At 37.5% G+C, this 72,089-nt stretch overlaps 1 pseudogene; it reads right to left on the bottom strand.

Moving 5' to 3' along the window:
- Nucleotides 1-7,336: 7,336 nt before the first annotated feature.
- Nucleotides 7,337-50,052, bottom strand: LOC116742245 (annotated as a pseudogene).
- Between the last annotated feature and the right edge of the window lie 22,037 nt (nucleotides 50,053-72,089).

The following is a 72,089-nucleotide window of genomic DNA, read 5'->3' on the forward strand; positions in this document are numbered from 1 at the left end:
ACAGAATCACAAACACTAGGCTCTGGTGATTCTTTTTCTTCACAAATAATTTTTTTTTTGATTCTCCAGAAAAATCCATGTTAAAAAAGGCCACATACTGGAAAGTCTAGTTTAATATCAATACTATTAAGTTGAATATTAAGTCAATTGTTAAATATTATTAAACTTAATATCACTATTAAGTTGAATATTACATTGATTCTTAAATATCAAATATGGTTAGATCCTATAGGATAACCTTCATTTTTAATTTGTAGGAAAAGCTTATGAAATACCCCTTGCCTTACTTATAGGCATCCAATAAACCTATCCAGCTATTTCTCCACTGGTAGTTTAACGGGAACCTGCTGTGAATCACTCTGTAAAACAAATCAAGTGCTCTGAATGCTTAGATATTTATGTGTCGGATTTTTCTAGAATGAGGAATATCTGTTTCTGCAGCAAGAAGGACAACTCAGTGCTATAGGAAAGTAAAACTAGTCACTTTATTTCTTTACTTCACTCTGTCTTGCTCAGGCTAGTTCCTGTGTGGCCCAGGGAGGATCATAGTTGAAACAACTATTAGAATGCATTGCACCCATCATTGGGGAAGTGAGTGAGGACTGGCCTGCTGTTTGCTTTGTTTCAGCTTTCTTACCAGTCACCCTGGTGAACGGAGAGGCTGGATTAGCAGCCCAGGTTAAATAACTCATGTTCAAACCATGACCCTGGGAACACAGAGAAAGCCTGTTCCACCTCTGTCACACATGAATCCAGCTGTGTGTGGATTTTGCTCTTTGCTTCCCCATGGATTTCCCTTCCACCTGTCCCCAGGATCATTGCTTTTCCCTCCAAAGCATGAGTACTTGATCCTGTCCTCCAGCTTAGCCTAACTCACTTTCCCTGTGTGAGCTAAATTTGAAGGAAGCTCTACTTGTGTGTGCAAACATAACAGAAGTAAAAGCATGCTGGAGAGGGTGTAGAGAAAAAGGAACCCTCCTGCACTGTTGATGGGGATGTAAATTGATGCAGGCACTATGGAGAACTGTATGGAAGTTCCTTAAAAACCTGAAAATGGAGTTACCATATGATCCTGCAATCCCACTCTTGGCATATATCCAGAAAAAACCTTAATTTGAAAAGATACATGCACCCCAATGTTCATCACAGCACTATTTACAGTAGCTAAGACATGGAAGCAACCTAAATGTCCATCAACAGATGAATGGATAAAGAAAATGTGGTATGTATATATATTTATGTGTATGTGTATACACACACACACACATACACACACACAATGGAATATTACTCAGCCATAAAAAAGAATGAAAAAATGCCATTTGCAGCAACATGGATAGACCTAGAGATTATCATCCTAAGTGAAGTCAGACAGAGAAAGACAAATATCATATGATATCACTTACATGTGGAATCTAAGAGGAACAAAAGACACAAATGAACTTATTTCCAAAGCTGAAAGAGACTCACAGACACAGAAAACAAACTTATGGTTACCAAAGGGGAAAGGGGGGAGGGATAAATTAAAAGTTTGGGATTAGCAGATATAAACTACTGCATATAAAATAAACAACAATGTCCTACTCTATAGCACACGAAGTATATTCAGTATCCTGTAATAAACCATAATGGAGAGGAATAGGAAAAAGAATCTATATACTATATTATAGATATATAACTATATAACTGAATCACTGTGCTTTACAACTGAAACTTACAAGATATTGTAAATCAACTATACTTCAATTTAAAAATTGTTTAAAGAAGCAAAGGCTTTCAATTTTGTACTGGACCATTTGTTGCCCCATTCATGTATCTGTCTGTGAATTCCTACTTAGCATTTATATCTGGCCAATTTTAACAGAGGATGCACCATAAATAGCATGTCAGCCTGGAAGACTCAGGTTTATGTGAGTCATCATGCAGATGGTCGGGCTGATACCACCTCCCCACATTAACCACCTCCACTTCTTGGTCTTAAATAAGCTACCATGATAAAGCCACATTCTACCTATTGGTATGGTCTCTAATATTTCTTTTATTTTTCACTCACTTATAATGCCAGGTTATAAGAATTATGCATGAATGTTATTCTTAAATCTGAGCGCTGTATTTAGAAGATTTTGTTAGTACTTGCTCTAGCCAGGGCATTTTGTAGCAGTGAAAAGAAGTCCTTGGTCAGAGACACAGGGATTCGTAGTAAGCAGACATCTGTGTGTGGAAGTAAATTTGATGTGACATGAGCGAGACACCAACAGTTCTGCCCAGCCTTCCTTCTATCTTAATGCTATTGTACCACTCATTCCCATCGCTGCCCCACTCGCCATGCCAGTCCTCTATGTTACTTAGGAGTTTAGGACTGCATCCATCAGGGCACAATACTGCACCGTAAACAGAGATGCAGAGAGGCTTCTCTCAGCTTCCTGGACACATCAGCCTCTCTCAGGAGGAGGATAGAGAAAATAATAGTCCTACAAACTCTAAACCCCCAACCCACAAATTGTTTTGATTTGAAACCCTCCTACCAGATCCACCCAATAATCTGTTGGGAGTTGAAGTAATAAAACCTCTGGTGAATTAGAAACAAGTAGAATAAGCACCTCTCTCATTGAAGACCACAGAGACTGAGAATTTCCTTTCAGTACGGTTTCAGACAGGCCCCTTTGAAACAACTTCTGGTCAAAACACAGCAGCCGGGCTTCCCTGGTGGCGCAGTGGTTGAGAGTCCGGCCTGCTGATGCAGGGGACACGGGTTCGTTCCCTGGTCCGGGAAGATCCCACATGCCGCGGAGTGGCTGGGCCCGTGAGCCATGACCACTGAGCCTGCGCGTCCAGAGCCTGTGCTCCGCAACGGGAGAGGCCACAACAGTGAGAGGCCCGTGTACCGCCAAAACAACAACAACAAAAAAAAACCACACAGCAGCCCAGGTACCATGGCTGCCCAGCAGCCCAGGTACCATGGCTTACTCTATGGCACAGTCATAGAGTAAGGTCTTTCGTACTATTTTTAGATTAAACAAATGGAAATGAGAACTTGCATTAACTTTCCAATTCTTTTTTATTTCTCCTTTCTAGTAAAGTGGGATTGGACGACCAGGAGTCCCTGTCTCCCAATCTCTTGAATTGGCATTGAATGACGCTCTGCTAAAACACTCAAGGAAGTTTCTGTTATTGTCTTCTCAAATGCATCCTAAGTTGACAGTTTAGTACTAAAGTAGACAGAAATTTAGAGATCTGAGTTCAAGCCACAAGTGGACTTCAAATCACTTCACCTTTCTGAGGGTCAAGTCATTTATCTATACATGGGAATAAAGGTAACACTCTCACAAGGTAGTTGAAAACACTAGATGATGTGTTTTATATGTGTTTAAAAACATATATGTGTGCATGTGTGTGTGTATAATTTTATTAGTTCCTTCTTTAATGGTAGAACTGACTTTGTTTTCTTAAAGTAAGTGATTTAACCTCACAGCTACTGAGTCTGTAAAATGTACTGGATTAGATCAGTGGTTCTCAACTGGGGCAAGTGGGCATTCATCATCGTCTGAAGACAGTTTTGTTTGCCACAGTTGGAAGAAGTATTTTACTGCCATGGAGCGATAGAGGCCAGAGATGTTGCTAAACATCCTACAATGTATAGCACTGCCTCTACAACAATTATTTAGGTCAAAATGTCAATAGTGCCAAGACTGAGAAATCTTGGAGTAGATGACCATTGAAAATGTGTATCAACACTAAGAGCTTTTCTCCCCCCTGATATATTATTGCTCCAATCAATTACAAATATTTGTTGAGTACCAATGGCTTCTCATTAAACTGAAGAAAATCTGAAATCTTGGCCATGACCTACAAAGTTCTATGTGATCTGGCTCTGGCCCATCTCAAGCTACTCTCAGCCACTCTCACTCTGGTCTAGCCATGCTGGTCTCTATGCTGTACCTCCAATATGGCAAACTCCTCAGGGATTTGAATGTTCATTGTACTAGAAATCTTCTTGTCAGGTTTCTGCTTGTTTAACTTTCTCTTTTATTCACATCTCTGCTCAGATCTCACTTTATCTGAGAGATTTTCTCTAACCATCTGATGTGAAATGTCATCATGCTTCATGTTTACCCCCTTATGTTTTTGTCACTGTATTTTTGTTCACAGATTCATTCCTAGTGCCTAGTATGGCAAAGGTGCTCAAGAAACATGTTGTCAAATTAATAGCTTGGGATCCTGTGCCAGACACTTTTTTTTGGTCTGTACTATTTCAATTCTGTTTTACTTTTAAATACTGGTTTTAATTTTGTAATTGTAACATGGAAGATGTCAGACATTTTTTAATACAAATAAAATTTAAAGGAAAAAAGATCTTATAAGGATTACAAAGATTATTGATTTTCTTTTCATGGAGGAAAAAAACAGTAGCTCTTTTCACATAATTATTATATCTAGAAGGGTAATGTTTGTTTAATTAACATTGTAGGAAAAAGTTCAAGTTTGTATTTATTTTGGAGCTAGTGATTGACAGAATAATACTTTTCTGTGTGCTTATTTTATTTGTTTTATTTTGCTTTGTTTTGTCTCAGAGTGCAAATGTTTCTCTCTCTCTCTCTCTCTCTCTCTCTCTCTCTCTCTCTCTCTCCTCTCTCTCTCTGACATAGTATGTGGAGTCCTGACTTCTATGAGAGCAGGGCCAGATCTTAGTTCTGCTTGTGTTCAAGTTCTTGTCTCAAGGCAAAGATTTCACAGCATTCATTAATTTGACAATCTTCTGAATCAGTATGATTCATTTGGTATTTTCTTTTACTTGCCTCTTTATTTACATGAGCACAGTTAAGAGCTGCTGATAATACATGAAGAACTTCCTAGGGTGTGGTTAATAAAATAGTCCTAAAGTATACTAAGAGTCAAAAATGACTCTTTTTCTGGAGATTGTGTATGTCCTCTGGGGTAATAATTTGTGTACCAGAAATATCTAATTGTCTTTATCAGCTTGCCTATAGATATTAAGAACGAATAATTATTCAGTTTACTTCTCCAGGTTTAGCCTGGCCTACCCTATAGTTGCAGGAATATTCTTTTTTATTCTGAGAGCTCCTAGTTTGTCTGTGTGTCTGTCCTGCCTGAAGGAAACATTACTTGGCTTCCTGTAAAGTTGAGGGTCCTTTAGTGATAGACCAGATAACAAGCCAATTACCATGGAGGACATTTTATGTATCACTTTTCCCATATAAATTATCTATATTACCCAAAATTTCTTAAATCAACCCATGTTTCTTCTACACATAGAAAACATATATAAAAAATAAAGATCAAGAGAATGAGAAGACAAGTCACAGACTGGGAGAAAATGTTTACAAAAGACATATCTGTTAAAGATTGTTATCTGAAATATGCAAAGAACTCTTGAAACTCAACAATAAGAAAATGGACAAACTTGAGTAAAAAATGAGCAAAATCGGGCTTCCCTGGTGGCGCAGTGGTTGAGAGTCCGCCTGCCGATGCAGGGGACATGGGTTCGTGCCCCGGTCCAGGAAGATCCCACGTGCCGTGGATAGGCTGGGCCCATGAGCCATGGCTGCTGAGCCTGCGTGTCCGGAGCCTGTGCCCCGCAACGGGAGAGGCCACAACAGTGAGAGGCCCGTGTACCACAAAAAAAAAGAAAAAAAAAGGGCAAAATCTCTGAAGTGATATCTCACTAAAGAAGATATACAGATGGCAAACAAGCACTTGTAAAGATGCTCTGCATTATATGTCATTAAGGAATTACAAATTAAAACAACAATGCAATACCACTACATACCTATTAGATTGGCCAAAATCTAGCACATTAACAATACACAAATGTGGAGCGACAGGAACACGCATTTATTGCTGGTGGGAAAGCCAAATGGTACAGCCACATTAGAAGATAGGTTGGCAATTTCCTACAAAATTAAACATAATCTTACATCACACTATCCAGCTATCACCCTCCTTAGTACTTATCCAAATGAGTTGAAAAGTTGTGTCCACACAAAAACCTGCACACAAATGTTTATAGCAGCTTTATTCATAAGTGCCAAAATGTGGAAGCAATTAAGATGTCTTTCCATAAATGAATGGATAAATCAACTGTGGTACATCCATACAACAGAACATTATTCAGCACTAAAAAGAAATGAGCTATCCAGCTGTGAAAAGACATGAAGGAAATTTAAATGCATATTACTAAGTGAAAAAGCTACATACTATATGATTTAGCTATATGACATTCTGGAAAAAAGCACAAGTATGGAGACAGTAAAAAAATCAGTGGTTGCCAGGGGTTGGGGGCCTGGGAAGGATGAATAGACAGAGCACAGAGGATTTTTAGGGCAGTGTAACTATTCTATATGATACTATAATGGTAGATATATGTCACTTTGTATTTGTCAAAATGCATAGAATGGAAACACCATAAGCATATCTAATATAACCTGTGGATTTGGGTTATAATGATGTGTAGGCTCATTGATTATAACAAATATACCACTCCAGTGTGACATGTTGATGACAGGGGAGGGTGTATGTGGGAGAGGGGAGCAGGGGACATAATAGAAACTCTGTACTTTCCATTCAATTTTGCTGTGAACTTAAAATTGCTCTAAAAAATAAGTTCTGTTAAAAAAATTAAGCATAGAAAGATAAAGAAAAGGTGTAGGAATGTTGTTTCCCCACTCTGGGCACAGCATTTGTGAGAGAATAGCTACCATCCATTGAAAAGTAAAGCAAAAGGAAATTTGGCAAACAAAAGACGTAAGGAAAAACAGGTTCTGGTAAGATCTCTAATTAAGTGGTAATTATGTTCACTTGAAGGAGTATATTTTCACTGAGGTGGTCTGCTAATTGAGCAAAAGACTTAATTTTGAATGTTTTCTTAAATATCAAGACAATACCCCAAGGTATCTTTAGCTTCTCTTCCATTCTCGAGCCAGGTACATGGCATCCTCCAAATGGAGGCTAAAGACTGAGCTGCTTGATTTTTCAGAGACTGAGTAACAGGCTTTCTGCAAGGATGGATTGATTTCTGGGTCACTTTCCCCACAGGCTTAGAGTAATCCCTTGCACACAGTAGAGATGCAATTAATACTTTTTTTAAAGTGTAATATAAATTTATTCTGTGACATTTTTATCATTGAAAAATTTTTAAATAGATTAAAATAATCAGTGTTTCATAAAAAATAAATACATCAGAGGAATTCAGTTAACGCCTGTAACATAGATGGCTTGACCCTGACTATCCACTTTTGTTTTCATGTCAAACATTTTTAATAAAGTAATATAAAAATGATAGATTGCTGCATTCTACACGTCCTGTGTCTCAAACATTTCAAATCAACTTCCAGTCTTTTTTCTCAACTCTGTATGTTAATGGCATTTACTCCTGTTTTTAAATGGGAAGAGTATCCATTTTTTTTAACAGTGATATTTAGGTCTTCTTTTTCTGATTCTTCAAGAAAATGCTTCATGCCAAGTTTGAATAGTAATTGAGGGTCTGGTCCAGAAAGCAGTAGGCAATTACAGAGAGCCAGTGGTAAGAATCTATCAAAGTGCTCAGCTCAATTTCCATGAGAAGGGTGTGTGCATAACCATTCTGGAAACTTGGGATGACCATGGAGGCTACCTGCAAATTTCATCTGCTGCTGAAACACTGGACTGGCTCTGACATCCACGCAAGACTTTGCAGCAAACTATAGTCCAATTTTGTCAACTTCAGCCTCTAATATTCTACTGTTTGGTCAATCAAACATATACTCTTTCAATGCGGACTTTCTCAGAAGTGCCCAACTATCTCAAGGACAAACGGCCCAAATCACTGTGTGAAAAATCAAACCTAATAAATCAATCAAGCTAGTCTTTTATTGCAGCCTGCCCAAGTACTGCATGTTCTATTTCATAGCCCAGAAGGAAGAAAAGTTGATGAATATCAGTTACACTATGTAAAAGCTCAGTGAAGATAAACATTTGTCCATTTGGAATCACAAAGGAAGTGCTGGCTCAGCACATATACTAAAATTGGAATCACAAAGGCATTTATCTGGGGAATCAACCACATGAATAATCTCAGAGATCCCTAGGATATCTTTACTGTGCTCAGTTAGAGGATAAACCACGTCTTGTCCTTAACAGTGGTATTGGTTGTTTTTCTTTTTCTTATTTTATTGGAGTATAGTTGATTTTCAATGTTATGTTAATTTCTGCTATACAGCAAAGTGATTCAGTTATATATACATATTATTTTTCATATTCTTGTATTTTATGGTTTATCACGGGATACTGAATATATTTCCCTGTGCTATACAGTAGGACCTTGTTTATAAATCCTATATATACTAATTTGCATCTGCTAATCCCAAATGCCAAGGGGGAAGGGTGTGAGGGAGGGAAGGATTGGGATTTGGGGCATCTTTCTGAGTTAGCATATCATTTTAAAATTCTTCCATTCATGTTTCATGTTCCAGTACTGATAAGATTCTGAAATGTTCTTTTCCCGATTATAGTACTTGCTCTTTCCTATGACTGGACTTACTCCAGCTGAGTAAAATAAAACAACTGCAAGTAGCAATCCAAGTAATAACTTCCAACTTTTGTCTTCTTTATACTTTCTTTAGATAGTTCCTTCTGATTAGGAGGAAGTATTTGCCACCATTTCCTTATTTCCCTGAATACTTACAATGATTACAAGTAGTTTCTGCACTGGTTTAAGAATTATCAATAAGAGAGGAATCGGTCAAGTTGAAACTGTGAAATGTGGAAACTCCTGATGTCTCTTATGGGAGAACAATTTGGAGGACACAATATTGAAAGAGCAGGGATGAACACAACTTCTTTTATCAGTAGGTGCCTTGAAAAAGAGTCATTCTATGCAGTAATTTTTGTGTAGTCATCCAAATTTCCTTACTTCTGGTACTCTAGAGGCATCCTGTTCTTTTGTTATTGAAAATCCTATGGAAATAAAAGTTTCCAAGCAGAAAAGTCAACTTACCACACTGATTTATTCCCAGGCCCTGATACTGACTTACTATATGGTTCATTTGCACTAAATGACAGTCTGGTGAGGTTACAGCTAGTGTGTTACATTTTCTCCAGTTGGCCAGTGAATTAAATCAGAAGAAAACACAATTTCCACTAGCGGACTACAATCCACAGATGAAACTTATCTTTCTTTTGCTTGATTTATCCTAACAGTGGCAAAAGTGATGAGTCCCTCCAATTAGTGACTGTGTTTGTTTATTTGCTTTTCTGGTTGAGTTAGTAAGCTTTGCAATTGTCTATATCTTTTTCTCCCTTACTGTAAACTCAATGAAAGAAAGGGTTTTGGCTTGATTCCCATTAGAACACCAACACCAGACACAATACCTGCAAATAATACATGCTCAGTCAATACGTTGAAGGAAAGAATGTATGAACAAGTAAAGCTGAGTTTTCTTTTTTTTTGCAAATCTGATTCTTGAACGCTCATTAGAGCACTATGGTATAGTCAATTAGCCTTGAACTAGAAATCAAATACTCAGATTCAAGGCACTATTCCATCCATTTTTATTATCTATCCTTTCATAAATCGTGAAAGCTCTGAGACTCAATTTCCCTACTTGAAAAATGAGTAGAAATCAATCTCACCAGCTAATTCTACTAAGATCTGGAGACTTTATCTACATAAGGCCAATGAAAGCACTGTGAGTTTTAAGCTGCTGTATAAATGCGTGATCAGACATGGCGTGTCACACTGACATCGATCAGGGAAATAATTTACAAAGTGAGTGGGAAGTGTCAGGAGGTAGAGAATGCTTAATTTGCCAGAATTTTCAGGGCAGTATGGTATATAGTTGGAAAAAACGTTTGATAAGCTACGTGAGCTGTAAGTGCAATCCCTTACCACTCCCATTCATGTTCCACTTTCAAATAATACCCAATAAAACTTTCTTGTAAGAAGAAGTTCTCCACTGGACTTCCCTGGTGGCACAGTAGTTAAGAATCCGCCTGCCAATGCAGGGGACACGGGTTCGAGCCCTGGTCCAGGATCATGCCACAGAGCAACTAAGCCCGTGTGCCACAACTACTGAGCCTGTGCTCTAGAGCCCGCGAACCACAACTACTGAGCCCACATGCCACAACTACTGAAGCCCACGCACCGAGAGCCCGTGCTCTGCAACAAGAGAAGCCACCGCAATGAGAAGCCCGCGTACTGCAACAAAGAACAGCCCCTGCTCGTCACAACTAAAGAAAGCCCACGTGCGGCAATGAAGACCCAACAGAGCCAAAAATAAATAAATAAACAAATAAATAATTTAAAAAAAAAAAGAAGAAGAAGGTCTCCACTTAATTGCAGATCTTTCGAAAATAGGGTGCAATATAAGTATGGAGCCAGAGGTGTGTTGCTTGAGGCACAGAGGGTGAATTTTTTTCTACAACTTTCCCTAGAAATTAATCAAAGAGACAAAATTTTATTTCTTTAAAGTAAAACTTTGAGATGATGCCTGCCTACCAAAGATACCAAGTCAAAAGGCTGCCTGGGATGTACACATATTGTAATGGTCCAACCTCATATATAATCATGTCAGAATCATATTGGACTATATCAGACCTAAAGAAAATCTCATCTTTGTTCCATAAAGTCAGAATATATTAATGTAGGTGAGACCAAGCTCAATCTTCTTAGCCAAAAAGTTAATCTCACATAGTAATGTGGGGACAAGCCCGGTGCCAAAACCCAGTATTCTACCTCATGCAGTACAAAATGTTTTACAAGTGATTATATTTTAAATATTGATTAAAAAACATTGGACAGATCAGTTCTTTGTACCATGTTTTTCCATTCCTTTTTTCCAAATGGATGGCCTACATTTAAACTAGGCCGGTGAAAACTGGTAACAGCTTGCTAATGGAAGTCAGAATCTTAGCTCATTTTATTCAAGTGTCCCTTCATTTATTCCTTATTTCATCAAACATGTATTAGATGCCTAAATGGTCCAAGCATCTGGAGTTGCATAGGGAATTACAGTAAATACAAACAAACATTGTGTGTATGTGTGATCTGAAATGTTTACTAGTTACGGTCTGAGATAAGAAACATACCAATAAGTAAAACATTTGGCTCTTGGGCTAATTTCCAAGACAATTTCGAAAAAATGTCTATTTTCTGTGTTCCCTCTTCACAACTGTGTTGAATCTGGAATATAAAGCCACTAGAGATTTGACCACAGTATTTCATTTCTCTTATACAAATTCAATAGAATACTGACATTCAAATTATGCCTACTCTCATCTTGATACATTACCAAGATTACCTGAAAATTTTAAAACAGTTTGAAACAGACTCTCCAATACATTAATTCATTAATTCAGCAAACATTTACAATGCCCATCATGTGTCCTGCACTGTGAATAAGTACTGGGGGGTTAAAACATAAATGAGTTTGCTCCAGAAGAACTCATTATTTGTAAAAAATATGGCTAACCTAATTTAGAATTTACTATATGACTACAAAGATAAAATTGGGAGGATGCTTTGAAATGCCTTTCTATGGCTATGAAAAATCTGTCCAAGATCTTTGGCCCTCCTTACAATTTTCCTCCCTAGCAGCTTATTTTCTAATAAGTTTTCTACCTTTCCCCTTCTCTTTCTCCTTTCTCTTCCCCTTCCCTCTCCCCTTCCTCTTCCTCCTCTTCTTCTCCTCTCCTTCTTCTTTTTCTGCTTCTTTTTCTTCTTCTCCTCCTCCTTGTCCTTCTCTTCTTCCTTCTTTTCTTTTTTTAGTGGATGACCCTCTATGTCTATGACTATATATGAACTGGACCTTCATCTGACTGAGTAGTTTTAGATCTGTTTCCAGAATTCTTTAGAGCTTTCTGTGGAGACTCCTTGGGGATGACTAATCCAGTGGCATTCCAGGCTCACTTTCTTTACCTGATCTCTGGCAGCTTCACAAAGAACTGCTATTTAAATTGGGGCTTTGAGAAAGATTTCATTTGAAAAAAGAGTTCTTAGACATCTTTAAATTTTAAAGTCACTCTCTTTCTTGTCTAATTTTTATCTTTGGAGGATAAACTGAGGCAAACAGAGGAGAAGTGATAGTATCAATACTATATAGCTATCTAGAGAGAACTATATTTGAACATGTGTCTTTCATTCTCAGATGTTCATCCCTTTAGGTTATTCTAGGCAACAGTTCTCCTCTGCCACATTGCCCACTGTAGAGGTAGAAATCTCTGTCTGGAATTGTAATGACAAGAGTGTCACCATGTGCTGTGTGTTTCCCCTCAAGTGTAGACTTAACTACCTCCTAACTTCCTTTTAGCTTTAATCAGGAACACTCTGTCCATAATTTTCAAAATGTAATTCAATTTAGAAGACATGAGCTATGAATTTACTAAATTGACTATGCTAGTTTGTAAACACTAGGTTAAAATATATATATAATCCTTGCAAAGGAGTTTCTTATCAACTTCTTTAGGGATTGGGGATACAGACATGCATACATCTTCAGTGAAACTATATCTATATTAGTGTCTTGTTATAAGTTGAATTGTGTCCCTCAAAAGACATGCTGAAGTTCTAACCCCCAGTACCTCATAAAGTGGCCTTATTTGGAAATAAGGTGATTGCAGATGTGACTTATAAATTAAAGTGAGGTCATACTGGAATAGGGTGGGGCCCTAATCCAACATGATTGGTGTCCTTATAAGAAGATGGCCATGTGAAGACACAGAGACACAGGGGGAGCACCGTGTGAAGATGGAGGCAGATTGGAGTGATGCACCTATAGTCCAAAGAATACAAAAGACTGCTAGCCATCATTAGAAGCTAGGAGAACATCATGGACTAGATTCTCCCTCAGAGTCCTCAGAAGAAACCAAACCTGATCTTGACTCTCAAATTTCAGACTTCTAGCCTCCAGAACTGTTAAACAATAAACTATTGTTTTAAGCCACCCAGTTTGTGGTATTTTGTTACGGCAGCCACAGGAAACTTATACACATGTGTAAAGTTCATAGATGAGGAAGCCATTATCAACCTTGCCATGTGTCTGGCACTCTGCTGGGAGAAGGTGACATTTGAGTTGGGCACTCAGGAGGAAGTCGCAGTTGGCCAGAGAGAAAAGGGAGTATGTGTGTTTACAGTACAGAAGAAAGCAGGAGCAAAGGACAGGATTTGGAAAGGTCTTTTGGTGTTTGAGTAATGCTGAGTAATGCTGTATAGCTCCAGTGTGGAACATAAATTGCTTGGTGCTTGGGCAAAGACTGATGCAATGCCCTTTTGCAACAAGAGAGTTTACTTAAATCAAGAAAAACTTCAAGTTTTGGAATCACTGTGTGTTTGTGTGTGTGGGGGGGGGGTATGTGTGTGAGTTTAAATATGTACTTATCCCCAGATGGTTTTTCTTTCTTTCTTTTAATTTCTTTTTAATTATGGCAGCTATTCTCCAAACATGTTTTTGTTTATCTCAAACTAAGTATACAGTTTCAACATATGGAGCATATTTTGTTTTACTTCAGTTTATCTTAAGAAATCAGCTTTCCTAACTCTTGTTGGCAGTGAACCCAAATGATTTCTTACTTTTTCTTTCCCTCTCTACTTTCTCCTTTTTTCTTTTCTCTCAGTTACAATTTATCTCAATCTCCCTCACTCTCACTTTCTCTCCTTTCCTCTCTCCCTCCTTTCCTCCCTTCTTTCCTTTTTTCCTTCCTTCCTCCCTACTACATTTCCTCCTTCCTTTCTCCCTTCCTTCTCTTCCTTTTCCTTCTGGGAGGTTACAAAAGATTTCCCATGTTGATGAACCAGCTCATTTAGTGGCAGAAACCAATAGTTCCTTGGCTTGTGGACATTTAATCAGCTTAGAAAATACACAAACTGGAAATAATGTTAGTAAACAAGTCAGGGATATTATTTGCTCTTTCATTTATAATATTATGAACCTGGCATTCTAGTCTGTTCATAATCTGAGCCCAAACTATGTTATCACCCTTAGTTTTGCATGATGTGTTTTCAAACCTCAGTGTATTTGGATCTCCTGTTCTTCCTTTTCTTAGGAAGCTTATTTTCATCCTCTCAGCCTACAGCACTTCACTTACCCTTCAAGATCCAGCTCAAATATCCCTCCCTTTAAACACATTTTATGATGCTCACTGGCAGAATTAATCTCTTTCTCCCCTGGATTCTCCTAGAGCTTTGTACATTCCTCTATCTTTGCTTTATTATGATTGGTATTTATTTTCATACATGTCTCCTCCACTAAACTGAGGTCAAAAATGGTTTCTCATTGTCGCAAAATCTGCTGTGCCCAATAGGCACAAAGCACTTCATAAATTCTCACTGAAGACATGCTTGAGTGGAAAGAGATTGCTATCCTCATACAAGAAGCAAAAAGCTTATCTTTAATATCCATGCAGCTCTTCCTTAAAATCATTTGCAAACTTCCCAATGTGAAGGGCACTAGAAATGTCAGAAACTGAGCATTTGAAGAGAAAGCCACTTAGAAAGCTGAGTATAATATTGTTAAGTAAAAATAAAATAAAATAAAATATTGATAGTGGAACTTATCCTTTCTTGGTGTGTATATTCATGTAGCAGAAACTGGGCATTCTAGCGGACTTCAAGTACAGTGTAGGAGCTCAGTGATATATTCATGAATGTTTCTGCAGTGTCACTAGAAGAAATAGTTTTACCACTCATACCAAGCCTGAAATCAGTTACACTATGCTGAGATAGTTTATGAGTGCAACTGTGCTGTAAGTGACTCATGAGGTCTGCCAGAAGAATGAAAGTATAAGTAGGGGCACATGTGTCATGTATACTTAATGTCTGTACTCCCCAAAAACAGAGCCTATGTCTTTCTTCTTAAAACTCCCAGCACATTACTTGACACATTGAATATGATCTACAAAGGGCTTTTGAATGAATGAATGAAGATTGTCTAACCTGATACATAGCAGGAATGCAAAGTCACAATCTTCATGGTTGCAGCTCTATAATTCCTGCATCTGTCCATTACTATTAGCATTTTCAATGACTTTGTGATATAAGAAACTTTTAAAATTATATTGCATGACCCTTAATTTCAGCAACTTATTTCCAGCATCAGTGACCTTGATCATGACCTTATCTGTCCTTCAAGCATTGCTTAATGGAAGTCTGTGCACCGAGTAGGGATAATGGCCCATGGACTAAGTAAGCATATGTTCTGACCATGTTACTTACAATGACTATAGTCCCCTATCCCTAACTACCTCCTTCTAACAAGGGCCTTGGAAGTCTCAGTGATATAAGCTGCTAAGGAGAAAAATGTGGAGAGGATAAAACAGATGAGGTGAGTTCTGGTCCCAAGTAGGGAGGTATAATGGACAGTAGCATGCATGGTGGAGGGTCTGATATAGTAGGAGGAATAGAGGTGTAGTGGTGGTGTACAGGAACCCATAGGCACCATGGATCAGCCTCACCACACCGCCCCCCGCAAGTCACTGTTCCCTTCCCTGGGGTCCTCGCCTTCATTTCTCATGGGCAAATTGAACAGTTTCTTATCTTAGAGCAGTAAGAGATATTTACATGAGTATGACATATTTCTACTGAAGAGCTTGTGTTAGGGTGTGCTTCTGCCCCATGAGGACAATGAGATTTTGTTACCTGGGAAAACATTGTAACTTTCCTGTACCTAGGTATTCCCATCCTCATTGGAAAGGTGGTGTGTGAGGGAACTGAGATTACACATTAGGAAGAGTTTATAGAATGTCAAATGCTACAGAAATACGTTTTGATATTGTCCTTAAGGTAGGATAGGATTGGGAGATTGAGACTGACATATATACACTATTGATACTATGTATAAAATAGGTAACTATTGAGAACCTACTGTATAGCTCAGGGAACTCTACTCAATGCTCTGTGTAATTAACCTAAATCGGAAGGAAATCTAAGAAAGAGGGGGTATAAGTATACGTATAGCTGATTCACTTTGCTGTACAGTAGAAACAAATGCAACAAGATAAAGCAACTATACTCCAATAAAAATTAATTTAAAAAAAAGGTAGGATAGGATTTCTCAAATGAGGAAACAGTCTCAGCCAGGTCAAGGACCAGAGATGAACGAGCACACAGTTTACCAGCAGCAGAGTTCTAGAACCTGGTCTTGTTACTTTCACCCCAGTCTGTTTTTATTTTTGCTTCCCCCGTGCTCATCCTCAGAAACCAGGTTGTCTCTGATGTAACAACATGTGAACTTTAGTTAGGAGGTGTTTTTTCATTACAAAAGGGTAACCTTACCTGTTACATTCATGATCATTTAGATAGCTTGTTTTCTTTTAGTTTAAACCTAAAATTAAATAATCTAAATAAGGAATATATTTTTACAGTTAGAAGGGAATTTTCTGGTTAAACGTCTCACAGAGCTGGATCCTGAGGCTCTGAGTGGTTGATAAATCGCTTACCTGGTGACAAATGAACTACAGTGGTAGCACCAGTGCAATAGCCCCTTGCCCATGCATGTCACCAGGCTCCGTGCTGCCTTTCCTTTACAGAGCACCAAGTTAAATCAAGGGATAACAATCTTCAGAAGCAACATTAAACACTTCACGCAGTACCTGACAGTAGACTCCTAAACCCCCAACACGGTCAAGCCAGGAGTCTTAAGAACATTTACATACATATTTGGAAGCTGTATTCAGCAAGCAATTGTTCTTAGGTGCTCTGAGTGAAAGAAAATAGTTTTGATCGGGAAGGAGATGAGTCGCTATCCCCATATCTTGCATTGGAAAGAAGGCGTGGTGCAGTCCTCACTAGAAAGCAAACCTGGGAGGAAAGTGGGCAAGACTCCCAGGTGGAAATTTGTTGTCTTTGCTGCAGGACCACTCACCTACCAACCCATCAGTCACCAACTTATATGTTTCTCTCCACTGCTTCCTTCACTCTCCAGTGGGGAGAATTCTCCTCTGTCCTTTGGCTCATGAAACAATCTGGGTTTCTCTGACTCTCCCCACTTCAGCTAAGAAGCCCACATTTACGGTTAATCAAACTACAAATGCAGAATTGTCAGTCTCTGGGTGGCTTCTTTAGAAACAGCCAGGGGCTGCATATTTGATGCTTTGAAGCACATTTTCACCCCAGGAGTTAAGCTAATGTCTGTTGAGAATTGTCTCCAGCTCTGTCACTGTTGAAGCAGAAGCTCCTCCATAAACCCCACTTTTATGCCATGAAAAGACTCCACTCTACGCTAAGACGTTAAGAATAGTTTGGGGGAAAAGTTCTAGTCATTTAAAATAAGAAATCAGCAAAACTTCCACAAACCTTCATGTTAACATAGTGATTCCTAATTTACAAAGCACTTTCCCCTGGCTAGCCTTGCCCCTGTTTGACTTTAAACCACAGAACAACTGCATTGGTTAGAAAGAGTTTGTTGTGGAAATCTCCCTTATACTCCATCCAGTTCCAATGACAAAACTCGGGTCCTTGAAAAAGCCATGCTCCTCTCATCACCAACATCTGCTCCCACTATTTTCTCTTTCAGGACTTCCCAAGGGAAACTTGCCCACCCTCTCCCCCTCTATCCCTACTCCAAACATCCTTTATGTGCATAGGAATGAAACATAGAATCATGTTTCTATCTTCCAAAGTATCTGAAATCAGTTTCTGGTTATTCATTTTTCAGTATGATTATTTTAATATTTGTCACCCTATAAGGTTACACATCGTTTCTGTGCTTAGCTTACTATTATATCTTTAGCATATGTCTAGCATATAATAGCTCAATAAATACTTCAGAATGAAATGAATGACCACCACCCACCTTTCTTTTCAATTGAGAAAACTGAAGCTCAAAGCAACATGCCAAATGTCATGTTACTAATAAGGGTTTTTGATGTCAGAGAGACTTGAAATCTCCAATTTCAAATTTTAGCATTGGCATTTACTCATTTGGGTGATTTTCTTTAAATCTCTGGTTCTTTTTTCTTTTATCTGTTAAATTCATATAATAGAAACTAAAAGGATTGTAAGTTCTATGAGAAATAAATTACATATAGTGTTTGTGTACTCAATATACCCTTAATAAATCCATTCATATCTTTTAAGTCAATTAGTTGGACCACTGATTCTAGGCTATGAAGCTATTTCTATATATTTCAAAATCATCAATATCTCTTCTTACAAGAGGAAAATCTGAAGCAGAGGGCAAGTAGTCAGTGCTAAAAGCAATTGTTTCTCTTTATCTTTTCTCCTTTAGCTCATAACGCAGTGACAGAAAAGACTGTGAAATAAAATTTTCAAGGTAATAGAAATAGAAGCAAAACTAATATTTATTTAGTTTATTTAGCATCTTCCTAAATGCCTGGTATAATTCTCGTTGCCTTGTCAATTATTCACATTAACAAGGATTGTTTGAAAGACAAGCCCAAGATGGAGATGTTTAGGAGAAAATGAAGAGTTCTCATGGTAAAATCAAAGAGTGAAGTCACAGTGTTTTTACTGGCAGATTTGCTAAGGTATGGAGCTAAGGAAACAGCCAAGGTATTAGTTAAAGAAGTTGTCTGAAGAGAAGGCTTATGCACTTTAAAACCAAAAAAGGAAAGAAAATGAAAGAAAGAAAAAAGAACAAAAAAGAAATAAAGTAAGCATTAAATATCAAGAGATGTTCCACTCAAGTTTCTTGAAACTTAATCTTGTGTTTGATCCACCAGGCCACCTGTGTTGCTCTATAATATTATTATGTCCAATGTATAATTTATATTTTCTGTATTGTATTCCAAATCTATTAAAGGCAGAACACAGACCAAAGATATATATATATATATATAAATCACAGCATAGAAATAGCAAGGGAATATAAAAATATTACCCTTCAAATATTCTATTTCAGGCTGAAAATGAAAGAAGGATATTGGAAAACCCACACGTATATGACTTAATATATATTATCTAGTTCATTTAACTTCAAAACTGCTTTAATACAGCTACATTAGAAGCAGTAATTATACATATTTAAAACTTTGGCTGGAGAGAGCTGACTGAGAACATTGACATGGGTAACAAGATGTTTGTGTAAGAGAACATGCAGGGTACTTGGAGTCAAAAGGAACTGGGATCAAATTCTAGCTCTGCCACTTATGATCTCTGTCATACTAATGTTAGAAAATGAAATCTGGGGTTAGTAATGCCTATGTCGTAGGATAGATATGATTAAATAAGGTTGAAATAAGATTGAAAATAATAATTATTGAAAATAATATGAGTAGCTTCTATATACTAATACTTGTAATACAGTCTACATTTAATAAATACTGTCTTTTTCTCCCAAAAGCATTTGTTGTTTTTAAATAGGAGAGAAAAGATAAAGTATCTTTGAAATACTAAATGATGTGCATCAGCCATGCTGCTGGAAACAAGAAAGTAAATGTGCTTTGCTTATCAGAATGGTGCCACTGTCATCTACCATGCACCTGTTTCTTTCCTTCTCCTCCACCTTTACCTCAACTATTGAAGTAAAAAAATGATTGAGGTGATACCAAGGCCTACCTTATTCTAAAGGAGACTGAGGTCATACAAACATGTCCAAGCAAGCTGGTGATCTTCAGGAAGGAAAAGAATTCAAGCATTTTTTATTCTGCATGTATAGACACCCAAGTCATTATATTTTTCTTGACTTATTGCACTGGCTAAAACATCTATTACAATATTGAATAGATGTGACTGAGTATTCTTCTCTGTTCCTAACTTTCAAGGGAAAGCATTTGGGTTTTTTACTATTAAAAGTGGAGTGAAGTATATGATTTTCATAGATGCCCTTTATTAGACTAAGGAATGTGACTTCTAATTCTAGGTTGATGAGAACTTTTTTTTTCAGGAATGGATATTGGATAGTGATACATGTTATTCATGTATCACTGAGATATTATCACTGAGATTATCACTGAGATTATCACTGAGATAATCATATTTTTTAGCCTGTTAATCTGGTTAATTAAATTGATGAAGTCAAATATTAAAATATTAAGCCAATCTTGCATTACTAGGATATAACAATTTTGATCATGATGTATTATCCTTTTATATGTGATTTGACTTAAGTTAGCAAAACTATATTAAGAAATTTTGGATGCATATTCATACGGAATATAAATCTGTAATTTCTTTTTCTTATAATTTCTTTGTCTGGCTTTGGTATTCAAAGAACACTATCCTTATAGAAAGATTTGGGTTGTGTTTTTTCTTCAAATTTCTGGAAGAATTTTTAAAGAATTGTGCCTTTTCTTTCTTAAATACTTGGTATAATTCACTATTAAAACAGCATGGCCTAGAGTTCTCTTCATGTGAGGTTTTTCACTATATTTCAATTTTAAAAATAAATATAGTGCTGTACAGGTTATTTATATCTGCTTTCATGAGCATTGGTATTTATTGTCTTTCAAAGAATTTTTCCATTTCATCTAAGTAATTGAACTCTGCAAGCATTTTTAATAACTAAATACAAAAAGTAATTATGAAAAACAACCTGAAAGCTTTTGAAATTTTATAAAGAAATAGATTATGGTACTTTACTGCTTAAATCATCCTAATACTTTCTATTGAGCTCCCTACTGAATTAGAATTTCATATGAATCTTGTAATGCAGCCCATTAATTATCTTAAAGTTTGAAGTTTGCATGACCTGCAAGTTCCTCCGTGATCTTATCTTTCTTCCCTTGGCACTCGGGCCTTCTGTTTCCCATACCTACAAAGTTATCTCCCACAGCAGAGACTTCACACAATCATTTCTTCTGCTGGAATATTTTTTCTATGATTATTATATGGCTGGCTGCTTCTCAACATTCAAGTTTCAACTCAAATATGACATCCCTAGGAAGTCTTTCTTGGCTATGCTAGTTAGAGTTGTGGGCTTACTATGCACTGAAGTAGTAAGAATTCTAAGATGACTCACAATTACCCATACCCACGTACAATCCAGTCTTTTTGAGTGTGGATAAGACCTGTGAATACGTTAGAATATCACTGTCATGATTTATGCCATGTTGTTTGGCACAAGTGAGTATGCAGATGGAATTAAGGCTCCTAGTAAGTTGACTATAAATTAATCCAAGGGGCCATTATCTTGGGTGGCCTTGACATAATCAAGCAAGTCCTTTGAAAGCAGAAATATTCTTCTGTTTACATGGGAGAGATAAAAAATCATTTTGTGAGAGAGTCCACAGAGAGTCATATGGCATAGACCTCAGGATGGCCTCAAGATGCTGAGATTATCTCTGGCCAATAGCCAGTAAGAAAACAAGAACATTAGTCCTACAATTGCAAGGAACTGAATTCTGCCATCAACATGAATGTGCTTGGAAGAGGACCCTGAGCTCCACATGAGACTATAACTCCAGTTAGCATCCTGATTTCAGCTTGATGAGACCTTGAGCAGATGGCCCAGTTAACTCATGCCCAGACTCCCGATCTAGGAAAACTGTGAGTTGATAAATTGTTCTGCATTAAATTGCTAGAATTCTAGCAATTTGTTATGCAGAAATAGAAAATGAATACACCCAAAGCCACTCTCTATTACACTGCATTATTTTATTTTCTTCATAGCTTAAAACTTTGAAGTTATATATTTTCTTGTTTATTTCAGTAAATATACATTCTACTAGAAAAGCAATTTTGGTTGTCATTCTGCCAGGTTGATTCTTGCCATTCTGGCTATTTGAGAGGTAGATTGGAGAGAATTATAAATCTGTTTCTGTTTTTCTGTTTAAAAAAGAGAAGCTAATATATACTGCATAATATTGAGATTTTTCTCAGTGGGACAAAATAATCTTTCTTTGGTATTCTTCAATTTACTAAATAATTAAATATGAGGGAAAGTCTAAAAATTCTTCAAAATGAGAGAACCAAGCCAAGATTTCACATAAATCAGAGGCATGTAGCTCTGTTATTTTTCAAATAATACAGTTGTTTATGGAAGCCATGCAACATTTCAGAACAGAATTTTATTTTGCATAATGAATATACATAAAATTTTTTTTGGATTTTTCCCTCTGTTGTTATTGTGACCACATGTGGCGATGGTGCCAGAACATTCCTCCCTTGTGTGTTTCATGCCCAAAGTGATCCTTATACTCCGGGTTTCCAGCATATCTGTCTGTTTTGTCAATTCTTGCTATTGTTATCCTGAAAAGGTAATCACAACTGCCTGAGCCAAAGAGGAGGGAGAGAACCACATGATTGTCTTTTATCCTCCAACGGGAAGAATTTAACTCCTTTACTTTTACTGAACTAGCAAGCAAAAAATACACTGATTAATTGTTTTTAAATCATCATACTTCCAGGTAATATATCCCCTTGGGTAAAAATTCAAGTCTAGAACTTTGTGGCCCATTATATTCATGTTCAAAATCTTATAGCTAAGCAAAGAAATGTTGCATTTTTTATCACCTTGAATTCAAGTGTATTGAAACATCCAACCTGTACACTTCCTGAGTGTCTAACATTTGTGGCTGTTAGCAACTGCAAACTTGTGAAATATGTAATGTCACCTTCAAATTCCAGGTCTTCAAAATGTTACAAGATTATATTGGATAAACATGTTTTGCCTTCAGCTGGTCAAGCTGCTTGGTAAAAGCCCTAAACCCCAAACTCTCCATTTAAACCAGTTTCAGTAACATCATCAGAATCCATTCCAAGATTTCAAACATGGTAAACATCTTCAAACGTATGTCTAGAAGTACTAGTATCTTTTTTGTATGAGTTAAAAGACTCTAGAAATTACTCTATTCAAAATAAATACATTTCCCATTGATCCTCATTGGTACCTAAAATTTTACCATTAAATTAAAAAAATTTTTTTGTGCTCAAGATTTACTGCTTACAAAATGATGGGACAGTAATACACCAAGTCCCTTGTGTGTTTGCAATTTGTTCCCTGAAACAGAAATCTAGCTTAACCTGGTAGGTAGAAAAGCATATTGGGAAGGGAACAACCAGGCAGTCCAGGCTTAAATCTTGTATCCATTTCTTATTGAAATGAAAACTTCTGGACCAGAGTATCCTCACATGTTAAAACCTAATTCAATAACGCATCTTACAAGACTGTCATGAATATGTTACATAATGTAAGAAAAAGACCAAAACAAAACATGATTATTAGTAGCTATTATTGTTTTTATTTTAGGTGACCTGCTAACATTTATTGAGTGTTCTCTATAGACAGTCTATACATACATAGAGATGGAATAGGTTTGTTTTATGTAAATTCCAGGACAAAATAAGAATCAAAGAAGAAAACCATAGGGAGAAACAAAATTTACTTCATTCTAAAGAAAAGAAAAAATAAATTATTATTAATCATTTTAGTATTGTTGCTATTACTTATTGACTGACTCCTTTCTACAGTCAAGTTATTGCGTTAATTACTTTCATGGATTATCCTATTAAATTTTCACAACCCAACATTTATTACTATTTTTTGGAGACTCACACTGAATAAGTTCACAAAGAGCTTTGCAGCTATGATCTGATCTCAGGTATGTTGAATTACAGGAAGGTGTTGACTGGAAACAAATAGACTGCCAGATATTTCTCCAGCAAAGGCAGGTGTATTCATAATCAGCAGAGAATTGCAATTTGGGGTCTGCAACCATGAGACACAGGCAAGTCCTCCACACAAAGGAGAATGTTTTTATAGAGAGGAAGAGGAATTTGTGAAGTCTATCTTAAACAAAGAGCCTATGGCTTTTCATTGGCCGAGTCCTTGCAAAGAAAGAAGAGGAGTCTTTTCTTCCTGTTGGGCTTTGCTATGTTCGCAGGGTGTGAGAGCACCCCCTTCTGGTCTCCCAACCCTATTTAATTGAGGTTTCTTTTTATTAATTTTTTTCCAGGGGATAACAATGGGATCTGTAAGACAGCTAACTTGGAGGTACAACATAACTCTCAATTAGACTTTGTATAACCTCACTTAAGTTGCTAAAGATTTATTAAAGTACAGAGTCTAGATTCAATGTCATGGAGGTCTTACTTGACCCCAGGACATTTATTTCACATGGACATTTGGAGAGTTTTGGGGATGTGATGCCAATCACATGGTGGTAAAAGTTGGGAGTATTTTGTGATATTGTGATTTATAATAAGAAATGCTTATTTGGTCTTTGTCCCCTCTTCTGGCACAGACCTCCATAAAAATCTTGGAACTTCTTAAGTGATAAGAACAATAAAAGCGTCTTTTGTTATGTTAATGAGGCGGCTTTTGGAAAGAACTTAAGGATGAGAGCCGGTTGCCAGTGGATCCAATCATGTGATTATAGGGTTGGAACTTTCAATCCCATCCCTCTGACCTTTAGGGAGAGAGAAAGGCTAGAGATTGAATCAATTCCTAATGGCCAATGATGTAATTCATCATGCCTATGTAATGAAGGCCTATAAAGACCCCAAAGTATGGGGCTTAGAGAGCTTTGTGGCTGGTGACTGTGGAGGTGGGGGAGAGTGATGCACTTAGAGACAGCATCAAAGCTCCACACCCTTTCCCTGTACCATGTTCTGTGCATCTCCTTCATCTGGCTAATCCCGAGTTATACCATTTCATAATAAACCTATAATCTAGTTAGCAAAATGTCTCTCTGAGTCTTGTAAGCTGCTCTAGCAAATTAATTAAAACCAAGGAGAGGGTTGTGAGAACCTCAAATCTATAACCAGTTGGTCAGAAATATAAATAACAACCTGGGCTTGGGACTGGTGTCTGAAGCGTGTGGGTGTGGGTGGAGGGGATACTGAACACATAACCTGTGGAATCTGATGCTGTCTCTGGGTTGGTAGTGTCAGAATTGGATTGAATTCTTGGACACCCTGTTGGTGTCCCAGAATTGCTTATTGGAAGTGTGAGGGAACACCACCACCACCATCATATGGGAAGTGGGTCTTAGAACAACAAAATAATTGAAGACGGTAAGAGAAGGACATAGTTGTGGATCAGAAGATGGCCATACATACCATATGACCATACCATATGATGACCATACCACAAATACATATCTAATGACGTTTAAAGCATACCATGAGAAGATTAGTTTTAAAATGACTTAGAAAGTATAAATAACTTTATAGGAACTACAATAAGTCTCTAATAGAGTAGTTACATTAAGGAGATAAATAGTATATAGATGATAATTTTTAAAGCACGTCATGTGGCATGAGATCTAGAGTTACAAGACTTGAATTAGAAAATTTATTTTGCTATTTATGTTATGCTAGCTATACTATGCTGTATCTATTTTACTCATCTTTGTAAACTTAGACAATCCATTTCACCTACCATGAATAAGTTTCCTTCCCTGTAAAATGAAAATATTATCTTGACTAAGTTATGTAATTACTGACCAGGGTAAAAAAGAAAGCAAGATAGCATATATGAAGATACTTTATAAATAACCCAGTGATCTGCAGATTTATGGAGTGCTGAAGATGTTGATGCTCATGGTGGAGGTGATATTGCTGCTGCTAATGGTAGGGATAATGGCCAAGCAATTCAAATCAGCATGACCCTATAAATAAGTTTATTGATCTGCAAATTGTATCATCTATCTCTCTATCTCTCTATCTATCTATCTTATCTGCTTATCATCATCATCTTGGGGGCCAGAAAGGCCCCTATAATTGTCAAAAATTGGGACTGATTCTGTTCAGCAAGTATTCAGTTAAGCTTTAGTCAAACTATATCCGTAGAGGGCAAGAGATCACCCCTGAAAGCCTGGAAAGCTGGCTACAAAAGTTAAACTTGATCGAGATGGCTTGGGTGCTTTTCTTGGTGGACCTTGTGAGTTTTTGCACATCTGTGTAGATTGGGCAGCTGCCCAAGGGGTGTGGCTTTAAGTATACCAACATGAACACATGTCATGCAGATAATTTTCTGGTCTTTTGAAATGGTGGTATTGAGACAATATTAATGGAACTTCAATATCAACGGATTTGTTTGATTGTTCTTCTGGTTACAAACATAGAGATTTAATTGTTCCTTTCCAAAAAGCAATTTTTAATGAGAGAGGAAAATGAAAATCTTTAGTGGAGAAGAGAATATTGGAAGAAGGAGTTAACACTTTCAGAATGTAAGTGTAGGTTGCAAAGCCGGAATTAAGTGGAAAGAAGATACTTGAATCAGACAGCAATTGATTCAGTTCAAGGATTCACTAGGGTTTAAATTCCTGAATTTTAGCATTGTTTTGGACTAGATAATCCATCAGAATAAAAACGTCCATAGTTTTAAAATAAGTAATCACAGTACATACTTCTCTGAATTGGTGGAGATCAAATGAAATAGTATATGAAAATTGCCTTCTACAAAGTATTGTTTATCCTGCCTTACCCAAAATAATTTATTTTCTTCTCATTTCTGCCAAAGTCCCAGAAATTATCTTTGTGGGTCTTACATTCTTTTAACACACAATCTTAATTAGATTATTAATTTTTATATTTATAATAAATATATTTTATTTATCATATTTTCCTATGTTAATTTTATTTTTATTGCTATAAGTTAATTACCAAGCATTTATTGATCCCATTATTAGGAATTGTTGCATTTGTATGTGAGTTTAGGATGTGAGAACAGGACATAAAACAGGAGATGTTTGGGGAAAATGTGTTTTAATTTGATGGTCAGATATTGATAATGACTGAACAGTACTCTTATAGCTTACATTTGATATTTAGTGGAAGAAGAGTCTAACGTGTTGTTCTTCCAATATGACTTTTTTTTTTTTGCATGATCTGTGAAAACTTACAATATCATGAAATTTTAGGTTTTAAACCTGAAAGACACTTAAGGAAACAGTTTGTGTAACCCCCCAACTTAGAGTTGAAGAAACTAAGGCCTTGTATTTATAGATAGTGTCTATCATCCAGGTTACAAAATAGAATATATAGTATGATATGTACTTATGTATAAATAACCATAGATAAAAACAATCTGGAAGATAATATGCAACACACAGGGAGATCAGCTTCGTGCTTTGTGACCACCTAGAGAGGTGGGATAGGGAGGGTGGGAGGGAGGGGATATGGGGAAATATGTATACATATAGCTGATTCACTTTGTTATACAGCAGAAACTAACAAAACACTGTAAAGCAATTACCCTCCAATAAAGATGTTAAAAAAAAAAAAAGGTAATATGCAACATGTTTCTTGACCCCAAGGCTATCATCAGGAACATTCTTCCTCATTCCTCCTTTGCATTCTTTAAGTAAAAACCAATAGAAAAAAGCCTCTTCTTACTTAAGATTTCTGCTCAGTTGGCCTTCCACAGAGAGGTCCCTGAACCTTCAATCTACATTTAATACCCACGCCTTTGCATGGTCTGTGGAATGGAATGCAAGTAGGATTTCTCTAATGTCAGGTTTTACACGTTAATTTAAAAAATAATTGTGGAAAGAACACAACTTCACACCGACCTTCTTAGTAAATATTTAAGTGTTCAATGTATTATTGTTTACTAGAGGTATAATGTTGAACAGCAGATCTCTAGAGCTTATTTATTTTGCTTGATTGAAACTTTAAGCCCATTGATTATAATTTCACCTTCTCATGTATTATTCTCTCATTAATATCTGCATCCCCACTAGACTATATACTCCAATAGAGCAAGGGCACTGCCAGATGTTTCTCACCATTGAATTTCCAGTCTTGAACATAAATATTGGCTCATTGTAGATGCTTGATAAATATTCATGGACTTAACAATACATAACAATCAAAATACAATCAAATGCCATTTTGAAAACATCCTAAAAATTCTAGAATTTCCAGAGCAATTTTTCTGACTACATTTGTCATTCTGGTGGTCTTTAGAATCATGTCAGTCCCCAGTTTATTCCTAATCATAAATATTTCTGAAAGAAATCTGAGATACCTTTTCTGACTGTATTGCAGTGCAACTGTGCACACGTGCGTGTGTGTGTGTGTAAGTGTGTGTGCTGAGAAAGAAAGAGAGAGAAAGGGAGAGAGAAGGAAAAAGGGAGAGAGAGGGAGGGAGAAGAGGAAGAGAAACAAAGCATTAGGAAGCAGGGGTTAACTTTTTGCAAAAAAAAAGGGAACAAATTCAGTAAGAGAAAAAAATAAATATCACTTATGGTAAAACACTAATATTAAAGATATTACAACTTAATGTATGGGGAATATGTGGATAATAGTCATTAAATTTAGCCTCACATATATTATATATATATGAACCTATATAATATATGAAAAAGGATGTGGTAATACAGGTTTCCCCCACTATCCGAAAGTAGAGAGTTCCTATGAAACATTTCCTGAACCAAAATGGCATAAAGTGAATAAGCAATTACCTTAGGACACCCCTTGCTAACGAATTCACAAAATAAATTGAGATAAAGCACAAATGCCCACAGACACAGCTTAAAGCTATGGCAGCTCAGTGCTGAGATGCTGAGGGTAGTTCCCCGGGGAAGGAGCTTGGCGGGACCACTCTCACTGCATGGGGTGTGTGCTGCCTCTATAGCAGCTCCCTGCAAAACAAATGCTGAACGCTATTTTCACTTTTTGCCTTTTGTTTTTTGTAAAAGTGAAGATGTCCTTTGGATGCCCTTTCTTTCAGTTAGTGAAAATAGGTGCTAATGCAGACATTTCATAAAAGCCAAGTGGTGTAAAGCAAACCTACAAAAAGAGGGGAATACCTGTGAAACAGTAGGGAAGAGAGCAGGGCACAACGTTAAAAGAATGATACAGCCCTAGGCCATGACAAAGACTGGTTAGAACCAGCTGGGTCCCTGATGGCAGAAGATTTGACTTCCAGTAGACCTTGAGCCTCATTATACACTCATTGTAATACATTAGCACGCTAACTGACACACCCACCAGTACCATGACAGTTCAGAGCTAACCACAAAAGGCCAAAAAGTGGGCAGTGGCCCAATTCCTGGAAATCCCTGCCCTCTTCCCCGAAATAATTGGAACAATCCTCCCACTTGCCTATGAATTTACCCAGTCCATAAAAACTAACCACACCATATTTTGAGGCTCTCTAACCTTCTGAGATGGCCCACACTCTGTCTGAGGAGTGTGTTTCTCTCTAAATAAATCCACTTCTTACTTATCACTTCGTCTCCGAATTCTTTCTCAACGAGGCAAGAACCTTAAATTCACCGAGAACACCTGTAACTACTTTTCCAAGTATAACAGTAAAACCTATATTACTTTTTGAAATTTACTCAAAGATGCATGTCCATTTTCTCATTCAAATCTCTATTCTTATTAACCCAATTTCAAAACAATAAACTAAGGGTAATAATAACTTACACAGCGCTTGCTATGTACTCAGATACTCTTGCTAAAGCATATACGTGTATAAACTTATTTAATCTTCATGAAAAATCTTACACTATAGTTATACTTCTTTTCCTTAGCTCAAAATAGGAACTGAATCTTAGCTAAATTTAGTTTAATGTCACAAAACTACATAGTTGCTTACCTTAATACCCTTTCTGCCTCCTTCCCACCTCCTGTGGGAAATGTAGAATGGCAACAGTGGAACCAGCCTCTGTAGAGCAGGGCCAGGGCACAAGTCTGGATCCTTGGATAACCTTGTGAAGTGGAAACATTTACTCACATTGGACCAACCACCTAATTTGGGGCTGTTACATCTAAGGAAAAGAATTTTTTATCTTATTTAATCCACTGTAATTATGGGACATTACCTTGTGCTCTAACAAAAAAAAAACCCATGGCTTCTACCAAGTATTTTGGGGAAGGCTAAAAAGTTCTTAAACCAGATAGAACTGAAGTTTCAGCTAAAAGAAAATCCTCGTAAGCAACATCATGGTCTTGTCACAACAGCAAAATCCTGGCTTATCATTTCTATAAGGAAAAGGTATATACTCTACTGAATGTACCATGTCTCAGAATCTCAGTATTGCAGTCTCATATATCTACTTTTGTCATCATCACACAAAGAACAGACACATCTGTTGAGATAGATTAAAATGGTCCAAGATCACGAGATTGGTGTATAAAAACAATGTCAATTTTTGAGTTTACAATGAGAAGTCACTGTCACACAATCAGAGACACTCAAGTTCATGTAACCAATTTATTTTCTTTGCAGAGTAAAGATAAACAGGATGCCAAATTGTAATCAGACGCTACTGCACAGTTTTATGAGAACTGGATATACTCAGAGTCTATATAATCAGCCCCGTGAGTCCCTGTAGGCAGATGTACACCAGAAGCCAAATCTTAATCAGAAGTTGCTTCGTGAACATGGAATCAGATGTAAGGAGTTTGATGATTCAGGCATCACGTGGTACATCTCACAATGTGATTCTCTTGGCAATAGGAGCAGATAAGCTATGGTCCATCTTTAGCTAAAATCATTGTCACTATGGTAAGCTATCTCCACTTCCAGATTTGGAGTGCCTTAATCATGAGGATAAAAAAACTCAAAGTGAAAACAAAGGCTAATGATTGCCCTTCACTTCTACACTGTTTCCACTTCATGTTTTTTGCCTCCTTTTCCTTTGATTCCTCTTTTGATCTACTTATTCTATTTTTAGCTCTTATGTTACTTTGAACTAATGTCATACTTTTGCTACAGTCAAATGAGTTGATTTACTGCTTAGTTATCAAAGGGCAATCTTGTTTCAATCATTTCTGCATCTGGAGGGCCCATTAATAGAGGGCCCAGGTATTCACAATAAAAGAAAGTTTTTCAGAAGTTATTTTTTTTTTTTTACTGGAGTAAAGTTGCTTTACAATGTTGTGTTCTTTTCTGCTGTACAACAAAGTGAATCAGCTATATGTATAAGAGAAATATTTAGGTCAGGTACTATGAATTACCAGAATTTTATCACTACTTCTTAACCCTATTCTGAGATTTAACTTTGTTTTCTTTTAGCTTTCTTATGGCATTTGACTGTGTATTGCTTCATAATTTGGAAATTTTTATACCTTTATAATTCACACTCCAGTTTACAAGTGGCTTAAGGGGAATGGCCATTGGTGATTTAACACTGCAGTTGCTTCAACACTTAAGACAATGTCTTAAAAAATAGGTTCAACTAACATCTGAATAATTAATTCAGTTAAAAAGTTAATAAAAACAATTGAGATGAAAAGTGTGCTAAGTTCTTTCTGTCCATATCCCATAACTAGAGGAGCCTGGCTAACAGGATAACAATGTTTCTAAGTCAATACACACCACTTTATACAAATGCTGCAAATTACTCAGAGGATAATAAAAACTCATATGATTGTGCATTACATCATCATATGTTAACATTACCATCATGATAATGGACTAAAATGAGCACCTAAAATATGTATTACCTCAATTATTTTCCCCAAATGTTTTGAGGTGTAGTATTATTATCCCCCTTTTCAAATACAGAATCCAAAACATAGAAGGGGAAAGTCACACAAAATCCTGTAACCTGCTATTTCTTTCTCTTTTTTTAATTGAAGTAGAATTGACCTACCACGGCTATGTTAATTCCAGGTGCACGACATAGTGATTCAATATTTCTATACATTATAAAAGGATCACCATGATAAGTATAGTCACCATCTGTCACTATACAAAGATTTTACAGTATTATTGACTGTCTTACCTATGCTGTATAGTTCATCCCCATGACTCATTCTTTTCATAACTAGAAGTTTGTATCTCTTAATCTCCCTCACCTATTTCACTCAGCCCCCTCACCCACCTTTCTTCTGGCAACCATCTGTTTGTTCTGTGTATCTATGTGTCTGTTCCTGTTTTGTTATTTATTTTTTTTGTTTTTAGATTCCACATATAAGTGAAATCCTACAGTATTTGTCTTTCTCTGTCTGACTTATTTCACTTAGCACTATATAATTTGGGTCTATCCAAACTGTTGCAAAAGACAAGATTTCAATTTTTTATGGCTGAATAATATTTATATATGTATATGTATTATATGTGTATGTGTATATGTGTGTATATATATATATATATATATATATATCACATCTCCTTTACCCATTCACTTATAGATTGGCACTTAGGTTGCTTTTATATCTTGCGTATTGTTAAAGAAAAAAAAATGCTGCAATGAACACAGGTGTGCATATATCTTTTCTAATCAGTGTTTTTGTTTTCTTTGGAAAAGTACACAGAAGTGGAATTGGTGGATCCAACGGTAATTTTACTTACAGTTTTTTGAGGAAACTCCATATTGTTTTCCATAGGGGCTGCACCAATTTACATACCAACCAACAGTGCCTGAAGGTTCCTTTTTTCCACATCCTCACCAACACTTGTTATTTATTGTCTTTTTGATAATAGCCATTCTAACAGGTGTGAGGTAATATCTCATTTTGGTTCTGATTTGCATTTTCCTGATACGTGATGTTAAACATCATTTCATGTGTCTGTGGGCCATCTGTATGTCTTCTTTAGAAAAATGTCTTCTCAAGCTCTCTGCCCATTTTTTAATCAGGTTGTTTGAATTTTTGATGTTGAGTTATATGAGTTCTTTGTATATTTTGGATATTAACCCCTAATTGGGTTTATTAACTGCAAATATCTTCTCCCATTCGGTAGGCAGCTTTTTGTGTTGTTGATAATTTCCTTTGCTGTGAAAAACCTTTTTAGTTTGATGTAGTCTCATTTGTTTATTTTTACTTTTGTTTTCTCTTGCCTGAGGAGACAAATCAAAAAATAAAATTGCTAAGACTGATGTCAAAGAGCATAGTGCCTATGTTTTCTTCCAGGATTTTTATGGTTTCAGGTTCCACATTTAAGTTCTTCATCCATTTGAGGTTCTTTTTGTACATGTTGTGAGAAAGTGGTACAGTTTTATTCTTTTGCATATAGCTGTCCAGTTTTCCCGACACCTTTTATTTGAGAGGCTGTCTTTTCCCTGTTGTATATTCTTGCCTTCTTGCCATAGATTAATTGATCATGTAAGTGTAGGTTCATTTCTGGGTTCTCTATTCTGTAGCACTGATCTATGTGTCTGTTTTTGTGCCAGTACCATACTCTTTTGATTACTGTCACTTTGTAGTAGAGTGGGAAATCAGGGAGTGTGATATCCCCAGCTTTGTTCTTCTTTCTCAAGATTGTTTTGGCTATTTGGAGTCTTTTGTGTTTCCATACAAATTTCCAAGTTATTTGTTCTAGTTCTGTAAAAAAATGCCTTTGGTATTTTGATAAGGATTTCATTGAATCTGTAGATTGCCTGGGATAGTAAGGTCATGTAAAAATATATTTTCTGTACATAAATGCAGTCTCTCCACCAGATAAACACCTCCTTTTCCTGACTTCTTAGCTTTAATAAAAAGCATTCTTTCTGCCATATTAAGTTGATTTCTTGTTCCATTTATTTTTCTTTTGCTAGATTTTAATTTTCATGAGGACAGGATAAGATATTTGTCTTGTCTGTTGTTGTTTCCCAGAGAAAAAAGATCCCACAGTGCCTAAGGCATATTAGTCACCCAATAAACATTTGTTGAATGAGTCAATAAATTTAGAGTTTCAGAAAAGTGTAACAAAGAATATTTTATCCATTTAAAAATTGAGGTGGAAAGAGAAATAAAATGATGTAATAGATTTTTATATTAGTGGTTAATATTTGCATTAGATAAAATGCTTCCATAGGGGTTTAGGAATATAAATTTACATTATGAGTAAGTTTGATTTCTCATAAAATTATCATACTAGATTATTAAATTTAATTGCAGGCAAAGAATCTGAGAATAAATAAACTGCCTTTAATCTTCTAGTCTCTCAAACTCTGACTCTCACAGTGGCTGGAATTAAAAAAAAAAGAATTTCAGACAGTGGTGGATATTATCAGATACATTTTCCCAACAGGATACAGGTAAACACGTTTGGAAACTCCAGCAGGAAACCTCTAACCAAGATTTGCTGCCATATGAGACCTGGGAAAGAGGATATTGGGCTAATCCTTGTCTGATATTTATGTGGGTGTCCTTAAAAGGGAGGAAGGAAATGGACTTTTTCCACAGCTGAATTCCAGATGTATCCAAAGGAACACATTTTACTCCTACTGATGTCAACTGTCTCCTAACTCCTTTCACTAATTATTACAGATTGGGCATTGTAAACCCATGTCATTTCAGGCAACCACTCTCAATGTTCTTGGTGTATGGTGTCTCTCTGATCTCTGATTCTTAGCTTAATAATAACAAGAATAGGAAAAATAACTGCCATGTAATGGGCATCTAGTGCTTGGCATGTCTTTGCGTACATCACCTACTGTAATCCTCATGACAAACCTGGTAGTAGTTACTACGATCTATATTTTACAGATGATGAAATCAGGGGCCAGAGTTAGTGACTCTGTGAACTGTTTAGTTCAGTAGAGTCTCAAGCTGAGGGTTTCTTGTAGCAGTGTTTCCTACAAAACCTAAGAGAGACATCCTTAAAAAATTCTTTAAAAATGAAGGTCAAGATTAAGTGTGAGCATGTTAATTTCAGTTTTTTCTTTCCAGTCCCTGTGTCTATGTAATGTTGAAGCAACAGCTCCATTCAAACCAGCCTTTGGACAACTGAACCATCCAATCAAGTGATCAACCAACTTAAAAATAAATGAATTGTCAGTTTGATATTTAGAGTCAAAACATTCAGTTTACAAACAACATATCCTTGGTTTCATTGGTCTTAGCATTGCAGGTGATACATAATTATTACATAAATTAGAACTACCATGACTTTTGTGCCTTCTGTATCTTATTTGGTCTTCTTTACATGACTTCAGAGATTTGATGGTTAAAAAAATATATTTATCTTGTCCAGCCAAAAATGTGTTTTCTCACCTGCTATCTAAGAAAAGTTTCAGACCTAAGAGGCAGGGAGATGGCCAATTCAAGCCTTCTTTCAAATGTTTGGGTTTTGAGACAGCCAGTGCTATTTGCCAGCTGGAATGTAATTGGATTTGGGAAAGGATCATTTTCACCATGAAACTTGAATAAGTCATTACTTTAGCCTTCAAGACCCCTGATAGAGATCTAATCCCAAAACTCCAGAGAAAAAGAAACTCTCCTAAAAGGAGAATGGATTCACTGGAGATCTGATTTCTCAAAGAATGTGATTCTAAAGGATTGATCAGTAAGACACAGATAATGCCTTATGCCATAATGATTCTCTAACCATCGATGGACAATTGTTATTTTCATCCTGCATTACTCACAATATAAATCTCTGCCTGGCTGCCAGTCCTCACTTACCACTGTTTTCCAAATCCAGAACAATTTCAGCATCACTTGTAGGCCTGACCTATCTTTAGGGATTTTCCTAACTCAAGATAGAAGAGATATAACTTGGGACTCAGCCTCCAGCTCTGATTGGGTACTCAGTTCTACTCTACTTCTGAGACATGGTCCATATTTGTTCCTCATATTTGGTAACAAGATTCCTCTTTTGTATCTTGTACTTGTTTTTATATTTGGGGACCTATACCTCTAAAACTGGGATCTGAATTTATTCTTTTCAAGCCAGCTTCCAGGAACTAAAGCTCTGGCCCAGTTCCTTGCCTGTATGCCTGAGGCATTTTTACTCAATTGCTGATTTTCTTTGGTACCTACCAAGCTACCCAGATTCCTCACAATTATTTGCTCTGGATTCCCATCCCCTCAGTAAGCCCCTCTATTTACTTCCTCCAATCCCTATCTCATAAAAACTTGCTTCCTGAATACCGTTTTTGTAATTAACTTTTTGCATCCGTGGTTATGTTGATGGACTGGACTTACTCAAGGTACATGTGGCTGCTCTCTTTCCTGTGCCCATCTCTCCCAGAGCACTTGTGTTTGCCCTGTTCCATTGCATCACTCAACTTTGGGTAGACATATGACACATAGGGTCCCATAAATCCTAACTGCTGAATATGCATACAAATATCCCATTCTGGTCAGTGTATGGGATTGCATAATCCCACATGCCATATAGCACTGCTGGCACAGTTCTTGCAGGAACAATTCCTCTTCCTGAAAATAATCACCACCAGAAGCATTAAATTTTGCAACACCCCGGGAAACCACTTGAACTATTCTGTGAGAGTGAGGAAGATATCAAGTATCAGTCCTGGAATCAACTTTTCTTAGAACAAAAAAACTGTGTTTGTGCTATCCTGATCACAGCAATTTTTCCCTGCATATTTTGAAAAAACACATATGCTTATATTATTTTATATATTTAGGTGCATAGTGCCTAAATTTCCCAATTCAAATTATGAGGATATTTGAGCAATGGAGGTGCTTGCTTCTCCAGAGGTCTTTAAAATTAGGATAGGTACTCACTTATTTGCGATTTAGAACAAAGGCAAAAATTCTACCCAAATTTCTGGCTCCATATCAAGCCCTGTATCTGTAGGTTGCATTTTGTGGTGTTCATTTTGGCTCCTGAAGGTCTATTTTACATATAGAATTTATCATTAAAATTATAAAAATTATAAATAAGTTAATATATGTAATATATATAGACATATTTATACATATATACACATATATGTGTGTGTAGTCACAGAACATTTTACCAAGTGCATTTGCATATAATATTTCATTAAAAGTCTCAAAATTCACTGCAAATTAAATATTATCTCCATTTTATAGATGTAGAAGCAGAAATCTTAAGTGAGTTGATTAAAATCTCTAACAAAACCAGGAGCTGATTTCAGGTACTGTAGTTCCAAATCTCCCATTGTTTCCTCATATTCCACTTACCAAGCTTACTGCCTTAGCATCACCTCTCCCTATTAGGGTCACCAGTACATAGTATGTTACACTTTGAAATACATGCTATAAAAGGAAGACTCAGACCAAACCTTCAACAAAGCATCCAGTCTGGTAAATTGTAATATTTTATATTTCAACTATCCTTGAGAAAAAAATTATTAACTGCCTAGATAACCTAGGATGGAAAATTTTATTTTTTCCCCTTACCTAGAATGGGAGAGGAAAGTAGCAGAATCATCAAACATCGGTTCTTGCAAATGAAGTACTGACATTTCATTTCTTTTTTAACTTAGTTTTTCAGACAATACATTTTGTTTGGACATTTATTAAGTATTAGGCACAGTGATAGAAACTGAGAATACAAAGATAAGAAAAAGACAGCATCTCTTCTGTGGTTGTTCATAGTTTAGTGATGAATGCTGTAATGCTTTTAATAGAGGGGTCCACAAAATGTTCTGAAAACTTCAAGGGGGAGAATGCCACTCTATTTTCGGAAGTATAAAAAACTGAATTGAGTAAAAAGTCACTTAAGAAAGGAAAAGAAGAAAAAAAGGTTTGTTGAGTAAGGAATTCAGATTGAAGGAGGTCCACATATTAAGGCTTAAAATAATGCAATTATCAAGAATATTCTGGAACTGGTGTGTTGTGGACAAAGAAGGGTTATACATCAGTCTGTAAGTTAGTTTAGGCCGAGAAGAATCACAAATATCATTCTGAGATTTTTCTAACCATTCCAACAGTTCATACATGGAAGCATTGAAGGAGATCCTGAAATCTTCTGGCCAAGTCCCTAAATTTGATTTCCCTCAAAAGCAGAGCCTGAGACAAGGATTTTGTTACAAGTAATTTATTTGGGATGCGATCTCAGGAATCAAGGTGAGGGAATGGAGAAGGGAGGAAAGGAAAGGAAGAAAGCCATTAGTGGATGTCAAAATGAGTTGGTTACCACTGTGACATCTAGGGCTCAATCTGGCTTGGGATTCACTGGGAGATGCAGAATAGACCATAGTGTTGCCCTACCAAGAGTGAGGAATCTGGAGCATTCATCTACACTCTCTACTCTTCATCCACTGTGGGTAATTCCTAGGGCATTCTTCCCAGAACTTCTGACTTGACCTAAACTAAGAGCATTCTCATTAGATAAGCTTTTAGGTGGAGAGATAGAGGACATGTTAGCTCATCGGAGAGCCGTGGGTAAGTGATCTCTTAGGTGGGCCTGTAGTTTTATAGGACTACAAAGAGGATCATATTTATTTCTTTACAAAGTGTGAAACTAGCCTATTCTATCTGGGAGGCAACAGTGGAGACCCCCTTGAAGAGGCTGTGAATTTTAAGTCATTAGGGTTTTCTTCCTTGTCATCTCCTTCAATGAGTCTGCCTCCACGGTAAATCTGAAACATGCCCAAACCATATCATCCATGATAGAATCCCACTGCCTGCTGAGAAGGTTAGTTTTTAAAATCTGGGGTATCCTAATTGCAGTCAGCAGGCTTCCTTTGAATGCCTATGGGGCCTGGGAAAGCAAACTGTTTGTTATTTGTCCTCCTTGGGATATACAGTATCAAGAAACAAGGCCCACCTTCCAAGGCTTCAATCTCTTTTCTTGCTCCAGATTGCAAATGACATCCTTGTGTGGGATGCATTAAAATCCTTTGTGTCCTGGTATCAGCCGGAGGCCTGCTCAGTGTACACCCTGGCAGCTCTCATAATGAGGAATAATAGGCAACATGTTTCCTTAAGATTTGTTATCTTTTCTCACTCAGCCCCAGCCAATGGGTCTGTTGGGCATTTTCTGAGCCCTGCTTTGGTGCAATAATGTGGAAGGCGAGATAGTAGAGCAGCATTTGTTATGGGATTCCAGCTGCAAACCTAACATCTGCTGAGTATTCTGTAACTTTCTTTGAACTTAATTAAATACAATCACCAACCTTCCCCTTGGCCTCCCACCATAGACCCCATTAGAAAAGGGGAAGAAACTGACATCAAACGTATGTGGAAAATGCTGAACAATGAAACTAATTCAACCTCAATTTACCCATCCATTTCTGCTAAAGAAGCATTTGAATCATTATTGCCCTGAACCCTTTCTGCTTTTCTTCCTTTCTTTTTTCCTTCCTTCCTCCTTCCCTTTCTCTCTCCTCTCTTCTCTCTCTCTTTCTTTCATCATTTTCTTAAACAAATATTTATTAAGTACATTCCAGTACCCATGCAAGATAGACATCTGCCCTTATAAGTTTAAAGTTATTTAAAACAAGTTCAGAAACATAGTATCATGATTAGTGAGAAAAGCATTGACTTTGTAATCAGATGTACCTGGGTATAAATGCTTCTCAACTATTTCCTAATTATTTCACTTCCCTGGGTCTCCTTTCCTCATGTATAAAATGGCAAATGTTATTTTTTTAAACTCACAAGGTTGTTGTGAAGTATAAACTAGTTAATGAACCACAACACATGAAGCAACATATTACAGCTTTTCTGCTTGTCTCAGAACAAGTCCCTTTGTTCTTTGAAAAGAGTTAGACACTCCCTGTTTTCTGAATAAATGAGGAGGGGAATGTTAATCTTTTAACATTTTAAGAATATACGACTGTCTCTGGCCAGAAGAATATATTCCCATATTCATAGAAACAAACAATTTCAGAGTCAGAAGGGACTTTTGCTCTATATAGATGAGAAAATAAACAACCTTAACGAATATGCCTCAAGTCATACAATTAATTGAGGGTTGAGAGTTGGCTGAAACTCAAGTCTTATGGCTTCTCTCCCGGTACTCCTTCAACTCGCTGCTCTAGAGAGTCAATTTGAGAATATAGGCGACTGGCCCAACGTGGAAATGGAGAGTCTGTCGTAATCTCTCTCTTACATCTGCTACTAGATTCCGTTTTCTTTTAAAAATATGTTTGTAACGTAATTATGACATTTTTGTGGTAGAGAACATTGATTGCTCATAGAGCAGTCATCCCCATCCTCTTCTTTTCTGAAATAGCCTTCATTCCACATAGAAGCTAAAAAGGATAGCTTCTTCCTTTCCCAGTCTCTTCAAAAGCTAAGATATGGGTATGAAATTAACGTCAGCTGATGGTACATGAGGGGATGGCTGATGCTGCATGGGGGGAATGTGTTCTGTTACTTACAACTTACAAGCTGTTTATTAAAAATATATATGCAAAAATAGTAAAACTAATCTATAATGTTAATATTTTGATTTTGTTACATTTGTTTGCATGTCTTTGCATATACGCACATCTATGTGAGCTCAAACATGTACATACATATATATACATGGTCATTTGTAAGTAGTATTTTGAAACCTTTTTCGTGTGGTATTACCAATTTCCCATACAATTTAAAATACTTCTACACCATTATTTTGGCTATACAATACTCTAACTTTTGACTAACTGGATGTTTATTTAAGCAGCTCCCTACCATTGATCATTAAGCTTACTTCCAACATTTTATATTATAAACAACATCTTCATGACTATCCACAAAACTAGAGTTGTCTTTCTTTCCCATAGCATACTAGTTTTATCAAAACTGCATTTATAATGGCATTATTTTACTGAAAAGCCTGGAAAGAGAAAGTTACTTTGGAAAGTTTTATACTTTCTAAAGTGCTTTTATATTCATTGTCTCTTTTGACCCTCACAGTGATCTGTCGAAGGTGATTGGGTAGCTATTATTAACTCTATTTTTTAGGTGTAAAAACTAAGGATTACTGTTTGATTGGCTTTCTTAAGAACTAAGCTAGCATGTGGCATGTCATTAAAGGTTTTTTTGACTCTAAAGTATAGTATCTTCTATCTTTCTTTTCCTTTTATCTTCCTACCTGTCTGCTTTCCTCCGTTTTTATTATTTTTTTGACTAAAGAAAACATTATCTCTGCCCTTGAGTTGCTTATAATTCACTGGGGGAGAAAGGCAAGTAAATTGACATTTACATTATCTTGTGAAAAATGCAACTATGGAAGAATGAAGGAGTAGCTCTTAAATCAAACAGGAAAAGCTTCCTAGGAAAAGTAAAATTTAAGGAGAGATACTCCATATCAAGCTCATAATTCTCACTGAGGTGTTTAAAAGTCCCTCTACTCAATTATAACCTCACTTTAAAATCTGCACTTCTTTGGAATTACGATATTACATTCAAATAAGGAAGAGTCCCTCCCTGTCTTTGGCCATCGACACTGCCCTCATCCTAAACTCCTTGACTATACCAGCCCTCCTTCATTATGTATACAATCTGTTGTCCTATGAATACTTATTCCACTTAATACAATCTTCCCAAACCACCCCCCTCTCTAAATCCTACTCATCACATAAAACCCAGTTCAAGATTTATGTCTTTCATGAAACCAGAATCAGCACCTATGGCTGTGCCTGAGAAATACAGAATTCTCATATAGTTGGAGAAGACTATAACCTTCATTCTGTAAAATTTTCCATTCTCTGACCACAATTAACACTAGATTGCCTACTATTATCAGTTATTGTGCCTTGGACCAGGGCTACAGAGATATTTAGGGTATGGTCACTTCTAAGAGAAGGTCATTGTAATAGTCCAAGGATAGTGAGATGGTAACCTGCTGAGAAATGAGTTATATATGTGTCCCCTTTTCTTCCCTTCTACAGATTTCTGTCTTTCTAGCTTTTTGATACAGGTGAGTATTAAATGATAGTGGTCTTGCATCTGAGTTTTCATAATCTTCTCAGAAGCTTAGAAGAGCTTCACAACTAGGACAAAATATCAGAAGACTGAAGAGATGCCACTCAGAGGAGATTGAACAAAGCTGATATAAAAAGAGGCTGCCTGAGAAGGTGCTGACTGACAAAGACGTCCATTCAATGGACTTTGCCTTTGGAAGCCACTTCCCCTGGATTCTCAGAGATCTCTTTTTTTTTTAAATTTAATTTTATTATTTTTTTATATGGCATTTTCTTATTAGTTATCTATTTTATACATCTTAGTGTGTATATGTCAATCTCAATCTCCCAGTTCATCCCACCTTCCCACCCCCCACTTTCCCCCCTTGGTGTCGATACGTTTGTTCTCTACATATCTCAGAGATTTCTGATAATGCTTGGCAACACTGTTTTGGAAATGGTATTTAGATTTATGTTAATAGACTTCACTGTAATTAACATCTATCAAAGCATTCAGGGAAATTTGGAACCTTTACCTTCTTGGCATGAGATCAATGCAATAGAGAAAAGGCATTTTGGTTGACAACTAAGCCAAAGTCCCAGAAATATCACTCAAGAACTCGGGATTTTGGCACTGAAAACAAAAGTACATAAATATATTGCTAAGGGCAATCTCCATAAATTGGATTTGAGTTGCCAAACCATGACGGAGGGCCAAAAGATAGGCAAGTTATGCAGACCATTAGAAGTTAAGTGGGCAAATATAAATTTAAAAAATTGATTACAGAAATACTTTCTTTTCTGAAGAACCTGACCTGTCCACACAGAGAAATGCATTTAATTTTATAATAAATACTTGCATTAGTAATCTATTGTTGCAAAAAAACATTACCACAAATTTAGGGGATTAAAACAACACACTTTTACTATTCCAAAGTTTCTGTGGGTCAGGAGTCTGGGCGCAGCTTATCTGGATTTTCTGCAAGGCTGTAATCAAGGTGTCAGCTGGGCTCCATTCTCATCTGGAGGGAAGACTGGGGAAGAATCCACTTCTTCCACTTTGTGAAGAAGTTCACACAGGTTTTTGGTAGAATGTATTTCCTTTTGTAGGATTGATGGCCCTAGCTTCTTGCTGGCTGTCAGCTGGAGGCTGTCCTCAGCTCCTAAAGGCTGTTCCTAGTTCCTTGATATGTGGGTTTTTCCAACTGGCCTTTTAATTTATCAAGTTGACAAGGAGAATATCTAGAGCCAGTTGACTAGTAGAGTCATATATTTTAACATAATCATGGGAGTGATGTCAGATTCATCCCTTTTGCCATATTTTATTGATTAGTAGCAAATCACAGGTCCCTCCCAGAATGCAATAGGAGGAGATTGAACAAAGCTGTAACCACCAGGAGGCAGAGATCATGGATATCATCCAGATCTGTCTGCCACTATAAGGAATAAAAGGTTCATGGTTGTGTATGGATACACTGAGTTCTAAACTCAAGCATCATTTTTAAATCTATACCTTTCCTCTCTGGACTACTGCCACAGTTTCCCAATTGGTCTCTTAGCTCCTAATTTTACTCCTAAAAATCATCCTCCAGAGAACAAGGTTTATTTAAAATCCAGTTTTAACATGTCACAGACCTGCTGGTTGCTCTTCCTTCCCTAGTCCCCCACCTGCCTTCAGGTTAAATCCAGAATCTTTAGAATGGAACTATACTGAATGTATACAGCACATCTCTTCAGTTTTACTTCTAGTCTCTTCAGCTCTGCTTCTTATCACACTTCTTATGTTACTCTGCATGTAGTATGCTATTTCTCTTCTTAGCCTTTGCATATGATCACTACTTTCCTTCAAATAACTTCCTTACCTTCCCTGGCACTTCCTTCATCTGGAAAATTCTAACTTGTTCTTTAAGAAAATGCTGGCTTCGTCTCCTGTAAGAAGGCTTCTCTGTTATTTCCTTGCAGTTTCTCAAATTCTTTAATACTCTTTGCATAGCTAAACAGTTTAGTACCAACCCACTATGTTATGTTGATTATTTTGTTTTTCTGTCTCCTCCAACTTGTCTCTGGACAAATTCAGGGAAGAATTATGTTTTGCTCACTTCAAACTTCCTGATATTAGCATTGTACAATGTCATTTGAATGAATCAATGAATTAACAAAATAGTCCTTGTCAGTAAATATATAACGTCAATTTTGGCTTCAAGATTTTTTTTCTTGAATGCACATCCTTCGTGAGATATCAGTATGTTGTAATTTTAGTAGTAGTATTTTTCCACGTTATTGGGTGTTTGAATTTCACCTATCGTTTCAGAAAAAAATTTAAAAGCCGTGAACGTTGGATTTTTGAGATACAAGTTGCAAATATTCCCCCTTAATTTATCTATCATTTAATTTTGCCTATTATGTTTGGCAATAGTTTTAAAAACTTTTTATGAAGGTAAATATTTTCTTTTGATTATTTCCATGTTGTTATCTTCTCTGATTGACACAGAAAATTAAACAGTTCATGTGCCAAAGTGGAAGAGGGAAATTTACTCATTCTTTGGTTAACACTGATACCATAATCAGAATAGACACATACAATGTAGTGGTTTAAATAAACATATCTTACAATGCCTTGCACACATCAGGTGTTCAATAAATATTAATTGTGTTCCTCCATTATTTTTAGTCACACATAATACCCATGTATTTGTAGGCAAATACATACAAACATAGAAACACAAACTCACCTATTCATATATTCTTAATTCAGAAATCGATCATGTTTAGGGTTTTTCTCAAAATATCATATTTTGCTTTTCAACATATATGGCTTAAAACAACAAAAACAAATGTCTCACCATTCAGTGGGATGGGTCTGCTGTGTGGTTCCTCTGCTGGGGTCACCTGGGGTCACATATGTGACTTCAGCCATCTAGTTAATTACCAGGAACTGGATGGTCCAAGAAGGCTTCACTCATATGTCTGGTGATTGGGGCTAAGTGATGTCTGGCTTCTCTCTCCACATGGTCTCACTGTTCCAAGAACGCAAGTGCAGAAGCTACAAGGACTCTTGATGCCCTTCTCAGAAGCTGTACAAAATCACTTCCACTGTATTCTACTGGTCACAGCATATCACAAGGCCGAGCCAAAGTCAAGGGCTGGGAAAAGAGACTTCTTGTGAGGAGCTGCAAAGAACTTGAGGCCAATTTTGATCCACCAAATTGTATAGTTGGATTTTTAGACCAAGTCCTAAAGGGGCTCTATTCAGTCACTTGAACAAGTATCAGAATATAAGAGGAGCTTAAATACAGCCCTTAGTGAGTCAAGGAAACTCCTTAAAAAGTGAATATTCTCCTGTTCATTAATCATTATAAAATGTTTTGTCGTGTTAGGTGCACCCTACACATATGGGGAACACTTGGAAATCTTAGGTTTTAAACCCCACCAACTGGTTTCCTTTTAAACTCCTAACTTTATGTATAGATATGTAGGTACTCATATACATAGAAATGTATAAACATGTATTATTTACATATAAGATACTGTTATTCACAAACTGTATATAAATGTATTCCCATAGTTAAAAATATTTTAAAGTTTCAATCCAACTCCTTTATTGTGATTACATAGAGGGGAAAGTAATTTATATAAATACAGACTGAAAGCCTTTCAAAAATCCCCTATAGTATGGATTTTGGCTTCTCCCATCATTTGTTGATATGATGTGTATGATAAAGACCACACAGGATTTATATCTATATATTTTTTTAAATCACATAAAAATATAAAAGGAAAGGTTGGATGCTTTTTGCCAAAGTGCCACATTATGAGATATTTCAGTGTAGGGTATATTAGCAAAAACACGGAGTGCGTCTTTGGGTAAAAAGAACACAGATCAGTATGGAAAGACTTTAAGAGTTATGATTCATTTTTTGGAAACTTCAGCCATGTGCATTGTTAATCCTTTGTAGTTTTAATTGACCCTCACCCTATATCTATCTTATTTCAACTTCCTGTATCCCTAAGTGTGGCCGCAAAAATATTGGGCTGGCCAAAAAGTTCGTTTGGGTGTTTAATAAGATGTTATGGAGAAATCCGAACGGACTTTTTGGCCAGCCCAATACTTTGATCTGCACATACTTTCTTTCTTAAGGAGCAACTAAGCAATCCTGTTAGGCCAGAGAAAATCATAAGTAACAGTGAGATACAGAATGACGTTAACAGGAGATTAACAAAGAACAGAAACTATTTTTTATGATGCAACCCTTAATTTAAAAAGCATTCATGAAGAAAGAGTTTTAAAGAACAACGAGATGAGCAAATCGACCACTTTTGAATTGTATCTATCACAGACTGTATATGTCAATATATCACAGATTGTTGTGTAGATTCCTCCAGCTTCTAGGGCAGCAGTTGGCAAATTATGGTCTGTGTTCCAAATACAGCTCACCCTCTGCTTTTGTAAATAAAGTTTTACTGGGACACATTCATTTGCTAATGTTTTCTCTGTTGCTATTTTTGATATACAATGCCAAAATTGAATAGCCTTGAAAGAGATCACGTAGCCAGCACCACCTCAACAATTTACTGTCTGCCTCTGCACGCAAAAGTTCACCGATCCCTGCTGTAGGGCCTTGGATTTCTTCTGGCGAGGTGAATGAGAATCAGAAGTTGCAAACAGGGCTTCCCTGGTGGCACAGTGGTTGAGAGTCCGCCTGCCGATGCAGGGGACGCGGATTCGTGCCCCGGTCCGGGAAGATCCCACATGACGCGGAGCGGCTGGGCTCGTGAGCCATGGCCGCTGAGCCTGCGCGTCCGGAGCCTGTGCTCCGCAGCGGGAGAGGCCACAATAGTGAGAGACCCGCGTACCGCAAAAAAAAAAAAAAAAAAAAAGAAAGAAGTTGCAAACAAAAGCAGGAGGCGTTTGTGGTTTACTGGGAAGAATATTTTTATCAATCATTGTCAAAAGGTTTGGACTGGGAAGAATATTTTTATCGATCATTGTCAAAAGGTTTGGGTTTGAATTTTGGTTGGCTATGTTGGCTGTGTAACTCTGGATAAGCTATTTAACCTGGGATTCTTCTGTTTCCACAGTCTCTGCTACTTTATCTCTGACCTTAAAATGGATGTTGATAAACATCCTGGAACAACTTTCTGAGCTGTAAAAATGCCTATATATATGTGAATTACTATTAATTATAGTAACCATTTAATACTGTTGACCAAAATATTTTTCTTTCAAAAGCTTTGTAAAACTGCAGTCCTCTGTCTTCCCAGAGTAAGGTATGGTTGCAAAGGTGGCTTTTGCCAATGAAATAGGAATCAAAGTATCACTGTGTCCCTTTGAAGGAGGAGTCATTTGGTAGGATCTTGGAACATATTAACTAAAAAAGAAGAAAATCCAAATTAGGTGTTAACTTTAGTTAGTAATAATGTACGAATATAAGTTCATTAGCTGTGCCAAGTGCATCACACTCACGAGCGATGTTAACAACAGGGAAAATAAGGTGTCGGCTATACATGAACTCTGTCCTAGCTCTGCAACTTTTCTGCAAATACAAACCTATCCTCAAATCAAAAGTTTTTTGAAAAGTTTATCTTGACTGGAATTCCTAGGGACTCATACCTTTTCTCAATAATCAGGGCTTTCGGGGTCATGCCAAGGTTGAGAATAAAATATTTCCCTTGCCCTTCACATATGTGTTAGCTTTATTAATTCATGCAAATGTATTAATTCATTCAAACTAATGGATACTGTTATATAGCTGCCTTACAACAGACCACATAGCAAACACTGCGCCAGGCACAGGACGGATGGATTACAGAGCTTAATCAAATTTTAATTTTTTACTTGGAAAGAATAATAATCCTTGGGTCATTCTGAATTGTACTTGTTTTTCTTCCACTATCATTACTATAAAATATTTAGAAAGTAAAATCCTCAGTTTTTAAAGGGTATACAACTGGGTCTACCAGTTTTTAAAGGGTATTCTCTGTAACAGGAAGAGTTCTTAGATTTTTTTCCTGCCAAAAGGAATGGATATAAACTTCAACCAGTCATCCTGGCTCAAAAGCAGAACAGAGGGGTCATTGTTAAGAGACGAAGATGTAATGCAGAAAGAGAGAGAGCAGATCAGTGTAGCAGACACAAGTAAATGCAATTCCCTGGTGATAAGTAATTGGCAGCAGACATGCTGCCGAATGTACTGAGGACAGAGAGAACCTTCTTAAATTCAGTGAATTTTAAACAAAGACCCCAGAGTAGTTAAAGACAGAGAATGAGGACTGAACTTCAAATGATTGCAAACTAGGGGATTAAGTATTCTCTGCAATCCCTGATATGTGCTCTAACACATAAAAACAGCGCTGGAAATGCAAAAACAACTGAGGCATAAGGAAATGGGGCAGAATATACAAAGTAGAAGAAGATAAAGGGGCTACGATTCTTAGTGCTGAGCAATTTGAAACTGTTAATACTATATATCATTTATATTTTGTTTTGTGAACACACACACGCACACACACAGTAGAGTTTATAAAAATCTCAACTCATAGTGTGAAGTTCAATTAATCTAAAGTAACAAAATCTCCCCATGAAACATACTGTGTATATACAGGCTAGTTGGGACTCATCTGACAGTTCCTTTTAAAGCTGTGATTTAAGTTTTGCCAGATAACGTGCTCTGTGGTGTTGTATGCATTCTCACCACAGCACTAAGAGTTGGGAATTAGGAAGCCCCATTTACAAATGAGGATTCTAGTTCACATAAGTAGATTAAACTACCAAATACAAGATAGCAAATTAGCATTGGATCCAGATTCAAACCCATTTTCCTAACAGGTACGACCAAAATTCTGACGGTCAGAGTAGGCGAAATTAATTCTGATCCCGTTATCTCCCATATAATCTGCTTTAGCCATAATTGTGCCTGTGTGGTACACTGAATGAATACATATGATTCTCACCAGTGAAACTGATCACGATGAGCTGGTTAGAAACAGTAGAGTGGAGAGTCTGATTATTTGCCATGGTTTCTCGTGAAACACTAATGTTGTTAACCTGGAATGTGTGGACTGGGGCTGAGTGGGATGACGGGATGGCTGGGCCAAAAAAGAACTTTCTTGAGAGATAGCAACTTCCTCGAGAGATATCGCATCCTTGAGAGATAGCACAATTGAGTTAGCAGAGTGATGCTTGCATCATCCAGCAGGATACATAAAAGTCTTATCTTCCCAATCTACTACTGGTGCTGTCCTTTCTCTTCTCCACCTTACTGACTTTGGGGGCATTTTTATATTGAAATATATCAACAATTAAAAAGCATATGGGACTCATTTGAATGGTTAAATAATAATAATAAAACAAATACTTGTGTAGCCAATACCAAGCCAACAGTTTTGTAGCCATTAAGATACCTTTACCCATCTCTTTTCCTCCCTACAAGAGGTAACCTTAATCCTCAATTTTGTCTCAATCTTTTCCTGGCTTTTCTCTGTAGTTTTACCACTTACTATGTATTTGTATGTAATAAATTATTTAGTTTTGGTTGGTTTTAACCTTTTATGTAAGTAGGATAATCTTACACACTTATTTTAGCCATCGTATGTTTGAGATTCATTCCTGCTACTAATGGATAAATTCCTGTTTCCTGCAATTACTATCTCATTTCACGAACGCTTCAGTTTATTTACTCATTTAGCAGCGCTGGGCAGTTAGGGTTTTCCCAGTATTTACTAATAATGACACTGTTGCTGTGAATATTCGGATACCTGACTCCTGATCCATGGAAAAAAAATCTCCCTGCAAGTTTACCCAGGATATGTACCAAAGAGAGGAGCTGCTGTGTATCATGGCATGTACATGTTCAAATTCACCAGGTAATTCCACTTTTTCCCCAGAAGACTTGTAGCAATGTATGCCCCACTAGCAATCGGTAATAGGTCCCCATTGTTCCACAGCCTCATGAACATTTTCTATAATCCACCTGCATAGTTTTACCAAATTGGTCCATGTGAAATACTGGCTTAGCTGTTTAAATTTTCTATTTCTCTGATAATACAATTAAGCAATATTCTGTATGTTTATGGTCATTTGTGTTTCTACTTCTAAGGAATGCCCACTTGTGTCTTTTCTCATTTTATTTTCATTTCTTTCTTTCCCATAAATTCTTTGTATATTCTGGAGCGGAGCTCTCTGTCAACTATATGTATTAAAAGTATCTTCTTCCTGTATGTGGCTTTATCACGCTCTTTGTGGTAACTTTTGATGATTAAGAGTTTGTGTTTTTAAATTTAATGTGGTCAAATTTATCAAGGTTTCCCCTTATGTTTTATATTTTTATGTCCATTATAATTTCTTTCAATATCCCTTTCGGAGGGTTGTTTCTGGTTTGTAAAACTATGTTCCTCTATTGCGTAGGTAATATTTATAGCTATCGAAGCCTACTTAAACTCAGTATTCAAGTTTTCCTTTCAGTTTAATCCTTCTCAAAAATTGTTCTGACCTTCTCTTTCCCACTTTCCTGTCTGAACCTTCTTTGTGAAATATTACCATAACTAATTGAAAATTATTCTAAATACCTCTAGAGTCTAAATTAAGAATTACTTCATATTGGCTTAAATATCAGCTTCTTTCCGCCAACTATCCCTCACATCCGGTACACTTCCTGAAAGGTCAGGAACTTCAGGGTTCTCCTTTCTTCTGAAATCATAGCAATCAGGCTCCGTGAGTTCCTTCATCTCGTCTGTGGAGGAATATTTTATTTTAAAAAGAGAGAGAGAGAGAAAGAATGAAAGAAGGTTTTCTTTCTAATCCCACACAGAGAAACATTCCTTCTCGTAGCCAGATCCACATCAAGATGCAATCATTTGTTCTGGTTTTTAATCACACTTGACTGAATTGTTTACCTTAAAAATGGTACAATTAAAGATATTTTCAGGTTTCTATTCAGCCATGCAATGTGGCTCTCAGCCCAGGCTTGCTCCTAACCACAAAATCTTCCACCAAACAATAGATGTGCAGAGATGTTTGCAATACTGATAAAAGATACAAATAATCTTCCACATAGTTTTTTTCTTGTTATTAAGTGAAGAAGCAGTACTCTGGAGAAGTCTTTGGGTTGCAATTTAGAAGATATATACATTCGTCCTTCAGTATCCATGGAGGATTAGTTCCAGGACTCCCCCGGATACCCAAATCTGCAGATGTTCAAGTTTCTTATATGTAAACTGGCTCTGGTTTCCATGCGGAGTGGTTAAATCCAGACACGGAACCCACAGATACTAAAGGTCGACTGTATTCTACCCTTAGTTCTCATGTTAGGATCACTCTCTGTGCCTCACTTTCCTCATCTATCAAATGGGAGTGTCGAAGTAACAGTTTTAAAGTCTTTTGTTGATGTTGTTGTTTAAATATGCATTTATTGTTTTAACTCTGTTTCTGGAAGACCCCATATTTTCAAATAGTCAGTCACTATATGTCCTTCTTATTAGGTAAGCAGTTTTATTAATGGACGAGGGGCAGTAAAGCCCTTCAGACCACTAGTATTTGGGAAGAGGGTTGGAGGCATTTCATCAGGTTGACTAAATATAACCAGGCATAGTATCTTACTCCAGAGCCTGACCTCCTTTACTGCCGTGGAAGAAAACAAACTTAATTCTGTCCAGCTGTTTTTATTCTAGCCATATTTTCATTGTCAGTGAAATCAGACACAACTTACAATATTATTTTCAATATAAGTTGGCCTTGACTATATATTGGTACACCAAATTTCAGATTCACTTCCAAGGAAGAAAGCGTTTTGATTAAAACATGTTTGAATTTCGACCTTTTTACTAAATCTTTTTCTTTCCCTTTTTTCTCCTCCACACAAATATATAAAACAAATGTTGAAGTCCAAGACAAAGATAATTCTAAAGTTCTTTTTTCTATGTGGAAAGTATAGTGTGAATTAACATACAAATGCTTACTATGGGATAAGAGCTTAATAAATAGCTTCTCTAGTCATTCATCTAAAAATTTTTATTGAAGATTAATTTATGAAAATTGTGGCAGGCTAACTTTTGTCCCAGCTATCATAAAACTTCTCATGAGAGACAAAGACAATAAACTAGTTTTAGTGGGCATTATTGCTAAGTCTAGAGCTGTCTAAGAAATAGAACTTCATTTTCTAGAGCTTAATATTTGTTTCCAAGTCCCATTCTGCTGGAAGAAAATGGCCTCAGGTCTTCCCAGGGTTTTATGTGTCTAGAGTTATGCCACTGATCTTGGGTCACTGTGGGGACAGCACTATGGTCCTCAGCCCTGGTCTGGGTAGCCCGAGGATTACCATTGTCTGAAATTTATGGCACTTTGGGGGTTTGTAGTTTTTTTTCTGTTGCTTCTGTACTGTGTTTGGCGCGAAGTGATGTTTTGGTAGAGTTCCCATTTGCCTGGTCATTCTGTACAACCATTTCACTCACTGAGCCTTTATTGTTTCCCCAGCAGAGCTGCCAGGAAGTGGTCCTCTGATACCTCTTCATCTTGCTACTCACTTTCCTCACACAGGACCTGAGAGATAGGTCAGGTGGCTGGAATTTCTTTCTACTCTTGGGTGAATTCTTCTCCTTTCCTGTTTCCAACCAAGACACCTGTTCTCTAAAGAGATCACATTTGAAACTAAAGGAAGAAAAGGGTTGAGTCATTCACAAATTGAGAGAAAAACGTTTGAGTAGGTTCAGCACGGTCTGGTTGTGTTTGGAGAATTATTCTAAATATACACTTTCAATTCTTTCTTCTAATATTCCCATGAGATGAGCACTTATGATTTTATTGATAAAAATTAAAGCTCACTTTGTTAGGGCATGCCAAAAGCTCTCAGCTAGTATACAAATATAGCCATTTTAATTATAAAAATTCATAAGATTGAAAAGAAAAATAGGTGGGATAGGGTAGAGTGGGGAACCTGACCTTGGAGGAGAGGAAGAGAGTCCCTGAAAATAGCTATATACCAGAGTCCTGAGGAATTGAAGAAGCAGTTGAATGAACAGTTGAGAGAAAAGCTTCAGATTGAGAGGACATTGTGTGTGAAAACCCTTATATGATAAAGAAGTGAAATGCTTGAATTCTAGTCATTAAGTAGACTAGAATTACACCGTCAAACATGCAGGTGAGTGGGTCACAAAGTGAGCCAAAAGAATAAGGCAGCAGACATACTGCCTACCCTTGAGAACAGGGATGAGGGTTTGGAACTTCAGATGGCTTTATGGTTACCTTAGTATATGATTCTAACTTCACCAGAAAGCTAACACACACAAAAAAAAAAATCAGGAAGGAGAAAAAGAAGAAACCCTGTATTAATTTCTTATTGCTGTTGTGACGAATTTGCACAGATTTAGTGGCTTAAAAGAGCACAAATGTATCTTCCAGTTTTTGAGGTCAGATGTGCAAAGTTATGTCTTTATGCGATTAAAGTCAAGATGTCAACAAGACTGAATTCCTTTTGGAGGCTCTAGCTAACAATCCATTCTTTGCCTTTGCCTGTCTCTAGAGGCTGCCTGCATGCCTTGACCCATGGCCCCCTGCCAACAATGACATCACTCTGACATAGGATTCCACTGTCTTGTCATCTCTTTCTCTGACTCGGAGCCTCTTGCCTCCCTTTTATGAGAGGCCATGTGATTGCATTTGGTTCACTTGGATAATCCAAAATAACCTCTCCATCTCAAAATCTCTTTTACCATGTAAGGTAATAGTCACAGGTCCAGGATTAGCCCCCAGGCATCTCTGGGGGACTATTGAAATGCCTACCACAAGGCCTACATAATTATAAAGATTTTAGAAAGAAGACTATTTATAAAATCAAATATATTACGTCGTGTTGGTGTAATGTTAAATGCTAAATAAATGGACTACTGTAACACTATTCAGGGGTAAAAAAAAATGGACTGGAATAGATAATAATGAACCAGATCTTATTTTACATAATGATTTACTAAAATATAAAGCATATACTGAAGAATGAAAATGGGTTAGGTGACTGAGGATTGATTAAAGACCTTTATTTTTTCTCACATAAACAAAACTATTTAGAGGAATAGGATAGTATCAAATGAGAAATATTTACTCCTTTATTAAAGAAAGAATCCGGATAAAAGAGTGATAATTGATTTAGCAGATGTGTTGGATGTCTTCTCTTTGCCCTTGCAAATCTACTTTCTACCTCTTCCCACTCTGATCTCTGTTCTAAGACCTGACTTTCATGGACTAAATCAAAGAGTGCCCTTGTCCCCTGACTTCTGGTAGAGCTCATCCAATAGGGAGTCTCAGAAAGAAATTTTTAGGGTTAGGGGATTTATTTTCCCTGGCACTGTCCCTGTGGGGTTGCTATGGACTGACTCATTCCTACATCAAAGACAACCCTCCTTAAAACCTCTCTCCTATTGGCTTCTCCTCATTACTCTTTTCCTCCATTCCATTGGGTCTCGCCTATCTTTTGTGGTTCCTTACACTGTACCCACAGCTTTGTTAATTTTATTAGATCCTCTTCAAATGATCTAATTTTGTAAAATCCATCTGTTTCTTGCTGGGTCTCTCATGGATGCAGCAGAGCAGAGAGAACTATGCAATTGGAACTTATGTAGCGAAGAACATGTGTGAAAGGAGAGGTGATGCATGCTAGAGATTACAGGAAGGGCTGCACTTTGAAAGCAACAGATGAAATGGGAAATGGAAGTTAAACATGCGTAGAAACAGAAATAGCAGGTAAAAGTCTGTGTACGAGAACACGCAAGCCTACTTTTTACCTCCTCATATAGGAGTCTAGCAGCCAGGCTACTATTTAGCAGGAGATTTGCATGTAAGAAAATATATGAAAGCAAAATATATATTTAAACATTCAGATATTTAAGATTTATCTTAAGATTTATCTCACACGTACCTATTTTAAGAAAGGTACTCTAGGATGTGTTTCAGCAAATGAGGGAAGAAGAAATAAGAGAAAAACAATAATAAAAGAAGAGGTAAGATCTGTCTAATAGTAAGAAGAGTAAATAAATATTCCATCTGGAAGCATCTGGCTCAGATGGGAGCAAGAGAATGGAAGCCTCCAAGTAATGAAAGATAATGGTTTATTCAGCTTTTAGCCTTACTTAAAAGCTTCATATTAGTTCTTTTTTAAATAAATAAGAATATCTTAAAGTGTTAATTTATCATGATTTTGACAAATAATTTTCCCAGTGTGAAGTGGACAATTAATTTGTTCATTGTTATCTTGTTGTAGTGACATTTGAAGTTTACATTTAGTTAAACATATGCATATTTTTATAATTTTTTCTATCACATTTCTACACAGAAATTTTTACTTCCATAAGGTTTAGTCAAATATCTACCTATATTTTGTTTCCCTTTCAAATTGGATTTAACCCTTTAATTTTCTAGGTATTATTGTGACTTGCAGTAGAAAGATAATGGTTTACTTGAGTTTTTGGAAATAACTTCCATTACAACCGGTCAGTGACCCATTCCCTTTCACATTGTTGTTGTTTTTTATAAGATTATATATTAGAATTCAACACATATATAAAAAGCATGTAAGAAATAAATGTTGAATTTATTTCTAGGTGTGCACTGTGTACACACCTAGAGTAAGAACTATACCATGACCAATACCCCAGATGTCCCCATCATGCTCCTTCCCTGTCACTACCTCCCTAATATCTATCACACAAATATAACTGTTATACTGAATTCTAACACTGTATATTAGTTTTGCCTACTGTTGAACTTTTTATAAATGAGATTATAAAATATCGTAAGTTACATCCAGATGAGTTCACTCAACATTCTGTCTATGTATTCTTTGATTTTCAAATATTTGGGGATTTTCTAGTTATCTTTTGGTTAGGATTTTCCAGCTTACCTCCTCAAAAATCAGAAAATATCTCCAAGAAAGAGAACACTATACTTATTTAAATTCTTCCTTTCCTATCTGACAAACTGTGCAGTTGGGAGACCAGTCACTCTTCCTTTGGCATGTAGCGTTTGACTAGGTACTGAAGCTGCATTTGGCCTCTGTACCCTGACACCGAATTAAATTTCAGAGACAGAGTTTTGGGTGAAGTAGAAAAGAATAGCTTTATTGCTCTGCCAGGCAAAGGGGGCCCCAGTGGGCTAATGCCCTCAAAACTGTGTCCTGACCTGGGGAGGGTAGTGAGGAGTTTATAGTAATGGTTCAAAGAGAGCATGATTGGCTCGAGGACATTCTTCTGATAGGTTTGTGGTGAGGTAAGTGGGAGTCAGCATCATCAACCTTCTGGTTCCAGCTGGTCTGGGGTCTGTGTGCTGGTGGGTACCATACCCTTAACTTCTCTCACCTGGTGGGGATTTCAGTATCTGCAAAACAGCTCAAAGGTGTTATATATATCGCTTGTCGGGGAGCCAGGACCCTGCCCCAAGCCTGCACTATCGTTTCTTGACGGTTCCTCCCTTGTCTCTGCATCCCCTCCCTTCCCTAATTAGCAAATGTTTGAACCTGCACAGTTGGAACCCAGGGAAGGTCATGGAGGCTGAATGAAGCCTATTTCCTGTAATCAAGAAATAGGGTCACAGAAAGGCTTTTGTGCCCAGGAGCCCCACAGGGTGCTGCTCAGTTTCAGTACTATGACTCCTTTAGGCCTTAGGAGAGGAGAGCATCATCTTTTCCTATTCAATGGCCACTATTGTTCTGAATTTGACCCATGTAATCCACAGTCCCCTAAACTGTACCTGGAAACAAACTGCAGGGAATGGAAGATGCAGTGGCAGCCTCATGGAAACCTGTGCCTCAATGGGGTACAAACTGCTTCCTTCATCAAGGAACACAGAGGGCACCTGCAACATCAGGAGTCTGTGGATGCTGTGAAAGCAGAAAGTCCTTGAGGTGCCTATATCTACCTTCCAAAGGTAGAAAAATGAAGTGTAACTATAAAGTCAGATTAACTTTGTCCATTTAAAAATGTACCCCTCAATGTATAGCAAGATATTTACTCAAATAATGTGGCCATCACTCCAGATAAGCTGCAATTCTTTTCATGGAATTGTCTTAGGCTTTGAGCAATGTTACATTCAATAGGTTCATAACAGAAAAACCATCCTTTAAAAGTGAGTGTCAATTTTGGAAATAGATTTGAAGTGTCTCAGTATAAAGATTAGGGAATGACCTGGGTGTCTTCATGTGGGGTCACAAATAAGGTGGCATTGCAGAGTAAGGAGACTGGCTTGTGTGGATGATAACTATCTTAATTTAGGCTGGTGTAACAAAAATATTAGAGACCGGGTTTTTCAACCAACAGAAATTTATTTCTTACAGTGCTGAAGGCTGGGAAGTTCAAGATCAAGGCACCAGCCCGTTTGATTCCTGGTGAGGGCTCTCTTCCTAGTTTGCCAAAGGACTCCTTTTTCTGTGTCCTCATGTAGCAAAGAGAGCACTAATCTCATTCATGAGAGCTTCATCCTCATGACTGTATTACCTCCAAATGCCCACCACCAAATACCATCACACTGGGGATTAAGGCTTAAACAGATGAATTTGTGGGTGGCATCGACATTTAGTCCATAACAAACACTGACTGAAAGTCGTTCACAAAAGAAAAGTTCTGCTGTGTTTAGAGAAATGACATGATGCCCTTGCCCAAATCTAGTCTTTTCCTAGTCTTCACTGTCTTAATAAGTAACACAATATTGAAACCATCCAACTCAGATTGGGACGTGAACCCGTGGTCTTTTAACTGAGATCACACACCTGGTCTCTGGACTTAATGGAGCTCAGTTTATTGATGTCTTATCGCAGAAAGAATTCAGTGAGAGATGAAGTGATAGGTAAGAAGTGCATTTATTTAGAAAGAAACACACTCCACAAACAGGCCACCTCAGAAGGCGAGAGCAGCCCCAGGGTATGGGGTTGTCAGTTTTTATAGGGTGGGTAATTTCCTAGGCTAATAAGTGGGAGGAGTATTCAAGCTATTTGGGGGAAGGGGTGGGGATTTCCAGAAATTGGGCCACCGCCCACTTTTGGCCTTGGAACTGTCATGGTGCCAGTGGGTGTGTCTTTTAGCTTGCTGATGTGTTATAATGAGCATATACTGGGGCTCAAGGTCTAGTAGAAGTTGACTCGTCCACCATCTTAAACCTATTTGGTTATAATAAGTTTATGTTGTGTCCTCGGGCAATGTCATTCTTTTAAAGGTTGTGCCCTGCCCCTTCCCTCCTGTTTCACTATTATTTATTAACAAGTCATAAATAATTTTATTTATTTATTTATGTGTTTGATTACTGGTATATTTTCAATCTAGCCTCTTAATATGTGTCCTCTATGGGGAATGATACCTTATTTCTTATGTTCCCTGATGCTATACAATAGGTATCAAAAACTCTTTGCTGAATAGAAAAGTAAATATGGTATTTTGGTTTCATGAGTGCCCAGTATTTCTCTCTTTTCTAGCTTTGCTGTGGCACCATGGGGGGTCAGAGCAGTCTTGATTGACATAGCACTCCTGTGCAGATAATGGGCCCTTTCTCAAAAACTTCTCTCAACCCATTGCTATGGCTGTGTCCCTACTTCTAATCATCTCTATCCAGAGGGACAGAATGGTACCTTTATTAAAGTTTCAGGGAGTTTTCAACTGATATCAGTGTTGAAATGTGAAGAATTGACTGAAATGAAGAGTTTTCAGCTCTTAGACATAGAACAGCTCTTCTATTTATCAGTGGCTATGTAACAAACCACCACAGAACTCAGTGCCTTAACACAACAACAACTTAATATCATCTCTCATAGTTCTGGAGGTTCGGAGGCTCAGCTGGACATTTCTCATTTGGTATTTCTCATGCAGTTCCAGGGAGGTGGCAGATGGGTTTGGGGTCATATGGAGGCTTCTTCACACACATCCACTGCCTGAGCAAGGGGCCTGGTGCAGCATCTTTCTATCCATATTCTCCACATTTCTAGCATGGTGGTCTCAGGGTTCCGAGAAAGAATGTTCCAAGGAAGTGGAAGTTTCCACCATTTAAGGAGTTGGCTGGAAACTGGCCTCGTGCCATGTTTACAATATTCTATTGGTCATAGCAGTCATAGATCTCCCCCAGATTCAGAGTGGGAGGAGTGTCATTACAGTTGGATTCTGATTGGTCCCATCCAAAAAAGGGCAATCTGCAAATGAATGTTTACTCATTGTGTGGAGCACAAATTGGGGGAAGGACAGAGGCTGACAATTAGCACCTGATGAGGTTAAGAATTTGTATTTTAATTTGAAAATATCACCTAGGAAATCAATGAAATCTTGGTAGTTAAATTCTCAAAATATGAAGAAATTATATTTGAGCCTTCAAATTATAAACACAATAGACATTTAAACAGAAATCTATCCATTGAGACAATTCAAAACCTGACATGTAGAGTCCATTAGGTTTTAATGCCTTTAATGTTCAGAAATCCAATCTTAGCTGATGTGTAGTGGAAGAAATAAAATACAGTGCTTGATTTGAACAGGTCAGTTATCAAATTATCGCAAATAAAAAGGTCAACTTGTATTCCTGAGTTATATTCAAACAGCACTCTTCTCTTTTCTCAAGGTAATTTGAGAAGAGTTTTCTGTTGAGAGCTGAGAAAGATCTGCTCTCTGGTACAGTCATAACAGGCAATGTTATTGGTTGTAAAATGTTCATTTAGAATGGCTTGTAAAGAAAATATTTATGTATCTCAATACATAGACTACATTTCCTTGTAAAGTTATCTTTGAATGCTACATAAGGAAACCTAGAGTGACAACCAAACAGATATTTTACATATGGGAAGGCTGAAGAATTGTTAAATGCTGACCCAGGACGGTCAATCTCTCCAGTAGACACAAAAATGTGAGACTATGAAATAAGCTGTGGAAGAAGAGATCATTTGAGTTATTGGCAGGAGTTGAAACAACTTATTCATTGGCAATTACAGCTGGGAAGTTCCAATATCCTTCCTGCCAAGCAGCTCAAATAATCTAAATATTCAGTTTAGCAACTATGAGTTAACACCGTTGCTGAGAAGGAGATAACTTCCAGTGAATCTTGACATTGGACCTGGAAGATCTCTCCAGTGCCAGCCCTCTAATTCAAATTTCAATGTGTATCTGAATTATTTGGGCATCTTGGTAAAAATAGACTCTTTCTTAGTAGGTCTGGGTTAAGTGCTGAGATTCTGCATTTCTAACAGGCTCCTGGGTGATGTGGGCATGGCCAGTCTGTGTACCACACAGGACTGTAGCAGGACTCCAGTCAACATATCATTTTAATGAACTGTCACAGTTGTAAGTGAAGTCGAGACTGAAGTAATATTTTATGACTCCAAAAGTCTTGTGAATCGAGACAGCGGGTCTCATTATGGAGGTTAAATAAATCATAGATAAAGTTCAGAGTTCTAAAGTTCAGAGTTCTAAAGCTGTTAGAGAGTCCTTGCAAGTTGTTTAATAGATTAACTGAAATGGAGAAAGATGATCCAGCTAATCAGTAGCGTCACGCTGTGCAAGGTATTTGTGTTCTAGACAGCAACTAGTGATCTAAGGTGGCTCAACGCTTTGAGAAGGGATTATCAAATTGTTAAGAAGGACAAAAGGACTGATGACATCCATGAGTTTTCCATTAGAGCTGATCGTAAGTGTAGTGATAAAACTGTAGAGTCATTACAGTGATATATTTGGAACCTTATGGCATACTTCACTCTGATTATAAGAGCTCACTGTGTCATTTCTATGATAAAGATCTCATTTAAGAAAAAAGATATCATATACCGTTCTCGTTTTGGCAAGCCACCCATACTGCTATTAGAGGAGAAAACAGTGTGAGATAACAAGTCTCCACATAACCATGCACATCTGTCAGATTCTTTCTCATACACACCCTTTGTGGTGGGTTGAGTATAACATAGCCTCAAGCTATCTATCACTCTGCCCCTTAATTAGACGAGAAAATTGGCGTGCACATAAGAGATAGTATAGGATCTCACATTAAGATGTGTGCAGGCACGTGTGTGTGTGTCTGTATGCATACGTATCTACGTATTCATGTACGTATCTGTGTATTCATCTATCTATATCTTCCTATATCTAAGGCTTATATGGATATATAGAAACTTTTTTTAAAGAAGACTCTGTAATCTGAATTAGATCACAATAAATCAAGAGAGGTGACGGAGAGACTTTTCAGGATTGGCTTAGGGAAAAGGAATTTTTCTGAGGAATTTTATGGAAAACTCAGTTATTTGGGTGAGTCTGTTTTCCCAAAGAGAGGCTGGAGAAATAAACCCCTAACTACTCAAGTCTATCCAGAATGATCCTCAGCTGTGGTTACATGAAAAGGATCTGATCTCAGGACTATAATTTCAAAGTGCAGGAAAAGGAACTTGTTTCCAGATACTTCCTCTTCCTCACGTTAAGAAACAAATTGTAAACGTCAACACCCCTGTTGATAATTGACTTTTTTTACTTCAAAAATTTGATTTAACTTAGTATTTCTGAATTTATTGAGGAGTACAATGTGTCCATTATTGTTCTAGCTACCGTGGAATAGGAATGACTAATACATGCACTTTGCCTAGGTTCTCTAAAAGTAAAGCTCAGGGCAAGGATAAAAGCACTGATTTGAAAGCGAGACGCAAGCTCAATTGAAAGGTGTTAAAAAATAGAAGTGAAGGGCTTCGCTGGTGGCGCAGTGGTTGAGTCCGCCTGCCGATGCAGGGGACACGGGTTCGTGCCCCGGTCCGGGAAGATCCCACATGACGCGGAGTGGCGGGGCCCCTGAGCCAGGGCCGCTGAGCCTGCGCGTCCGGAGTCTGTGCTCCTCAACGGGAGAGGCCACAACAGCTAGAGGCCCGCGAACCGCAAAAAAAAAAAAAAAAAAAAAAAATAGAAGTGAAGCAAAAAAAGATGAGAATAATCCATTGAGCTAAACTGCTGGCCACTTCCTTACTATAAGCCTCAAAGAGAAACCACTGGATGCTATGAGGCTTGTTTTCTAGCACACAGCACTTTCTCTGGAGGGGCTACATAGAAAACTGCATCTAGGAGTAGTTCATAGAAGGAAGAAGGAGGAGGAATTTAACTGCCTGGATCCCTCCTGTCTCCTGTTTACTGTCGGTTAATGTTTACCCCGTGGAGATGGGATTCCCTCAGACCTCCAGTTCACTTCACCTGAACCCTCAGTGACCACTCAGTAAGGCAGATCCCACGTTCCCTAGTGTCACATTTCATCCAACTCCAGAGAAGAAGCATACGTGGCGCCAACAGAGCTCAACCTGAGGCTCCAAATTAGACTCCACCCAACTAATTTGGGAAGCTCAGTTAAGGTGCTAGAACACGCGGCAATGGTTTAAGGGTGAGGTGGGCGGCAGGTGATGCACGGTCAAAATGAAGCAAAGATATCAGAGATGGAGCAAAAGGCTTATGATGAACACAGTTGTCTCCTTAGGGTACCACATCTCACGCCTTCCGAAACATCCAGCTACTATACTACAGTATCAGACATCCTTTTCATTTATTCATGTTTTATTTTCTGAGAGGGTGAAGATAACTTTTGTTCCTTCCTCCAAAAGATAATTACATGCCACATCAGATATAGAATGTCCTTCAATAGGTTAACTAGTTGTCATGTCCTGGAAGCCAAAGGTGGAAAAAACCAAACAAATAAACAAACTATACTGCCTGCTACCGAGGTAGTTTTAAGGCTGTCATTGGCATTTATTAAGTCCCTCCTCCATTACCCATTTTATTTTATTTATTTATTTATTAATTTATTTATTGTGGTACGCGGGCCTCTCACTGTTGTGGCCTCTCCCGTTGCGGAGCACAGGGTCCGGACGCACAGGCCCAGCAGCCATGGCTCACGGGCCCGGCCGCTCCGCGGCATGTGGGATCTTCCCGGAGCAGGGCATGAACCCGTGTCCCCTGCATCGGCAGGCGGACTCTCAACCACTGCGCCACCAGGGAAGCCCATCCATTACCCATTTTAGATTCTGCTCACCCTCAGGCAGTATTTGGTATTTACCATATCCTGAAGGAAAGTGCTCTAAGCCAGCTGGTTGTCCTCCAGCTGTGCCTCAGCTGAAGCACCAGCAAGCTGTTTTATTATTCCATCAGGCCAGCTGTGTCTGTGTGATTGGGTACAGGGTCTTGGGCCCAGAAGTGAATTTCCTTATCAATAAAAGTGTACCTTGGCCCAGAGCAGCATTATGTACGAGAACATATTGATAAATGAGGCATTTTGTAAGTCTTTCAATGGTGGAGGCATTTCAGGCAAAGAAGTACCTGTACGTGAAGTATAAACTGAATTCTCTAACAACAAATGGCTCCCCACTCTAAAGCCATTCTATTTCGGGCTGCTTCCTTTGACGAATGTTGTAAGTCTCTGCTGATGTCTGGTTGGGCATTTTATAGTTGCCATAGTGATGAGTGGATTAAGATGGCATGGAAGTCTGCACCATCTGCTTATGCATTTATTGATGCCTTTCAAATATCTCAATATATACACTATTACCTCAAATATATTTCCATGGCATGATGGAGTTACTGCTGTGCAGACTCGACGTTAGGACTTAGTGGATGCAAGAGCTCTTAGGTCACTTAGTCAGTTAAAGGTCCATGGTCAGGTTCTCAGTCTCTACTAGCACATCAGGAGCCATATTTCAAATGGAGAGTTGTTTCCTACTATAGAAAGCATGACTTTGATGTGGAATCCTATAGGTTTGCATTATGATGTTCTTATTGGGCCTTTTAAGGACTTATAGCATCCTTATTCAGCACAGATACCTCTTATACTATCACACCTGTTAGATCATACTGGTTAAGGGGTAGAGTCAACTTCAAACTAGCAGCTTCTCATGTTACCCAATGAAGCATCAAATATTCTCCCAGAGTTCAGTTATCTTTTACTTTTAAAATATAAAAAGGTCCATCGATGGTGGAGGAAGTACAAAGTACGACAATTCATATACTTTAGAGAGGATCGCTGACAAGCCCCAGACCAAAGAACTCCTAAATTTTTAATTAGCATAGAATGTATGTCTTACCAGAACATCTAAGGATTCAATTATCCTGATATCTATATATGACCAGCTTGAGATCCTAAAATCATTTGACCGTAACTTCTCACTGGACAAAGATTTTGAAGGATGTTATTAATAAAATGAGTAAAATCTTGTTTTGTCTATGCTTTGAGATTTTTTTGTTTCCTGTCATTGGCTTGGAGTTATTTTGTTATTGTGTCTAAGCTTTGATGAGCTCTCAAACTGGGCAAGGAATACAGTCTATAGGGATAACCTGATCTAGGAATCAAGACAAGGTTTAAGAGACTGTCTAGAATCCAGTGACAGAAGACTGTGTGCACACCCTGGCTATGGGGTAACTCTGAAGTTCTATGTACCTCACACATTATTCATCAATAAAATGGGACCACATGATCTAATTGGCCATGTTGGTAGGGTTCATGTTGATTGCAGGAATAAAAGTATTTGAATACTTTAAACATGCAAGAGATTAAAGTGGTTACTAAATAAGCTGTGTTGAATTTCCCAGCTATCTCTTTGTCTAAGAACAAACCATCACTTGTTCTGTGAGGGTATTTCTTGGGATACGTAGGATCAATGTGAGGTTATTCAGAAATGTTCACGTTGTGGAGACCACATCACTTTGACAAGATAGGTGACTTCCTGAATGAGAAAGTCATTTGTGCCATCAATGCTCTGGATAGAGGTAGTCTTCAAATAGAAAACCTGTTCTAAGATACCAATCTATTCATAGGCCACAGCAGGAAAATAGAAAAACACTGAGGTATTTAAATATTCAGGAAAAAGATCCCTTGTTCTAGGGAGCTACGTCTGCCATGTGGAAGGTGACCAGGACCTATAAAATAGTGATAGATCCAGATGGAAGATGTCGTGCTGAAAAGTAAAGTCAGTGTATTTTGTTCATTGGCTTTTCTTCTCTATAGTTATCTTCGCTTCCAGTGCTGTCCTAAGATAAAGATGTTCAGATACAAAAATTGGTATGCAAAGTCAGAGGATAAGCTGTAGACAAATTAGAGAGATATGCACATCTTCTCTGTTTCTCTACACTAAGAAACAGAGGACAGGCTGATCTCTTAAAGGACAGGCTGTCTCTTAAAGGTCAGGCTGATCTCTTAAAGCTGGGGTAAAGTTTACTAAGGCGGTAAGTCGTCCTCTATGTGGAGTCTGGAAGATAGTGAGAATCAGGAGCCCTCTGAAAGTTCTTTTTTTCACCCTTTGAATAGAAAGACATCCCTCATGGCATTAACACTAGCCTTTTACAAGAATTTATCTCAAAACAGGCAGGAAAGATATTTGTCTTGGGCCCTAGCCATTGACTAAAACATAATTACCTCACCTGATAAACCATTGTATATTTGCCAGAAAGTCATATAAAAGATAGCAGTAATGAATGATGAGTTTTATTATTTCCTCTATGTATAGCAGAGTTGGAAAGATATCTATTGATGGAGGTCCAAAGGTTGTGAGGTTCTGGACAAGGCAGTCTTATGTAAAATTGTGAAATCCCGATTCCTCTTCACATGCCCATTATATTTTTGGAATCCACAGAAGAGTGGTGTAATTTCATTCAAAGTTCACCACATCTCTCTGTTACTCCCATTTTTCAGATGAGTGAACCAAGGATCAGGGAGAGCCACTGACTTGCCAAAGTCAACTAACTCTTACATGTAGAACCAGTCAAGACCCTAAGCCTTCTGATTCTGGATTTTACGACTTTCCCATATGTACCAGCTATTTCCACAGTAGTAGCTGGGTGGAGAATAAGAGATGAGACCAAAGTCTGTGCTGAAACTTAGTACCAATATAAACATTTCCCTAATATGGCCTTAGAGACTCACAAGTCTCTAAGTCACACGCCGCAAGCAATTTTTCCCAGTTGACTGGAAACTATGTGACATATATGAAAGAAAATAGAGCACAAAGGATCTATAACAGAAATCCAAGCACTGACACTGAATCCAGAACTCCTACTGTACACAGTCGAAAACCATGCCTAAAGTGTATTAGAGACACCATTTCATTCCCCTCCCCTCTGTCTCTTGTCCTCTATATATAAAACAGTCAGTGAGGGAAGCCGGGAAAAGGGGCTGCCTTCAGATTCCCTTTCAATCTGGAATGAACATTGTACAAGTCTGTACTGGAAGAGCTGTGAGGAATCAGGGTGGGGAACTGAGAAAGGGAATTTGTCCTTGTTCTGCCAAAGCAAGGTGAGTTGTTGACTGTAGTTTGTTGCAGCTCCACTAAAATCCAGGCTGCGCTGGTGTGTTGGCCTAGTGGATGCCCACGTGCTTTTCCTGACACATGAAGGAGGACACTGGAAATATAGCAGAGGAACAGGAATCTGTGCACAGATTAGGTTTGAGCCGGTGCCTGCCTATGGCAGTCGTTCACAGAAAAGACCTACATGTCATGCAAGAGAAGCTTGAAGGGCCCTTGGCTCTAGGTCAGAGCAGCAAGGGATGCAAATGTTTGGTGACTAGTTGGAGTAAATAAAATCTTTCTTGTAGGAAAAAAAAAAAATATTTGGCAGATCCAGTGCCCACAGGATCTCAGAGAAAAAAAAAATGCGCAGTTAATCAGACAGTTCTGAAGCAGACCCTAACTCTGGCATTGACCCTACAATCAATGCCATCTTGTTTCCCCTCTCAATTCCCTCAACTGCCTCTTGGATGTAAATTCACTGAGTATATGCATCTTGTTGAATCGGGATTAGCTAATTTGTATTTTTATTTTACTTTAGCTCTGAAGAAAACATACTTGAGAACCTAGTAGGAAGATCAGGGTTGAAAGTATAGCCAGCAACTAGCTTTTTTAGATGAGGAATTTGAGGACCATGGGTGTGAAAGACTATGTCCAAGGTCATCTAGATCATTAGTGGCTGAGCTAATAATAAGAGCTACGTGCATGGGGTGTTAATAGGCACCAGGACTGCAAAGCACTTCACACAATGTTCTCTTAAAATTACATCACAACTCATTTTCTGCAAATAAAGAATATGAGAATTAGAGAAGGGATTTGCCTAAATGGTAATAGGTCACAGAGATGACTTTCAGCCCCAAGATGTGATGTGAGCCAGCCATGCTCAAGCCTGAGTATAAACTGACTTCTAGGTTAGATTTCCAAAGCACTCAGTTTGCTGACTACTTTCCAAGAACAGAACTGGAAAGATATGGTCCCATAAGAGATTGGTTATGGGGTAAAATTAATAGTAAGAAAGAGAGAGGAAGAAAGACTTCCCTTCTCATTTTCACTTTTCCTTTCTCTCTCTCTCTTTCCCTGTCATGTATCCTCAAGCCAGCTGGCCTGGATAATTATTAAGTTAAAAAACAACAACAAAAAGCACATTCCAGGTGTTGGAATTCTATTTTTCAACCTGTTTAATATTTTCCCTAACTTCATTTCATTTGGAACCCTTCTAACTTTTTATATGATCTAAGATTATTAAGCATCAGAGAGAATCTTACATTTTCAGGACTTCCCTGGTGGTCCAGTGGTTAAGACTTCACCTTCCAATGCAGGGGGTGCGGGTTTTGATCCCTGGTCAGGGCCCACATGCCTCGTGGCCAAAAACCATAAGAAAACAGAAGCAATATTGTAACAAGTTCAATAAAGACTTTAAAAAAAAATGGTCCACATCAAAAAAATCTTTGAAAAAAAAAAAGAATCTTACATTTTAGAGCACTGCATTATCTCAGCTCCAGGATCATTCTTTGAAAGCATAGCCTCTGTTATATAACTCCTTTACTAAATAGGCTCTCTCCTTTTCCTTTTGATCTCCAATTTAGTGCACTACTCTTAGCCTAGATTTTAGGACCCTCCATTATATACACTCGTCCTCCTTCCCATCTGGATCTTCTAGTGCCCTGTGACTAGGTGTTTCACATGGGCTCTCTGAACTTTTCAGAGTTACATGTCTCATTATTGACCTCTGAGACCTCAATTATGCTATTTCCTCCTAACATACAGTTGGCTCTCCATGTCCAAAATTTCTATCCGTGGTTGGTTGAATCTGAGGATGGGAAACCCGTGGATACCGAGGGCTGATTGTATTCATTGTACTAACCTGTTATATATAAGGGACTTGAGCATCTGCAGATATTGGTAACCATGGGAGCTCCTGGAATCAATACACAGAGGATACTGAGGGAAGACTAATAATAAATGCTTCTTTCCCTACTTTCCCTTTCACATTCTCTTTCAGTTAGACCCCACATATCCATCACACCACAGCACAAACACCATCTTCCACAATCAGCTTTTCCTGTCTCATCTTCCCAAAGCGGGATTTGCTAACTTCCTTTTGTGAATTCCCATAGAACTTCTTTTCCTGTTTAATTACCACTGGTCAGGTTCCCGGATAAGCAGAGTCTGAGATGGGGATATCCATGAAGGAATTTTTCTGGGGAGTTCTCTAGGGGTCAACAGGCCTAGGGAAGTGAAAGAAGAGCCTTGGGCTGTAATAGTATCTCTGCAAGGGCCACAGCCAATCCCATGGAGAACTTTGGAGCTATGAGGACACTTCAGAATTGTTCTGAATTATTGCAAGACGGCCAGGGCCCTAACATCCCCCTGGGGCAAGGATCAAGGGCAGTGGCAGAAAGGCAGGTTTAGTGTGAACTGTGAACTCCTCAGCGAATGAAGGCTTCTGCCTGACAAGGAAGGGGGAGGGGTAGAAATGTGAGTGGCACACACACACTATCCACTACATCAGCTTCTGCGGAATCTGGCATACTCTGCTTTGCAGGCCATGTCTTTGGGTCTTGGAAACTAGAAATTGTGTCCCAAATATCTCTTGAATGCCTTGCAGCTGTTAGTTTAATACATAAGAGGTGCTGGATAAATAATTTGCTGAGATGAACTTATTTTGTGCTCTTCCACAGAACGTTCACTTTAGAGACATATTAATGAGGTATCTCAGACATGTACCATCTCTGCTTTACACAGGAGAAAATTGAGACATAGAGTGACCATTGGAGTTGGTCAATGGCACAATTAATTAAAAAGTTTCAGTGAATAAATCTAGGTCTCGGGGCTCTCAGGCTGATTGTCTTTGCAGAAGAAAAAAATAAAAATCAATTAACAAAATATAAATAGTAGCTCAAAAAGGGCTACGATCAGGTCAAGGGTTAATAAACTTGCTCCCTAAACTCCTCAAAAATTTCTGCTTCTGGACCTCCCTGAGGTGCCTCAACTTGATAAGTTATTAGACTTCCTTTTGGCACATGTTCACATGGAAAGAGCCAGAACTTTCAACTGAGATTTAAAACAACTTTGGCCTATTGCCCAGGGCTCATACTGTGGAGAGAACAAAAAGCATCCTTCAAGACTCTTTAAAACAACCACAACGAGGAAGATGACCCCAAAGCACAATTCCCGAAATCATTTTCAAGAGACTCACTACAGTCATAAAATCAGGTGAAGTCGTAAAGAAGCTTTCCTTAAAACAGCAACATCTCTTTCCCTCTCCCATTTCTGTTCCCTGCCCCACCCGCTATAACTACATTATTACACCCGCCCCACCACCATAAATCATAACTTTAGCAGAGAAAGTCACCTGCAATGTCGCCTATTGCTGTGAAAACACTGGCATTGCCAGGCCCCAGCCGTGTGCAGGAACCTGTTTATGTTGCACAGATGTGGCCTGTTACTTAGACGACTTTCTCTTTCATTGTCATGCCTGAGAACCCCAGATGATTAGGGCCAAGATCAGATCTGGTTCTACTACCTGCAAAATCAAGTTCTGGGCATTGTCACCTTGGCTGGTTACCTCCTTTTCTCTGCATTATTGACGAATGGACAGAGACATGTACATAGAAATCACATATAAGCACTTGTGCCCTGGCCTTACTTTCTGAGTTGTTAGAACAGTTCTATTCTTCCATTCAATATCAGGCCAAGGGTCCTTAAATGAGGCTTGCTCAAAGGCTGTCAAACACTCCTGACCATAAGCATAATACCAAATCCTTAACCTAGACCTCCTGACTCTCTACAAACTAATTTCAAGCTGCTCTTTAAGTTCCATTGTCTACTTCTCCGTGGTACAAGTTCTACATTCCAGCAAAATCATCCTATGGGTTCAGATATTAGAAGCACTTCGCAAGATTGCCAGTTCAGGTCTCCTCAAAATACTCTGGCCAATAGCATGGACTTCATGATTCCCCAAACCCTGAAAGTGCAATTTCGGAAACCAAAGTCTGTATTCTGTCGTTAGAGAAAGTTCAACAGATTTCAAACTCTTGCTTCTCAATTTACTGATATGTTTCAGTGACAATTAATGCACATTCTAGAAGTGGAGATGCCACTCACAATTTTCACATCAACCATATTCGTAATTTATATTTCCGTGTACATCACACACACACATATACACACACCCCTTACATTTTCACACTTGCATGGCTTTTCGATGCTTTTTTTTTCCCCTGCAGAGAAACCACTTCTTACCTACACTGGTCGAAATTCTGAGACTTCAAAGTCCAACTCAGATGCCACCTCTTCCTTGAAGACTCCTGGTGGCCCGCTCTGTGGTCCATAGGTGGTTTACAGGACTTTCTGCCTTGTATTATTGTTTGTGCTACATCTCATCCTGTCTCTGTTAAACACTAAACTGGACAAGGGCGGAAGCCTAATGTCAACCATTCTTCTGTTCCAACAATATCTGGCACAATTCACTGGACGAAGTCAATGTTCAATGAAAAGTTGAAAAAGCATTAGTCATATCTTCTAATAGTCACTGAAGTATAAACAAAACATATTTGGGAAATACTTTGAAATATTTTTACCTATTTATTGAAGTTTTACAAATGTAAAATGTACAACTGTTAAGTATATAGGCTGAAAATTTGCAGAAAGTGGTGAAAGGCTTGTAACCATCTCTGCGATAAAAATACAGAACATTATTTACACTTGAGAAACAGCCACCTCCCCTTGCCCCACAGCAACTTCCAAAACTAATTAGTATCCTGATCTCTCTCGCCTTAAAAAATTTTTTGTCTGCTCATATGAGTAGAATTGTATGGTATGCACTCCTCTGTGTGTATTTTTTGTTTTGTTTGTTTTTAGCACATTATTATGATTACAGATTTTATTCATTTTGTTGCTTTGTATAATCTTATCCTTTTCATTGCTAAATGATCTCCTGTTGTATGAATATGTAATGATTTAATGATGCTGATGGACATTTTGGCTGTTTCCAGTTTTGGCAATTACGAATAAAGTTGCTCTGAACATTTGTGTACATGTCTTTCAGTACAACATGTATGCATTCTGTGACATATTTGGCAAGGGCTGAAATTGCCAAGGCACTGTGTATGCACAAACTCAGCTTTACTGGCATTAACTTACAGTTTCCAAAGTGATTTTACCAAACTGAACCACCATCAACATTGTGTGAAAGATCCTGCTGCTTTATTTCTTCACCAACAGGTGACTGTCAGATTTTTTAAACTTTAGTCATTCCGGGGAGTTTATAGGGGTAGGTTAGCATGGTTTTAATTTGCATTTCCCTGGTGATAAATAATGATATGGTATTCTCTATGATCACTTGGATAACTTTATTTGTAAAATGCTTATTTAAGTCCTTTGACCCATGTCTATACGTATTGCACTGTTGCATTTGTTTCATTAATTTATAACATTTGTTTATATATTCTGGATACAATTTCTTTGTCAGAAATATGATTACAAATAGCCTCCTCCACTCTGTGGCTTGCATTATAGCTCTCTTCATGGTGTTTTCTTGATGAATAAAAGTTATTATTTTAATTATATCTAGTTCATCAATCTTGCACTTTATGATTATTGATTATGCATGTATGCATGAGCATGTGTGTGTGTGTGTGTGTGTGTGTGTGTGCGCTCTCATTCAAGAGATCTTTGGGAAATTCAAGATAGTGAAGTTTTTCCTCTATATTGTCTTTTAGAAACTTTCTAATGTTACCTTTCAATTTTAGGTCTAAGGTACATCTGGAATAAATTTTGGTGTGTGGTATGAGAAAGGTGTCAAATTAAATTTTTCATAAGCTATACAATTAATCTTGAGGCATTTATCTTTTTCCATTGTTCTGCCACAGCACTTTATTGTAAATCAATGGATGCTTGGGTCAATTTTGGAGTATTATGTTCCATTTGTATATATGTCTTTCTTTGTGCTAAAATCATAGTTTTAAAGTACTGTCTTATTGTTGTTTTATTTTTAGATCTGTTAGTGCATGTCTTCCAACACTGTTCATCTTTTAGATTTCTTCGATACTTTTAGCCCTTTGGATTTCTATATATATTTTAGGATTTAGTGTGCCAATTTCCACAAAAATAGCCATATGTGATTTATAATTAGAGTTTCATTGATTCTATAAATCAGTGTAGGGAGAATTGATATCTTTTAAATATTACATCTTCAAATATATGAATCTGATATATACACCCATCTATGTAGATGTTTAAAATTTTTTCACTTAGTAATATTTTATAGTTTTTAGTGTAGAAGTATGGAATGACTTTTGTTAAGTTTAGTCTGAGGCAATTCTGGTGCTATCATAAATGAAATGTTTTCTAAAGTTCAATTTCTTCTTGTCTGTTATCAATGAATAGAAATGATAATTGAATTTTAATGTCGCCTTATATCCAACAACTCTACATCCAGTTATTACATTTGGCTTTCTATCTGTAGAATTCTTTTGCATGTTTAATATATACAATTAAGTTGTACATGAATAATGACAGTTA

The sequence above is a fragment of the Phocoena sinus genome, chromosome 17 (genome assembly GCF_008692025.1).
Source record: "Phocoena sinus isolate mPhoSin1 chromosome 17, mPhoSin1.pri, whole genome shotgun sequence".
NCBI classification, from domain to species: Eukaryota; Metazoa; Chordata; class Mammalia; order Artiodactyla; family Phocoenidae; genus Phocoena; species Phocoena sinus.